This window comes from Brassica napus, chromosome A6, assembly GCF_020379485.1.
Source record: "Brassica napus cultivar Da-Ae chromosome A6, Da-Ae, whole genome shotgun sequence".
NCBI classification, from domain to species: domain Eukaryota; kingdom Viridiplantae; phylum Streptophyta; class Magnoliopsida; order Brassicales; family Brassicaceae; genus Brassica; species Brassica napus.
This window is the reverse complement of record NC_063439.1, coordinates 22,428,712-22,499,037: the sequence shown is the minus strand read 5'-3', so window position 1 is coordinate 22,499,037 and position 70,326 is coordinate 22,428,712. Positions and strand designations below refer to the sequence as shown.

The 70,326-nt window shown below is 34.3% G+C and overlaps 9 protein-coding genes, 1 long non-coding RNA gene and 1 pseudogene across 13 annotated transcripts; 6 read left to right on the top strand and 5 right to left on the bottom strand.

Moving 5' to 3' along the window:
• Nucleotides 1-7,232: 7,232 nt before the first annotated feature.
• On the bottom strand, nt 7,233-10,202 carry LOC111213964 (sugar transport protein 8-like). The gene is made up of 4 exons (XM_048735150.1): nt 9,649-10,202; nt 8,946-9,265; nt 7,966-8,592; nt 7,233-7,864 (listed from the first exon to the last, which is right to left on the bottom strand). The coding sequence occupies exons 1-4, from the start codon at nt 9,779-9,781 to the stop codon at nt 7,445-7,447; spliced, it is 1,500 nt and encodes a 499-aa protein (XP_048591107.1). The 5' UTR covers nt 9,782-10,202; the 3' UTR covers nt 7,233-7,444.
• A 777-nt stretch (nt 10,203-10,979) lies between these two features.
• On the bottom strand, nt 10,980-16,455 carry LOC106348594 (chloride channel protein CLC-d). Of its 2 annotated transcripts, none has more exons than XM_013788358.3 (23): nt 16,164-16,455; nt 16,014-16,086; nt 15,714-15,935; nt 15,583-15,629; nt 15,381-15,479; nt 15,192-15,266; nt 14,991-15,079; nt 14,637-14,777; nt 14,480-14,550; nt 14,315-14,394; nt 14,059-14,208; nt 13,665-13,724; nt 13,481-13,555; nt 13,100-13,251; nt 12,864-12,999; nt 12,657-12,788; nt 12,461-12,538; nt 12,322-12,377; nt 12,158-12,238; nt 11,912-12,068; nt 11,729-11,830; nt 11,588-11,637; nt 10,980-11,406 (listed from the first exon to the last, which is right to left on the bottom strand). In XM_013788358.3, the coding sequence occupies exons 1-23, from the start codon at nt 16,344-16,346 to the stop codon at nt 11,337-11,339; spliced, it is 2,379 nt and encodes a 792-aa protein (XP_013643812.2). In that variant the 5' UTR covers nt 16,347-16,455; the 3' UTR covers nt 10,980-11,336. The 2 variants fall into 2 exon arrangements, with proteins under 2 accessions (XP_013643812.2, XP_013643813.2); XM_013788359.3 differs by having other exon boundaries at nt 11,593-11,637.
• Nucleotides 16,456-21,186: 4,731 nt separating this feature from the next.
• Nucleotides 21,187-26,200, top strand: LOC106348733 (probable membrane-associated kinase regulator 1). Of its 2 annotated transcripts, none has more exons than XM_048735148.1 (2): nt 21,187-21,396; nt 25,079-26,200. In XM_048735148.1, the coding sequence occupies exon 2, from the start codon at nt 25,089-25,091 to the stop codon at nt 26,061-26,063; it is 975 nt and encodes a 324-aa protein (XP_048591105.1). In that variant the 5' UTR covers nt 21,187-21,396; nt 25,079-25,088; the 3' UTR covers nt 26,064-26,200. The 2 variants fall into 2 exon arrangements, with proteins under 2 accessions (XP_048591105.1, XP_048591106.1); XM_048735149.1 differs by having other exon boundaries at nt 21,203-21,403; nt 25,086-26,200.
• LOC125610015 lies at nt 24,248-24,706 on the top strand. The gene has a single exon (XM_048781660.1). The coding sequence runs from the start codon at nt 24,248-24,250 to the stop codon at nt 24,704-24,706; it is 459 nt and encodes a 152-aa protein (XP_048637617.1).
• A 7,023-nt stretch (nt 26,201-33,223) lies between the features above and the next one.
• LOC106346012 lies at nt 33,224-34,640 on the bottom strand. Of its 2 annotated transcripts, none has more exons than XR_001270416.3 (2): nt 33,640-34,640; nt 33,224-33,559 (listed from the first exon to the last, which is right to left on the bottom strand). It is a non-coding gene; the product is annotated as an uncharacterized LOC106346012 (long non-coding RNA). The 2 variants fall into 2 exon arrangements; XR_007314456.1 differs by having other exon boundaries at nt 33,224-33,552.
• A 3,243-nt stretch (nt 34,641-37,883) lies between these two features.
• LOC106350649 lies at nt 37,884-44,269 on the top strand (annotated as a pseudogene).
• A 5,361-nt stretch (nt 44,270-49,630) lies between these two features.
• Nucleotides 49,631-52,427, top strand: LOC106352121 (probable receptor-like protein kinase At5g39030). The gene has a single exon (XM_048735147.1). It carries the CDS (start codon nt 49,846-49,848, stop codon nt 52,294-52,296), a length of 2,451 nt encoding a protein of 816 aa, XP_048591104.1. The 5' UTR covers nt 49,631-49,845; the 3' UTR covers nt 52,297-52,427.
• Nucleotides 52,428-55,128: 2,701 nt separating this feature from the next.
• On the top strand, nt 55,129-57,410 carry LOC106348570 (PHD finger protein ALFIN-LIKE 4). Its single transcript, XM_013788332.3, has 5 exons — nt 55,129-55,384; nt 55,482-55,514; nt 56,445-56,673; nt 56,763-56,895; nt 56,970-57,410. Exons 1-5 carry the CDS (start codon nt 55,273-55,275, stop codon nt 57,243-57,245), a joined length of 783 nt encoding a protein of 260 aa, XP_013643786.2. The 5' UTR covers nt 55,129-55,272; the 3' UTR covers nt 57,246-57,410.
• Nucleotides 57,411-57,464: 54 nt separating this feature from the next.
• On the bottom strand, nt 57,465-58,729 carry LOC106348569 (solute carrier family 25 member 44-like). Its single transcript, XM_013788331.3, has one exon. It carries the CDS (start codon nt 58,515-58,517, stop codon nt 57,495-57,497), a length of 1,023 nt encoding a protein of 340 aa, XP_013643785.2. The 5' UTR covers nt 58,518-58,729; the 3' UTR covers nt 57,465-57,494.
• Nucleotides 58,730-60,590: 1,861 nt separating this feature from the next.
• LOC106348566 (probable WRKY transcription factor 50) lies at nt 60,591-62,493 on the top strand. Its single transcript, XM_013788329.3, has 3 exons — nt 60,591-61,665; nt 61,897-62,035; nt 62,154-62,493. Exons 1-3 carry the CDS (start codon nt 61,398-61,400, stop codon nt 62,275-62,277), a joined length of 531 nt encoding a protein of 176 aa, XP_013643783.2. The 5' UTR covers nt 60,591-61,397; the 3' UTR covers nt 62,278-62,493.
• Nucleotides 62,494-62,882: 389 nt separating this feature from the next.
• Nucleotides 62,883-66,397, bottom strand: LOC106348565 (protein PLASTID MOVEMENT IMPAIRED 1-RELATED 2-like). Its single transcript, XM_048735146.1, has 3 exons — nt 66,138-66,397; nt 63,955-65,859; nt 62,883-63,861 (listed from the first exon to the last, which is right to left on the bottom strand). The coding sequence occupies exons 2-3, from the start codon at nt 65,823-65,825 to the stop codon at nt 63,072-63,074; spliced, it is 2,661 nt and encodes an 886-aa protein (XP_048591103.1). The 5' UTR covers nt 65,826-65,859; nt 66,138-66,397; the 3' UTR covers nt 62,883-63,071.
• Nucleotides 66,398-70,326: the final 3,929 nt, after the last annotated feature.

The following is a 70,326-nucleotide window of genomic DNA, read 5'->3' as shown; positions in this document are numbered from 1 at the left end:
TATTCAATAGTCAATACTTCAATCATAAATTTTTGAAATGAAATAATGTGGAATAAACCATTTATCTTGAATGGAATGTAATGGATTCATTCCATCAATTCCACCAAAATACAAACAAAAACATTTTTAATCATCCTTCTTGTATTTTAAGGGAAAGCGGCTAATTCATATCTAACACTAGGATCAGCCCGCCTTACGGGCGGGATATACTTTACTTATGATCTAAATTATTATTTTTATATAATTTTGTGGTTTCTGTTTCAAAATTTCATTTGCAAGAAATGTGTATGATAATGATTTTTGTTTTTTAGAATGTTTTAGGCCAGGAGAGATTATATGTAATAAGATATATTTTTTTTGTTTACAATGCTTGTTTATGTTTAACAACACACATCAATGTTTCTTGCATTGTGACGTTACAGCGGAGAACATTCAAATTGGCGATCAAAACGGAGGATGTTGCCATCAGTGGTTAGTAATCTCTAAGGATTATAATGCTTGAGATGGAGAAAGTGGTACATCTCTACGAAGCTGGCTCCATTATTTATAGTTTTAGAATAGCTAGCATGAATGAAGGAAGGGTTGTATTGAACGCAGTGCCGTGCCAACCCTCTCAGGACCCGCGACAAATACGATGACTTAGTATTAGATTTTCACTATAAAAATTATTTATAATCAAAATATTAATTATATTGTAGTATAATATAAAATACTAAAGAAAAATAAAATAAAATAACATTAAAATGATTATAGTATTTAAATGATTTCACTTTCGTTTTTTATAAAGCATTTTCTTTTTCTTTTTCAATATCTTAAAAATGATAAGAAAAAAAAAAACAAAAGGCATTCTAATTTATATATGTTAAAATAGGATAAAGTATGCTAACCATCAACATTCACACCACTAAATTAAAAAATAAATTATTCTAAATAGAGATACAATTTTTTGGTAGAAACAAATACGAGAAAACAAAATTAACTAAAAAACTTGAACTTGAACAAATAAAAGGTTATTTTCTTTCATATAATTTTAGCAAAAAAAAACTATTTTTTGTAATTTTTTTGTTTTAAGTTCAAATAGAAAACATAAGTTTAAATAATTTTCAAGGATTTTTTTAGAGATTCAGGACCCTAATTTTTGTAAATTATGTGGGGGCCTAAGGTTAATGTTTTTTTGCTAATACTATAGGCACGCCTCTGATTGAACGTGACGCATGGGAAGGGTTATCTGTAGCGTTAATGAGAAGGGTAATTAGGTTGTATTGAATGCAGTCCTAAATCGTAACGCCAGACTAACCAGAGGTGGTGGGGTAAATTTCTAGTCGTAACTGCAACGACGCCGTCAAGTCTAGTAAGTTATGGACGGTGGATTCATTATATGTATAATAAGGCCCCATATGATTGGATATTGGCAACTTTATTAAAGAAAACAAAAAAACCCAAAAACAATCAATTTTGCATAATAGCTTTAGCTGCGAGTTTTGATAATGGATAACGTGTCAAGCCCATCCGATAGCCCATCAGACTCCAGAATTAATGAAACTATGAGTTTTGATCGTCTAGGACATGTGTTAAAGTGAATAGCTTAAGAGTGAGACCAATATTTTTTTATATATATAGATTCTTGATATGTTCAGTTCATATTTGGCTTATATAACCGTGCAAAAACATACATATACTTTTGAAAAATTCAAATTACATACATTTTATTTATTTTTTTGGCAAAGAATATACCAATCGCCACATCAACTGCCACATCACCTAATTTTACTGACGTGGATGTTACGTCAGCCATTTTAGCTGATGAGAATGACACATGTACAATAATTTTAAAAATAAAAATAAATCAAAATAGTTGTTTTATAAAAATATATTTTTAGAAAATGTAATCATTCATAAATTTTTATTACTTAGTAGAATTAAAAATTTAATTAAATAATGAAAATTTAATCTTTATATAAGAGATACATTCGTAAATGTTTTGATCCTATCACAATGCCGTTCTGTGTTGTAATGATTCAAATGTAATGCTAGTATTGCAGTTGTGTTACACTCGATTAATCTTGGTTATGTTGTTTACATTTAAATATTTTAGATTAACATATTATAAATTCTAAATCTCTTAAAAAAAAATTATTCACATGATTACATGATCGTTCTAAAAAAATTCTAAACAAACACATAACCAAGTTTACATAAGAATAACTGATAGAATCAAAACATTATAACGAATATATCTCTTATAAGATTAAAATTTTATTATTAATTAAGTTTTGTTAATTTTACTGAATAGTAAAATTTACAAAACTAGTAGGTTCTATTCTATATATTTCTATTAGGTTGTATATTAGTATTCGATATATATTTACTTAAAGATACTTAGTATGATATATATAATAGAAATAATAAAAATACAAGATATTCTAAGATATTTTTAGAATTCAGACCCCGCCCCCTTTTCTAAAATATATTTTTATAAACTACTATTTTGATTTATTTTATTTTCTTAAAAAAATGTTGTATATGTGGCATCTTCATCAACAAAAGTAAGTGATACAACATCCACTAAGCAAAATTAGATGATGTGGCAGTTGATGTGGTGACTGGTGTATGATTTTGCACTGTCATATAAGACGGGTATGAATCGAACATATCGCGATACGTTGGGTATAAAATAACTTTTTCTCACAATTTTAACAAAAAACTAGATTTTGACCCGCGCTTGGAAAGCGCGAGTTTGTTTTCGAAATTAAATATAAATTTTTGATGAATTTCTATATAAGAGTATAAGTTTAAGTACATTTATTCGAAATCTCAAATCGAATTGTATCAAACTGAAAAAAAGAACCGAACAGATCATATATCTTTAGAACCCAAAATTAAAATCAAACCAAAAATTAAATGGGTACCGGAATATTTAAAGTACAAATTATATATTCACAAATATTAATGATGATGACTAATAGTGCATCAATACCATTTAAATGGTGAGAAGAAATTTCTTTTTTAAAATTATTGAACTCTTTTTAGTGAAATACATATGTGATCTATAAACGAATTAAGATATAAGAAATGTTTTTATATCCGATCCAGATCTGTGATCGAACTGGTAAATATAGTGGTCGTATATAATCCGGACTGGTTTATGTTTTTCATGTAGCATTCTGTCAGATTTTTTTACAAACTCATATGTTTCCACAAAATTTGTATTCAATGAAAACTTATTAATTAAAATCCAATAAAACCAAAAAATTCGCCATTAATCCGTGGATCGACACCGATTAACCCGGTAAAACCATAATTTTAATACCTTTTAAACATTTCATATAATTTACAATACTACAAAAAACTGAATAAACTATTTTATTTGTCATATAAATAAATTTATTGTATTTATGTTATGCATTTTAATTTATAATTTTTGTATTGATCGATACTATTACAATTTAAATGTATATTGTTTATTTATTTTGTTTAGAAGCATACAATGGGTTTACACCTATTAATAAAATTAAAATTAAGATTGATACAATGAGAAATTTTTAATAGATCATGAATGCAAAGAATTAAATTAATTAATGGGTATGTATAGTCTTTATCCCAAAACCCAAAATACCAAATTTTCATCAATGAGAATTAATTTTTTTTGTAACTTTAAGAACATTTTGAAAAATAGTCATTTTCATTAAAAGAAGAAAAATAATATTATAGGTATTGTTTGTTAGTTTTTCAAAAGGTATTATTTGTTAACTTATATTTTTGTAGTTGTTAGTATATTTAAGAGTCATTAGATTTGGTAATCATAGTTGGATTAAATATGATTGATCTTGTTTAATGTAGTATTTTCGTATAGTTTAAGAAGTCGCTACATATTCTTTTGATTTCTTTATCACAATAATCGTGATCCCACTATATTAGGGTTTTAATTTTTTTATGGTAACAGAAAAAAATAAATATGCATAGTTAGTTATTAATCGCATATAGTTAGAATAATTAATTGTATAACTAAAAATATAATAACTTGTTATAGAGAGGTCCAACAACTTTATATATAGGAGAAGACCAAAATATAATAAAAGGAAAAGGTCCAAACAACTTTCATAAGTAGATTTCTCAAGACTGCTTTCCTTTTAATATAATAGACTAGATTTTGACCCGCGCTTCGAAAGCGCGGGTTTTTTGGCTAATAAAAATGTTTGATATGAATTAGTGGAAGTACGGATTTTTCGTTTAATTACAATTGATATGAATTAGTGTTTTGATTTGATGTATATTATTATGCACACTCTTATGTTACAACAACATCTTTATATTTTATGTAAATTTTATAAGAGTTACATCTGTTGAGCTGGTGAGACATAAGATTTGCTTTGCAGATTTTGCGCCAATTTAGTAGTATGATTTTTTTTAGGTTTTTAATAATTTTAGCAATGTTTTTGTACCTGATCCAAATCGACGGTCGAATTGATAATTTTGGTGACGTATATAATCTGATCATACTAAGTTAAAACATAATATATAAAAACATGATAAAACTTGGAAAAAAAATTCATCATTAACCCGCCATCTGATACTGTTGACCCGATAAAATATCATATAAATTTGATGATATTTTTTAAAATGTTGATTCAAACTTTTTCAATACTTTTTAGTAGTACTTAAAAGTGAATAAACTTTTTGATTTGTGATTCTTTAATAGTATGAATTTGTAGGTGTTTAATAGTTTTAGCAATGTTTTTGTACCCGGTCCAAACCCGCGGTCGAATTAATAAATCCGGTAATCCATATATAATCCGATCTGGATAAAGTTAAAACTCAATATGTAAAAACTTGATAAAACTTGGTAAAAACTCATCATTAACCCGCCATATGATACTGATTGATCCAATAAAATATTATATAAATCTGATGACATTTTTAAAAATATTGATTTAAACTTTTTGTGTACTTTTTAATAGTACTTAAAATTGAATATATCGAATGACACTAAAATTTTTTAAAAATTACATGATAAAAAATTCTCAAAAAAATACATGATAAGATGGAAAGGGACCCGTTTCCAAATTCATAGTGTATCCCTCTATTATAAATGTGGTTCTTATATTCAGTTTCAATAATATTGAGTAAAAAATGAGTTTATTTAAAGTATTTTATAGTTACAGAAAATAAAAGTAAGGCCAAAAAATAATAATATAATTAATGAGTAGGTGCAATATTTTTGTAAGTAACTTTTTAGGATAATCATATTTTAATAATATAGATAATAAAAATAAATTTGTGTGATCTAATATTGTTCAAGAAAATATATCATAAAAATATGTTGAAGCGTTTAAGAAAATACTTAATGAATCATGCATATATTGAAATACATATTTATTCATATGATAGGGTGCCATCATAAGTGAACAACGTCGAGTTCATTAAAATACGGTCAATAATTATTCTATGCTTTTTGTTCATATGGTTGTTCTATGGTTTTTCCAATAATTATGAGTAATAAGGTTAACATATTTTTTTGTTTATATGTGGGTGATGAATTATGATAGGTTAATAATTTGAAACTTAATTATGATATAGTTATAACATAAAAGAGAGTTGCTGTCTATCTAGGTTAGATAAGGGACCCACCATATATGTGACTAAAATCTGTCAATTGAAAAAAAGATTCTAATGTAACAGATTATATATTTTTGATTTAGTTAAAACAATATAAAAGACATATTAAGTTTCTAATGAAAAGGTCCAAACAACCTTTATAAGTAGATTTATCAAAATTGATTCCCTTTTAATAGAATAGACTAGATTCTAACCCGCGCTGAAGCGCGGAAATTGATTCATCTTATTTTAATTTTAATTTTTTGTATATGATATGTGTATATAATTTTTATAAATATTTTTGTGTAATATTGATATATATATATATATATATTTGACATCTATATCTAATTTTTAGTGGTGTTATAATTTGTGTTGTACATGTTGTTAGTTTGTATTGAATCTTGTTTCATTTTCAGTATAATAGTTTGATTTGGATCACTTTAAACTTACATTTGTTAAATTTAAAATATTCGATTTTTTTTTTTAAAAAAAATATTATATAATTTTAACAACTTTATTAGTTATGCTTATAACTAATCATAATTAGTTTGTTAAAAATATTAAACACATTTAGCCCATAAAATTTTAATGGATGTTTTTAAGATCAAAAGTTTGGGCTATTTAATAGTTTATGGATTAGGCCTTGTGACAAATTTAATTTAACAATGGATATTATCTAAACCCAAATGAGTAACAAACTTTTGTCGTCAAGTCAATCGAGAAACAGAAAAGATAAGTTTCATAATTTTCTTTGAGTGTTTGTTTATTCATAATATCTAATCTAATAAATCGAGCTTGTTACAAACATTGGCAGATTGAAATATATTGGATACGAAAAGCTAAGCTCAGCTGCGTTAAGATAACACATACACTGCACGTATCTGAAGGCTTTGTTCCATACTCTATTGGCAAATCTTAATGTGGATAGAATATTCTGGATATCGATTGTATGTAGATAATCATTAGATATTAAACGAATTGAAATTACAAAATATATAATCTATATACATTTATATAAAGGAACATATATTGTATACGGGTATTAATTGTATCTTCGGCTATAATAAACAAATAAACAAAACATATGTAACGTAAACAAAAGTCATGATCTAATCTATATATGATTGAAGCTTATATACAGATATTTTGTGTTCATAATCAGATTTTTTATTTGTTAGAATGGTTAGTATGATGAAAGATGGACAAAATAGAAAATAATTTGAGTTTTTTTATGTGTCAGGTAGTGATCTGAAGAGAAGGAAAGACGAACATCTATACTAAACATGATAACCTGTTGGTTTAGTTTTATTGGATTGCTTTATTAAGAGCAATAACCTGTCGTTGTGGTTTTTGTTTAATTTTGGATGGTTTTAATATATTAGATATTGGTTTAGATTAAGTAATCCGGTTGTATGTATATTGGTTAAGTTTAAGTAGGTATGTTCCATTTATAAAGTAGTGTGATATATTCTAATAACATTTATGAAAGAGACCAAAACTTAAATGATAACTTTAAGTAGTAGATAAAAACCAATCCCTAAATTAATAGATTAGATGTATGGAATGACATCTAAGTTGTTGATAATAAAACAGCTCATCTGCTATATGACCACTATACTTTTCTCGCATCATGTGGCTAACAAGTTAACACGCATAAAATTAGAGTCATGGAGTTTTCATTAAAGATACCAAACATGAAAAGCATATCAATCAAGTATAAAACAAGAATCAACAAATTTGTTTCTTAGTACAGTGTACATATTGTTCTCCATTTGAAAAGCAAAAACAAGTAAAAGAGATATAAAGTTTGATTGATCAAAAAGCTTAAGCTGTTCTTTTCTTCACATCATGCTCCTCTAAGCATAAACCTCTTCCAGTACCAATGCCGTTTCCAAACACTATCCTTAATGTCATCAATCGAGACACCTTTAGTCTCTGGCACGAAGAACAAAGCAAAGAGTCCCATCACAACGATCCAAGCACTGAAGAAGAAGAAAATCCCTGACTTCATCGCACAAAGCATTGATAGGAAGGCCTGAGCGATCACGAACGTGAAGAACATGTTGCACGACACTGCCAATGCGTACCCTTCGGTTCGTGTCTCCAAGGGAAAGGTCTCGCTAGGGATCAGCCATCCTAATGGTCCCCATGACCAAGCGAAACCCATCACGTAAACGCACACCAAGATGACCACTATCATGGCTTCTGTCTTACCTAAAGTACCCTTCACGCCTAGGTCCTTGGCTAGAATGATTCCAATGACCAACTGTTTGGAAAAAAATGTAAGTTTAGGATGATTGCCTGCGTCGCAAGAAACTCTAACTCTAAAGTCTTAACTAAATGGTTAGGAATAAGAAATCTAAAAACCTGGCAACTGAGCATTTGGACTGCAGCCTGGAGCAAGAGAAATCTCCGACCGGTTCTGTCGACTAACAAAATCCCTACCAAAGTGCTGACAACATTGACAGATCCTGTAATAACGGCCGAAAGCAAAGCTGCATTATTTCCAAACCCTACGGTCTGAAACAAAACCGGGGCATAAAACATGATGGCATTGATTCCAGTGAACTGTTGGAACAGCTGGAGCAACAATCCGATGACAAGAGGCGGTCGGCTCTCGGGCTTCATCAGCCTCCTGTAAGGGTCCTTGACTTGCCTCGCGAACTCACAAGCTTGGACGAGTGATTGATACTCCTCATCAACATCTTCGACGCCTCTGATCTTCTTGAGCGTTGCCTTGCCTTCCTCGGTCTTGTTCCGCTCGATGAGACTCGTCGGTGTTTCGCAGATGAGAAGTGATCCGAAGAGGAGGATGAGGGCAGGAATCCCCGCCCCACCGAGGGCCAGTCGCCATCCGTAAGGGTGAATAGAAGAGGTGAAGTAGTTGACTACGCTGGCGATAAGGATTCCTATTGTAATCATTAGTTGGAACACAATGTTGAGACCTCCACGAAGCCTAGCTGGAGCTATCTCTGATAAGAAAAGCGGTACGGCCTACAATATATTCCGACAAAAAAAGATATCTTAAAACACAATCTCATACAAACCCTATGTCCAAAACGGAGTAAAACAAAGTATAGTTTATAATCCCACAAGGTTTTAAAAAAAAAAAACTTTATACTCCGACACCGAGCCGGTTCTAAGCAAAGGTTAGTGAAAAGGTTATGTATGGTCCACAAAACTGATAAAAACATTTTATTAAATATTTTTATAAATTGTATATAGCCTCCAAAATCTCCGGACCAGCTATGAATATATATATATATATATATATATATATATATTATCAACATTATATTAGTACCGATCTTGATTTATTTGGTGTTTTATATTTTGGTTTATAATACCTGATTACCAAAGCCAACGCCAAAGCCGAGCAAGATTCTGCCCATGATCAACATATACATGTTAGCAGCTCCGGAGGCAAGGCCAACGCCGATCAAGAAGAAGATAGAAGCTAACTGCATTGTAGGTTTCCTGCCGAGCTTAGAGCATGTGGCAGAGGCGAAGAAGCTGGCCACGAGTGCCGCGAGGTAAAGAGAGGAGGTGAAGAGCTGCAAGAACTGGTTGTCGTACTTGCAGTAGTTATCCTCGTGCGCTTGCTTCTTCCTCTCGTACACAGCTGGAAAAAACTTCATCAAGAAATCGTCCATCGCCGTTACTCCACCTGTTGTTTTAACATTAGTACCATATCAAGAACGATAAAGAAAGAGGGCAAGCAGACTAAGAAAATGATTAATGCCATCAGTTTTGAGGTTTTAAAGTTCCAATTTAATATTTGATTATGATCACCATTTACATCGGACCTGCCATGAGTACCATTAGTCGTCACGTGAGCTACTATGGTCTGATTTACTAATATTGACAGCATGGTTTCAATCTAAGATTTTTTTTTTTTGAAACATATATATATATATATATATATATAGATCTTTAGACGCATCCTAAAATAACATGATACGTATATGATCTAAAATGAACAGATCTTGATTATAAGTAACGTGAAAAAAAAAGAAGAAAAAACGATATTGACAGAGAGGAGAATGGTACCAGAGATTCCAATATCATAACCAAAGATCAAACCACCAACAGCGGCGATAACGACACAGATGAAGACGTAAACAGTCATCTTCGCCTGAAAGGCCGGGGAATCACCACTAAACGCTACAAACCCACCAGCCATTGTTTAAACCTCTAGATCTCTCAAAAGGAGGGAGAGACAAGGAGAGAGAGAGATCTTTGCTTATTGATGAGACAAAGAGCAGTTCATATATTTATACAGAAAAAGAAGATACGGATGGTGTCTGAAAATGGCATTGTGCAAGAATTGAATATTTGGTCAATATATTTGGATAAATATTCCCGTTTTGACTCTTTGGGAGGGATTCTTACAGTCAGCACATCGCTGTCATAAAGTCAGTTCTCCACTTTCGGAGTGTCTGTTTAAGGTAAGACTTTATATTGTTACCATATAAGGGTACCCCATAATCCATATATATATATATAACAACTGGTTTATTACAACTGGTTTATTACGTCTGGATTTGGTTTTATCCAAAGGCACAATCAGCGTGGATTTGTTGCTTCAGTTTGCTAGGTTACTATCATAGTACAGTAGAAACTCTATAAATTAATAATGTTAGAACTTTAAAATTTTATTAATTTATAGAGTAATTAATTTACAAAAGTTTCATTTTTTAGATTTTTTTCTATTTTTAAATATTTTTATTAACAAAAAAAAAAAAAATTTGATTTTACCGTATATAAATTATTTAAATTTTAGAAAATTGACTTTCATATTATTTTATTATCTTATTTGGTGTATATTTTTATGTTTTCATAGAATTTTTATGTCGTTTTCGATATAATTTTACTAAATATTATTAAAATATATTAAAATATTAAAAAATAAAAGTATTTTCATTGTGAATATAAAAACAACAATATAATGTTTAGTTTGTAGTTATATAAAATATATATAGAGATATATTATTAATTTATGATTTTAACGAAACTATATATTTACATGGAAATTTTAAAAATATTATTATCTTATTATTTTATCGATTTGTGTCATATTTTACGCCGGTTCAAATTGGAACCGACGAAATTTATTAAGTTATAGAAATTATTAATTTACCGACTATTAATTTATAGAGGTTTTACTGCATGTTTGTATTATAGAGGTTTTACTGCATGTTTGTATCAGTTATAACTTACAACTCGTTCCTTGTCTTCTTTTCTTGTTTGATAATAGTATTACAAATAAAATTTTGATAATTGATCAGTTAGTATTTTTCGAATATTATATATTCTAGCTAGCCTTAGCTACTGTCACACTGAATAGTCGAATTTCTACGGTGTGTAGAAAAGATCACAACTGAGCTCAACACATTATTTCTTGTTTTTTCCGATTGGTTTTTAACTTAATCAGGTATACCGTATATGTCAACGGCTCGATTATTTTACAATGACCAAGAAATAATCAAAGTGTGCAAAATTACAACATATCAAACTCACCACACATCTTTCTACTCTCTGTGAACAGCGAATGAGACTGTTAACACAATTCCCAGCTCACGAGATATGATCATACATCCTTCAGACTGGTTTTGGGGCAAAGCTCCTCAAACTCAACACGGGGAAAAGCATGTCGTTTCGTAGTGTGGACTAATCACTAGTTCAAGTAAAGATCTTACTTAACCAGCTTCAAATTTTTGTATACGTTTACTATTTTTCTAGCCTAAGAGATCGTCTAGAAGCGGACGTCCAGCGTCCGTCCGCGTTGCTGTCTCACTGTACCGACCTCTGCAAGGCAAAAACAATGAGGGATAATAAGCGTTTAGGTTAAAGGGCAAAGACACTAAGTTACACTTAAAAACTTGAATGAGTTTTATATGAGAGTTTAGACAAAAGGATCATAACACCAGACTCCAGAGACTCCCAATGCTTTTGTGATTAAACACAAGAATATCAGCAAGCAAGAGACCTTACACTAGTTGACTGTTGGAGTTCAACAGCTGATGATTCCCCGTTTTCCTGCATAACAAGACCAGTAACATCATTGATGTTATTCCTAATGGGATATTGTGTTTAACTAACCTCTCTACTGATGTAAAAGAATGGATACCTCAATTAGCAAATCCTTTCTTGTGATCAAGCCTATCACACGAGAAGGACGAGGAACAACAAATAGATGTCTCAATCCAAGTTGCCGAAAAAGGTTGTATACCTAATTCAAACGGATCAAACTCTCAACCAATGGTGATGGATATTTATGTGTCAGTAAAATATAACTAGTTCTTATACTCACCTTTGTCAACGACATGTCTTCAGGAACAACGTATGGAGACGGATTCAGAAATGGAGCAAGATCTATATACATCTCTAAATCATCTGAAGTTAGATGTATATCCTCTATGCATAACCCTTTAGATGAAACAGGTTTAGCAAACTCGCTAAATCTGTGCCTGGAGATTGCATAAGGAATTGATTTATTAGACAAAATATGATTACTTCGAAAGAGAGTGGAAAAGAAGAGGGTGAGACTTTAGTTTACATGATCGGTCTGGCGCTTGGATCACAAGGCAGAGGACTATGTTGAAAATCCACTTTAGATTGAAGGAGTACAAGCAAGTGACTGCATGGTAAACAAAACTCAGAATTATACAAATCTTTAAAAATAACTCCTTTTGCAGTTGGTGGACAAATGAAATCACGTACCTCCGAAGAACTAACCCAATGACAAGTGTTTCACCACTTCTCGTGTGGTCGATCACCTGGTACAGTGTCAAAGCAAAACCATCAGTACAGAGGACTAGCAATAACGAGTCAAACTTGTGTGGGAAAAAGCAATGCTTACCGGAAATCCATTGTGTTTGTTGCTGCGCAAAATTGAAGCGACATCTGCAACTCTGATAACTCGAGGTAAAGAAATTACCTTCAAAGAAGAAAAAAATTAGATTCATATAAGACCCACGTGTCACAAGCTCCATCTAGTATTTGGCTGATTATAGAACATAGCTCTACGGTTGATAATGGAGATAAATAATAACAACCTTCTGACTTTGACATGCTTCCTTCGCTATCATTTGCCGCATGTGATATTTGGGTCTCGATTCCAGTAACGGAATGCCCTTAAGGCGTGCTTGTACTTCATACAATCCCTCATTGAAAGCATCACCCACGGCCTAGGAACAGAACAAATTAAAACTAGCGTATTTCCATAGAAACTAAGGCAAATGATAATTGTTGGCAATTCATACCTTTGAAACGAGAAGAACCAACATTATAAGAGGCAGAAGTTTCAGGTTGTTTGTGATTTCAACCATGATAACACATAAAGATACAGTCATCCGCATCGAGCCTCCAAGAAATGAAGCAGCTCCCAGCAAAGCATAACTAAGGTTCAAAGACTTTGTATCAAAGGCCTAAAGTTTAACCAAAAAAATTGAAAAAATGAAGTGGTAAGATCAGCAAAGGGCTACACAGAGAGACTCACGTTCCCTCTTCAATGTTGAGCTTCTTGTAAAACCTGACTACAAACATGCCTACAAGGCGCCCATAAGTTGATCCTATCATTATTCCAGGGACAAACTGGCCAGCGGGAACAGCTGTGCCAAATGTCACCACTGCTAACGTATAAAACATAGCCTGTACATCATTAAACAGAAAGAAACCAATAAATCAGAAGAATAAACAAAGAGAATGATGTACCAATAGATAAAAAGATGGAACGATATTAAAAATCAAATCAGCATGTTCCTTATCATGGTGATAACATGCACATGATTCAATAAATCTCAAACTCTATATACCAAATTAAGGGTATATGACCAGGTTGAAGAACTTTTCAAACCAACCAAGCAGAAGCATTTCATACCAAAAAAGTCAGTAGACTCTGAGCACTGAATTCTCGCATTGTTTTTGCGCTGAACAAATTCCTTATAGCATCATCCTGTCACCAAAAAGAAAAGCAAGAGGTTTAAATTGTAACAGTCGGGCTTAAAAGAAAGCAAAGTCAAAATCAGAAAGAATATATCTGAAAATATTTTAGAATAAAAGACCTGAGTATTGAAGAAAATTGTGGCGAGATCATTGTATTCGTTATCCGTCTTGCAGTAGAACTGATGATGGAAGCGAAAAAGAAAAAAATAATAAGCAACAAGAATGCGGCAATGTTAAAAGGCTGAAATGTCAGGAAAGTCAGAAAGCTCAGCAGAAGAAATGAATGTCATTTCCAAAGTTCTGGGGCCTGATTATTTAGTTTTCCTAGTAGACACCATAACAAGAATTCGACATACGCATCTAACAAAAGTGTTCAAATTTCACTAGGTGTAATTAGCAAAACTTGTGAGGTTTTTGGCCTGACATTTTTGCCATCGGAGAAACAGTTAAATGATGGGTAATATCATCATAGCAGATCTCAAAGATACACATCTATCTATAACAATGTCTTACATTTACGTAATTCCCATACATTCCAGGAGGCCGTGGACATTCAATACCAGAGTCAGTAACTGTTTCAGGGCATGGACTGCATTTCCTTAGGAGTGGCAGCCCAAATGAGATTGTCGAAGTTAAGCAAGAGATGATGCATGCTTCATATATCTGCATATTCAAATACGTAGCAGCTACTTAAGTTCAGAAACGAGACAATCAATCTTCAAAAGATAAACATAACCAAGTAAATGTAGCATTTCATGTGAATCTTTACCTTCACTCGATTTCCTTTCTTGTGCAAATAATTTCGACGCCAAGATGTCATATAGTATGTAAGTTGGTTAAATAATGCCCCTGGAGGAAAATGCCATGAGAAATGAAACAGTTAGAGAAATATAAATGGAACCAAGAATGCAACAGGAAAAGAATAAAAACTCACCAAGTAGGCCTCCGATAACTCCAATTACAGCCATTGGTAGTAGCTCCTTGAAGTAGTAGTCATCTTGACCACTAAACGAAGGAAAGAAAAGTTGCAAGTCAATTTTAGCACTCTTAGCTTTGCAGAATGTAAGCGAGCATTGAAGCTAGAACCTTACTCTGATACATCCCATATAATGAAACCACCTCCACCAAAATGTCCACATATTCCACTCTTGCACCATCCCATGGCAGTACGCACCACAACAGCCACGATAGCAGATGTGAAAAAGACACGCCACATAAGTTGACTTCTCCACCTTCAATAGCACATGCAAATTAAATTAGATGGGCAGGCATCATAGCATCCCAGATGCCTACTAACTAAGGCATCCTAATGATAAATGCGCTGCTGTCAAGTGGCACCAGTTGATAAGGAAACAAGGGAATAGACAACAGAAATTCCTCAAATGGTTGTTTCTCAGAACAGAATAATTTCAGCTGATGGACATAGGATGAGGGAAGGAACCTACCATGATGTGACCTCCTCTAACGCAAATAACACTCCACCAACTGGAGCTCTAAAAGCTGCAGCAACTCCAGCTGCACATCCACAAGTGACCTTTCAAGGCATCGCAAAAGTGAAGAAATAAGATCTCTCAAGAGATTCGGACCTAATCTAAAACAAAACGAAGTAAGATAGCATTCTTCACAAGAAGCATCTAGGAACTTACAAGATCACGACGATCTCTGTCACTCTTAAAAAGCTGCGGCCATCTAGAGTTAAAATGATATTTGGTAGATCCACCCTGAAACAATAGAAGCAAAAGGAAATGCATAATATAAGTTTCCTGATGAATTCTGGAGGACAGGGGCACTAAGAAAAGCAACATTCCCGAATTACAGAAAACTCAGAAGCTCACCTGACCAAGCAAAGATGCAATGCAAGCACCTGTATGTACAAGGGGACCTTCTTTCCCCAAGGCTAAGCCACCTCCAACAGAACCAATGCTTCCAAATATCTATGAGAGAGCAAACTATGAAAAAACTTGTCTTCAAAATAGAAAAAAAAAAAAGAAACGAACTTTCAAGATTAACACAACATTCCACACAAAAAGAACGCACCTTTCCGATAAGAGTTCTAAAGAGCAAGGTACCAGGAATATCAATTCCTGCACAATCCAATGCATAAACAGTAAACTACAAACTCTCAGCCAAAAAAAAAACAAAAGGAGAAGTAAGAAGAGTTGATCTACCATTGAGATAACCCTTGATCTCAGGAATGCCAGAGCCAGCGGCAGCAGGAGCGAACTGCGTAATAATATACGCGGAAGAAAACACCAAGACTAGATTGATGACAAGGTAAACAATAAACCCCGCAAAGTAAGACTTCTGAATGATGGCGAAAGTCAGAGCAAACTTCCATCCAGCGAAATTCTCAACCGAGAGATTAATGAAAACAGCAGCCAATCCAGTTCCTAACACCCAACCCAACCCATAATTAAAAAAAAAAAAAAAAAAATCAATGGATCTGAAAAAAGAAGGTTTAGTAGTACCGATCCCGATGAGTAACGAGAAGAACCACTTGACTGCAACGTAGTAACCAACGTAAAGCTTCCCTCTATGCGCCTAACGAGCCGAATCAAAGATCATCATCATCAGAGAGAGAGATGAATCAAAGGGAGAGAAAGAGTATAGTAAGTAACCTGTTCTTCTCTGTAAGCGTAATTCTCGATAACCTCGTAATCAAGACTATCAACGCCACCGCCGCCGTCACGGGGGGAGCTGAGTAAGCCAACGCCGTCGGTGGAAGCATCGTCGGAGTCAGGGACGCGAGACCAGAGGAGGTTATCGGATTCGATCCCGTTCTGTAGATGATTCGAGAGCATGATGATGATGATCGAATCGAATCGAGAAGCTTGCTTGATTTAGGGATTCGATCACTGGAGATGTGTTTTTTTTGTTTCTAGATTGTGATTTAAATCTGTTTATGGGGAGATGTCTGTAACTTATGTTATACACATTTTAGCTTTCCCTATCACATTTATTTGGGCAAATCTCCAAAATAGCACTTATATCACAAAAATAGCCCTCAAAAACTAAAATGACCAAAATAGCATTATATCTTTTGAAAATTTTAATTTTTTTTTATTTTTTAAATTTTGAAATCTTATCCCCAAAACCTCACTTCTCAACTCTAAACCCTAAAACCTAAACTCTAAACCCTAAACCCTAAATTTTAAACTCTAAACCCCACCCCTTGAGTGCTATTTTTGTGATTTTTGGCCTTGAGTGTTAGTTTGGAAACAAAAACTTGATTTAGTGCTATTTTGGTCTTTTTCTCATTTTAAATTGCTCTAAAAAAATTAGTCTGATAGTTGTATTTGTACTATGATAAAAATATATTATAAACTTTTTTCTTTATCAACCTATATAATTGAGAAAATACTTTTTGGTATCTAAATTTAAGATTTTCTGGTTTAATGTATTAACAAACCTTTAATAGAACCAAAAAATTTCCACAGACTTTAAAAATACTTTTGAACATTCTTCTTTGGGCAAATCTCCAAAATAGCACATTTTTAAGTTTATATCACAAAAATAGCACTCAGAAACTAAAATGACCAAAATAACATTTTATCTTTTGAAAAAGGGCAATTGTCAATAATAGCACCTTTTGAAGTTTATGTCTCAAAAATAGCACTAGAAGGAGAAAGTCACAAAAATGACATTCATTAAAAGGTAAAAAAACCCTAATACCCTTGGTTTAAAATTAAATAAACAAACAAAATAAATAAAAATAAAAAAATAAAAAAAATAAAAAAAAAGAATTTTTTTTATAGTTTCAGATTATGTGTTTTCAGATTCGAAATTTTTATAATTTTTTTTTTGAAATTTTTTTTTTGAAATTTTTTTTTTTGAAATTTTTTTTTGAAATTTTTTTTTCGAATTTTTTTTTATTTTTTTTCAAATTTTCTTTTTATAATTTAAAAATACTTTTTGAAACTGTTTTTAAAATTTTTATTTTTTATTTTAGTATTTATTTTTTATAAAATTTTAAACCCTAATTCCAAAACCCCACCCCTTAACTCTAAACCCTAAGGTTTGGATTAATTAACCCAAGGGGTATAAGTGTATATTTACCTCTTTAATGAAACCTATTTTTGTGACTTTGAGCCTTGAGTGCTACTTTGGGAACAAAAACTTGGTTTGGTGCTATCCTAGTCTTTTTCTCTTTGAAAAATTTAAATTTTTTTATTTTTCAAAATTTGAAATCTTATCCCCAAAACCTCACTTCTCAACTCTAAACCCTAAAACCTAAACTCTAAACCCTAAACCCTAAATTCTAAACCCTAAACCCCACCCCTTGAGTGCTATTTTTGTGACTTTTAGCCTTGAGTGCTAGTTTGGGAACAAAAACTTGATTTCGTGCTATTTTGGTCTTTTTCTCTTCTTCTTTCAATAATGATACCATAAAAGATCAGAAGACAAAATCTATATGTATATCATTGGTACAAACACAAATTCTAATGCCAACATGTTTGTTCACCACATAATTAAATTAGATTTAATATCGGAGCCGATTATCCAAACCAAGAAAGAAGAGAAGTAGAGAACCAACAACATCCATAGTTTTTTTAGCACTATGAGCCAAACAATTAGTCAAAAAAGTTTGACATCATATGGAATGAAGAAGAAAGAAAAGAATACAATTTGGAATGAACATTGTGACCTTAGACTTAAAGTGCCCCCTTCGCCTTCATGCTTTTACTAATCCCACAAGTGCAATTCCACTTAACTTTATTGGGAGTGGAATCAAACGCATCGAACTCCTTTGTGCATGTATGTCACTGCTTCTTCAAAGTATCCTTTTGCTTGTTATCTTTTTGTTTGCAGTATTCATCCACACCTTTTTTAGCTAATGTCCCTTTCCTTAGTGGGCCTTGAGCTTAAATTATATATAGTAAGACCATACTAATCCTATGACTTCACCTCAAAAGCGACTTTTTAAGATGTTGATGTCAACATTTTTTAACCATACTATAGTACCCGTCAACATAACCTTTACAAGTTATGTTGATTTGCACGCAAAGTCTTTACATGTCTAACTCATTAGCTGATCCTCTAGCATAAATTAAATGGCTTTTAAGAATTTCACTAAGACTAGCAAAAGCCAGCAACATTGGCGAATGGCGATCGAAGTTGCATGAAGTAGTACAAACGCATTTGCCATCCATTCAAAAGAGACTGGGACACAATATACATAAACATTACTTTAGTACATAACTACATATCGAAATCTGGACATAAATAAAATGTAACCTACACAAACACAATCTCAGGTAGTGCCAGTTGTACAACATATAGCAGCAGCAACATCATTGGGTTTTGGTGGGTAAAAATGGCTTAGGGCAGTGGTATCATCTAGTAAGAAACCAAAACTGGCATTTGTATTTTTCTCGACTGCGAATCCATGGTGGGAGCAGATGTATTTCTATGCGATATGACCATTCAGAAAAGAATGAACAAAAACTGTTAGGTGGGTTCTCTAATTGAGATTATTGATTGATTGCCAAAGAAGACAAGGAGCACAAGTAATGAATGGACTTTGAAACTAAAAGAGCCTAATCATAATATGGAAGTCCCAAGCCCCATTTTGCCTCTCGACATGTGGAAAATAAACATGGCTCTAACACCACCATGACTCTGATATATAATAAAGTTGTTGTTTTGCAAATAAGAGAATGATTTGATTGGCCAACAATATAAAACGGCTTAATCATGTATTAGAATATAATGATAGAGAATCTATTAGCAATAAACTTATATCAAAAATTTGACCCAAAGAAAGAACTAATATCAAATAATCCGAGAGGGGACGAGCAAGCGCCAGTCATGGCGTTAGCATCACGTGATATAATCACTATTTCTAAACTTCCCCGCTGTATTTTCCCGACAAGACGCGACGATGACGTTTATTTTCCATATTTCTTATAAAATATATATAGTTGCATCACCATATAGTTACATTACGGGTCCAAATTACAATGAAGTTAACATCAATTCAAAAGGTATTATTAGTTACTCATGTTCCAAATGTTTGTTCTCTTTCACAACAAAATGCACCTTGTGCAAAACAATATTATTCTATTGATAATGTAATATTTCATTATATCATCTCCAATATGTTTTGCTATTTTCTCTATTTAATAAATGCAGAATCTACTCAAATATATCTTCTGAAATAGCATTTTCTAACTATAAATAAAAAATAAAAAAATACTATTTATTTCGTTAAATATGAAGAAAAAAGTTATTTAATTATAGAAACACATATAAAAATAAAGTGAAGATGTTCTTTAGTACTAATCGTTCCATTGTAAGAGATGAGTTAAATACAAATAAATCGTCAGGTCGGCTATGTCCAAAACATTTGAGTATCGCCATATATGAAAAAATTTGTATTGAATGCGTCTCTCTCCCCTTTTCTCTCAAAATAGATAGTAAAAATTAGTAAATATCAGTTCAAAAAAAAAATTAGCAAATCTCTTCGACGTAATTTCATCATATTTTACATATTGTCATTGATGTATTATGGTCTAAACTAAATTCCCTATCTATTAATCCTATAGCATTAGTTAAATGACAACCTTAAAGATCATGTTTATAGTCAAGCTGCGAGCGCTCCTCGTATTTTTTTTTTAATTTGACTAACTTTAATAAGATTATTAAATATTAAAATATGACATTAAATGGACTATTCAATACTTTAATATATATCATCAAATTCAAATATGATCATTTAATGTATTAAAAAGGAAAAACGTGATTATTTTTATGGAAATGAAGATTTAAAAATGAATATGAAGCCAGAGGTTTGAGCAAAATTTGGTTGCATAACCTTATTTCTCTTTTTTTATTCGCTTTGCCGGTAGAGAATGATTTCGATTCTCTCAATCTGAAAGAAAGTATTATGTTTTTAGTTCATCCCATTTGAATTCGTTTTGAGTTTAACAAAGTTTTTCAGAATCTATAAAATAGATTGAATAAAATTGAATGTAAATTATATTACGTTTTTATATACGTAAAATCAATTACGATGAGATAAATGAAAAAACAAACTCAATTTTTAAACAATTACCACAATCAAATTACTAAAATAAAAACAACTAGAAAAATGATTTAATATTTTGTTTCCTGTATATGTTTTATTAAATTTGATGCATGTTCTTACACGTATAGAAGAAAAAAAAGACAAATTGCAAATACATAATTGATTTAAATTGTAAACATGTCATTATTTTGGATATTTCACTTTTTGCAAAGCGCATGTTATCACCTAATAACGGCTAAAATATAGAGAGTTCTTTAAAATCACAACATAGGACGAACTCACTTATATTATTTTCCCAAAACACTATCCAACCACTTGTGTAACTTGTAAACTGTTACATTCATCACTAAATCTACTTCTTTTTAGAACAAATATAGAGAGCCAATTAAGACATTTTTTACAAAAATAAACTAGTTATAAACAAGAGATAACCAACAAAGTCAATAAAATCCAAACTTCAACCATAATTTCCGGGATGAAGAGAGATCGGACCATAGGTCACAAGTCACAACTAGCTTTGCTCACTCCTCACTCCTACAAATTGATTAATAATTTATGATTTTATTGTAATTAATTAGGGCGTCATTAAACGTCTCACTAATCCTGTGGTCCATTTAACACTATTTAATTACATTGCATGTGACTACAGCTTCAACCTAGCGATCATCGTGGCATTTTCTCATGATATCAACTGCACTGCACTGCAGCAGCCTCTTAAATATAAAACCAAAAAAGAAAAAAATTATTTAAAAACATTGCACTCTATTATTTACATAGAAGAAGCTAAAGACAAAGCAGAGAGAGAAGCATACAAAAGAGAGAGATAAGAGCAAGTCCATTGAAGGTTCATAGGCGGGTCATGGGCTGAGGGTCATAGGATTTTTAATCCAAAAGAAAATGAAAAATGGATCTATTTCGCTGAACCGGGCCGTTGGAGAGAGCCCGTATGAAGCGAGTTCAAGCCACGTGGAGAAGAGCTATTGGCTGGTGAGACGCGCGTTGTCGACGGGGAATGGAGAAGAAACGCGTGAATCTCCTCATTTCCTCCTCTATCAAAAAAATCTAGGGTTTGCGACTGGAGAGGCGATTCTTGTAGCGACACCGACGATTCTTCTAGCGACGCCGATCCAGAGCACAATTGTCCATCAAATCGACGACGTAGTGAGATTTCATCGAGCTGAGGTCCGTTTTCGAGTTGGTGGCTTCGTCTGATTGTATCGATTTAGGGTTTTCTTTCTTAGGGTTCAATAGAGTCTGCGATCTGAAATAGATTAGGGGGTTTATTTGTTAGGGTTTTCTTTGTTAGGGTTAAATACAGTCTGCGATCTTAAATCGATTTGGGGGTTTCTTTGTTAGGGTTTTCTTGCTTAGGGTTCAATACAGTCTCCGATCTGAAATCGTTTAGGGGGTTTCTTTGTTAGGGTAGTAAAGCGTGATTCTGGTTTGATATAGGGGTCATTTGTATGTCAATTGAAATAGAGATTTGTGTTTATCTTAGTTAACTGTTTCTCTTACTTAATTGTTTCTCTTCCTCTTGCAGATGGATCCCGCAGAAGAAAGACGACATTCAAAGAAGCAAAAGGATCACTGCGACATGTTAGGGTTTGTCGCGGATTCACAGTACGGGATTCCAAGAAAGTGTGCTTGCGGCGGGAGAATCATTGACGAGCTACGGGGGAAGGAAGACTACGACAGTCTTCCTGGAAAGCGTTTCTTCACATGCGTAAACTATGAGGTCAGTGTCAATCTGCATTCATTTTCTTATAATTTATGTAACTTGTAGTCTCTCTAATATTTGTTTTGTGTTGTGAACAAGGATGATGGGTTGCATTACCGTCATCCTTGGGTGGTTGCTGTCCAGGAGGAGATCAAAACGCTGAGCACGCGTCTGGATGAGGCAGAGGAGGTTATGAAGGGGGTGTGGAAACTCAATAAACGGATTGAGGACCTAGAGGTAAGTGTATCTCCTTGCTGTAGTTATTTGTTACATTGTACTTGTTGAGTAAGTAAGTTAAAACACAGCATCATTGTTGTTTCTATGTCCAGGAACAGGTTTCAACCCTGTCTGAGCAGGTTGATTATCTCACTGTCGAGGTGGGAACCCTGGAGAAGGTCTGATGTTGCTTGGCTGTTGTTGCTTTTTCTCTACGGATGCAGTGTACTATTTTGTTAGTTTGTACACTGCTACTATGTTCTGAACTCACGGGTTGTACTTTGTTTCTACACTACTTTCATGTCACGGGTTATGTAACAAACAAGCATATATTAATATGCTCTCTTCATGTATGTTTCTAAATGAGAACTCAACTTCTTCTCATTGTTTTTCTGAATCATCATATATATTTCCTCTTGTATTTCATTCGCACTTGATCTACTACAAACGAAGAACAGAAGAGCACTTGAACATTTCCTCTTGTATTTCATTTCCAAAGAGTAATCGGGTATATTTAAATTTTCTGTTGCACTTGTATTTCTGTTGCACTTGTATTTCATTACAATATGGTAGCAAAGCTGTTAAAATGTCACGTTTGAATTCAAAAGATATTTTTCTTTTTGTAGTCAAACATTGCCAATAAGCTATGTTAAAGAATTCTAATTTCTTTAAAAATCAACACGTACAAATATAGTATTTAATAATCCATGTTTCTTATAATATAAGCTATGTTAAAGAATTCTAAGCTATGTAACTAGAGTTTGGTATTTTTTAAAACTTACTTAATTATGTTTATTTTAACATTTTAAAAATTGTTAAATTTTACACACAGTTTATTTAAAAATTTTAAAAATTTTAGTTTGGATTAATTAATTTTTTAATTTTATACTAGGCATATAATAAAATTGATAATTGTATTAATTTTTTTTTTAAATAAGGGAACAATGTCAAGCTCCTCAAATGATGAAATATATGAAGTATTTGAAGAAATGGTCGACGAACAAATTGATGATTTCATGGACTCCGTTATTGCCAACGACCCGAAGAGACGAGGGTATATCGAAAGAGATCGGGAACAAGGACACAATCAACTATGGCACGACTATTTTAGCGAAAATCCAACCTACCCACCGGAAATGTTTAGGCGGCGTTTTCGAATGAACAAACCTTTGTTCCTTCGCATTGTCGAACGCCTAAATAATGAAGTTCCATACTTTCAGCAACGAAGAAATGGTCACGGAAGGTGCGGCCTATCTGCACTTCAAAAATGCACTTCAGCGATACGAATGTTGGCATATGGTAAAGCCGGAGATGCGAATGACGAATATCTCCGACTTGCGGCAAGTACTGCACTTTTATGTTTGGAAAATTTCACGGATGCGATAATATTATTGTTTGGAGGTGAGTATCTAAGAAGACCTACACCAGAAGATCTTCAAAGACTACTTGACGCTGGAGAGGCACGCGGGTTTCCGGGTATGATAGGCAGCATCGATTGTATGCATTGGGAGTGGAAAAACTGCCCAACGGCTTGGAAAGGTCAGTACACACGTGGTTCAGGAAAGCCGACAATCGTCTTAGAAGCTGTGGCATCACAAGATCTTTGGATATGGCACTCATTTTTCGGATTACCAGGTACCCTCAACGATATCAATGTTCTTGATCGGTCACCAGTTTTTGATGACATTTTACAAGGTCGAGCCCCTAAAGTTAAGTTCAAGGTCAACAACCACACTTATCGTATGGCCTACTATCTTACCGACGGAATTTATCCTAATTGGGCAACATTTATCCAATCCATCAAACTCCCTCAAGGTCCAAAAGCAGAGTTATTTGCTGAACGTCAAGAATCCACCAGAAAAGATGTCGAACGGGCTTTTGGAGTATTGCAATCGAGGTTTGCAATTGTTAAGAACCCAGCTCTACTATGGGACAAGGAGAAGATAGGAAAGATAATGAGAACTTGTGTCATATTGCACAATATGATAGTGGAGGACGAGCGACACGGATACATTCAAATTGATACATCTGAGTTCGAGTCTGGAGAGTCTAGTCGAAGTTCGAAGGTGAAAAGTAGAGAAAGTGTCAATGTCCCTATGCTTACCATTCGCAATCAAATTCGAGATCCACATTTACATGAGCGTTTGAAAGCTGATTTAGTTGAAAATGTTTGGGAAAAATATGGTAATCATGATGAATAATCTTTGTATGTTCATGAATTCTCAATGTATTGAATAAAAACTTTTAAGAAATATTATAAAAATTTGATGAATTGAATAAAACCAAACTTTATTCCATTATATTGAATATTCACTTTTCTAAATTTAAAAACCAAATTTATTTCCATTTGATTGAATACAATTCTCATTATATTAAATATTCACTTTTCAAAAAACAAAAAAATTAACTTTTTTTCTCAAATAAATAATATTATTTTATTCTTATAAACTCACTTTCAGGTTCATTGATGGAGAAGCAGTATTGATCCGGGTTCATCACTATTCAGGCCCCACCATTAAATTAATAAACAATACTTATGAACCCCAAGAGGGGGTTCATTGATGGACTTGCTCTAAGAGCGCGATGAGACGTCAACCACGTCCACGTCCCTCTCCACCGCGTTCTCACTCGTCTCCGTCGTCATCTTCATCGGAGTTTGAGTTCAACGTCTCAATCTCTCCACGAAAAGCTTCTTCTTCGCTTTGCCCCGCCGATGAGCTCTTCTACAAAGGCCAGCTTCTCCCTCTTCAGCTCTCCCCTCGTCTCTCTCTCGTCCGTACACTCTGTTCTTCTACTTCCTCCTCTGACTACACTTCCTCTTCCTCCGCGGCACGTGACTCCACCGAATCTTCCTCCTCCACTGATTCCACGGCCTCTTTCCCTCTCCTCCGCCCTCCGCCGCTCGATGGCTGCGACTCTTCCCGTCCTAGCTCTGTAACGGATGAGGAAGATTCGTTCTTTAAGCCGACGAAGAAGAACACTAGCGGTGGTTTCTCACTCTCTAGATTCTCCGCTGTTTTCAAGAAAGAACACAAAACCGTCTCCGCCGCAGCTCCGTCGTCGGTGAAGAGAATGAGCTCCACGGCGAAAGAGGTTATCCGCAAATACATGAAAAAGGTCAAACCTTTATACGACAAGCTATCTCAGAAACAGAGCACCACCACCGTCGCATCTTCGAAAACAGAGCAATCATCTCTCAAACATTCCGGCAACATCCGAGGCACCTCCGCCGTCGCCTCCTCCACCGCCATTCCGGCGGCTGGCTCCAGCAGCGGAGGGCTATCTATCTCTTTCTCAGGAAACCTGATGAAATACACGAAGCGAGGACGATGCGCGGCGAGCTGTCCGTCGTCGATGAGGTCATCTCCGAGTCACTCCGGCGTGCTGACACGTGGCGGGTTTCCGGGTCAAGGAGGAGGAGGAGGTAGCTGCAGCAGCAGCATCAACAACAGTATGTCTTCTTCGATGGAAGAGCTGCAGAGTGCTATTCAAGGAGCTATTGCTCATTGCAAGAACTCGATGATGCAGAAGAATATGGTTAGTAGTCTCGAGATCTAGTTTGATGCATCCATATATGTTTTGTTGTTCTTGTCTTTCTAGACATTTAAAAAAAAAATTTAATCTACTGTTTTGTCTTAGAATTGCCAGTGTGATCCAAACATCCGATATAATTAACGATGCTATTGGTTACTTTATCTGTTTGATTAACTTAACTCAGAATAAGACATTGTAGTTGGTGGTTCATTTCAAGATCCATCTTCATTTTAATTCCTTTTCATATTATATATGTTATCCATCTTGATTGTAATGGACCAAACCTCATACATTTCATTCACATAACAAAACCAATCTTGTTTTATCCAATTAATATAAGTTCATTAGGGTTTTGTATATACTCCATTTTGTTTTCTTTGCTTCCATACCTTGTGGTTTGTTGGATATGAAGAATAGATTAAAAAAAAATTTAGAGAGCATAGAGACGTTGTGAAATAATTGAGGGAAACAAGAAAACGACGGTGGGGTTTATATTTTAAAAATAATTGTAGAATTGGATTATTGAGTACTCATCAGTACTCTTCTGCGATGGTTCAGTTCTTCGTACCTTATCACCTTCCTCTCTATGTGGTTATTGTCGGTGTTCTCCGTTAAATGATAATTTAATGTGCCTTCTCCATATCAATATCTTAATCAGTGATCTCGCTTGAGATATCCAACTTTTTTTTTTGTTTTTGCATCATATCTATCTCCAACTATTATTGTGTGGACAATGGAACTCTAAACATTTGTGTGTGTGTGTTTTGAAGACATCTGTATGCCAAAAATATATTTTAGTCATTGTTCTAAGAATGATTTAGACATGATGCAACCTACGAAATGTTAAAAAGTGACTGAAAGTAATGTTACTTATTGGATTCATATAATGTACCTTTCCATAATTTTAATGAAATAACACACCTCGAAATGATTGATTGAACAAGATGAGATATCTATAAAGCGATCGTAATAGGTACGAATTTTCCATCTTTATTTATCTTCTAATTTACAAATGAGCACCTACGATTATTATTTATTTATTTTTGGTTAAATGTTAATATGCACCTACGATTATTGTTTTGTTGTTAGAATTTTTCAAATTTCACGAACGAGTAAAAGAGCCAAGCATAGAACCACCGCTTCAATGGTGAGAGCAAAACAAGTTATATTGTAATGGTCGAGTGATCAATGAAAAGGTAATGTAAGTAAAATATGTACAAAAATAAAAAGAAAACGGGCAAAACAGGTGAATACAGCAGGTAAAAACCAATAATAAACTTTTTGTTTGTTTGTTGAAAATGGTGGTTTTAAATGCTACTAAATTTAAAACCCTAATAAATTATACTTTGATATCCTATGTGGATCTAGACCACAATTCGAATAGCACCATATACGATCTTTGTTGTTCCCTGTTTCAGCTACTCTAAATGATTAAATTGCTTGAATATTCAATTGTTTGCATGTCACATAGATCAGTCTGAAGTTTCATTAAAAACACTACAATCCTAATTTTAAAATTATAAAATCATAATTTTACAAAAATTGGTGATTATCTTGTAGTTGTACCATTAAGCGGTTAATTTGAAGTTTTGAAAATGCACATGTTTTTAATAGATTTTGCTAGGGTATCTTGAAAATATATTATGATGGTAGTACAATCAATCGTATACGTGGAGTAGAAGCTCAAAAACATTAATCACATATGCATATGTTTGGCTGGTTGGATGCATCATACATGTGCATCTTTGCATTGAGAAGCGTTGGGTTCGTAATAAAGATTCTGATGTGGTCAAAGTCAAACTCCTCTTCACTTGGTTTATAGTCATACACTGTAAACTAAAATATTTACTTCTATATATCTTTTTAATCGTAGCCAACAACAGCATCCTCATTTTTTTTTGTCAATACAGTATTCTCATTTAGTGATGGGGCTCTTCATTTTTTCTTTTTCTTGACCATCTTGGTGCTTATAAAATACAAGCATATTGAATTTTCAATTATTATTATTTTCTTATGATCTTGGTATCTGGAACCTCAAGATGATCTAATTAGCGCCAATGACCATCCACCAGAACTTAGCCAGGAATCCCGCCAAGGCATCCATGAAGGCTGGTGATCACCCCATGTAAATTCTACCAGTAGCCACACGTTAGCAGACTTCTCTGTATTGGATCCAAAAATCCCTCAAGATAATCACTTCTCACCGGCACTCGAATCTATGACTTCCGAGGTTGAACTTAATTGGACCACTAACACATATTTCAATTATTAGTATTTATTGAGACATCTTCGTCATTATCACCATTTTCTTCAAAATCTTTCTTATACATATATATCTACATATTGTGAAAATAGGAATACTGAATACATTTGACCAAAACAAAACAGGAATACTGAATGCATGTTTAGTATAAGTATCTATTCACTCTGTGGTTTATTATATAAGGTATATTGACTGTTTGTGTCAAACAAAATTGATCTAATGTGGAATTGATGTAATGTGGAGTTAGTATATACTATAGTACATAGCTAGTGTGATTGATGATTAATCGAAAGAAGCAGTAAATATAAGAAGATATAGGTTGGAAATTTGTCTTTGCGTTGCATGGAAATGGAGAGTTAATGACAAACAGGGACATGTGTTTAGTAAGATCTTTGGTAGCATCGCTATCCTATGTCTCACTCCTATCAACGACAATAATAAATACTTGCACCGTCGCATAAATTTAAGAGGACCATACGGTGACTGGTGTGAGCTAACTAGGCGAATGATTATATCTGCAAATAATACAAAATGGAAGTTATTCTTCTAAATGACATTGTTCTTATAAAAATAATATTCACGGTTTAATTCAGCTTGTTTTTCTTTAGTTTTAGGTAGTTCCGTAAAAATATTTAGATCTTACTATGTATGAACCCTATTTTTAGAAAAAAGAGTGAACCCAAATTTTATAAATTTTCGATTAAACTAATTCAGTTAGGCGTTGATTTAATTTAGTTCATAGCAAAACTGCATGAAAACTCTTTAAGCAATAAACCACGTGGTTGTAGGCCAGACGCACTTGAGGGAAATCTGATACAGTAAACCCGAAGTTCAATCTCTACTGGTCATGCAGATATGGACTATTGTTTTCGGTCTATTTGAATGTCCAAGAGAAAATTCGTCCGTAGACTGACTTCCACCATGAGTTAAACATGTGTCTTTAACAGGGGCGGATCTACAGTGTCAGGTACGGGGGCACGTGCCTCCGACTACTTATAAATGTTTCTTAGTTATATAAATTTACTCATAGTTTTGGTAGAGCAGTTGGTAATGATGCCCTGGTCAACACCAGCGTACTTGAGTTCGAAGTCCCCACTTGGTGTCTTTTTTCCCTTTTTGCATTATAATTAATCTGTTGTTTCACATTTACGCTGTGCTGCTGTATCTTTCTTTAGTTATTATTATAGTAGTACTAGATCCTTTCTCCGCGCTACGCGCGGATAATATATTTTAATTTGTTACATTTACCATTTTTATTTGTATGTGAATTTTTGTATATTAAATTATATATAACTAATTTTTAAATTTGATTTTTTTATATATTTTTAGTTTGAAGTAAGTATTTCTATTATATGTAACACAATTATTTAGTTTAAAATTATTTATTTAAATATATCCAAATATAATGTCTCATTTTTATGTGTGTTTGCGTTGAGCATATTTAATTTGTAGTTTGTATATTTAATAACACCTTGTTGCGTGCCGTTCTATAGTTTTAATAAATGTGTTGTCATTTCATTTTTATTACTACTAACATGATTTTTTAGTGATCGGTGATAATATATTTTTAACGTTATAATTTATATTTTATTGTATATTTTCTAAATTTTCATGCTGACACTTCTTTTTAGAATCATTTTAATTAGATAATAGATATAAAGATGTATATAAAACTGTGTATGTTGTAAATTTAGACTTTTTAGTATAACTGAGCACTATCAATTATGGAAATTATATTATGATTTTATTTTACTAAATTTTTCTTTCTGTTTTTATTTTTTGTATTTTTTGTATTTTTACAATTTTATTGCCTTATTCTTTAATTGCAGAGAATTTGTATTTCTAATTTTTGTTTCATATATCTTAAAAGTCTTCGGTTGATTTTTGTTGGTTTTCGTTCTCCAATTACAATGTCCAGTTCGACCATTTTGAGAGTAACATAATATTAGATGTTGATTATCTCACTCTAATTAATAATGCACATAATAAGAGAAATTCAAGGTGATGCCACTTTACAATTTTGTCCTCATATCTATATAGAGTTAGTTTATAGATTAAGCTATTTATTTCAAAATGTAATCAGTTTTAGTTAAAATCTGTAATATTTAAAAGATATTACTTTAGAAAACTGTCATTTAATTTATAAATTTAATCAATTACACAGTAATTTACATAATTTAATTGGCCACACAATATCCAATAAATATAAAGTTACATTAAAATATAAAAACAATTTATATAGTTAAACAAAAAATACTTTTAAACCATTATATTTCAAAACAAACGAAATATTCAAATTATATTGAAACATTAGAATAGTAAAAATCAGAAAAGCTGAAATCTCAACGTTGATCATTTACGTCGGCCATGCCTTAGACAATCTCCAATGTATTCCTCTATTTTTTTCTCTGAAATAGAGTTATTTCATAATAGAGATGAATGTGTCTCCGATGTATTTTTCTATTTTCTCTCCTAAAAAAAATATTTTTGATATATTCTTTTCTAAGTTTACAAATAATATTTTTTATTTGTGAAAGTTGAAAACCAGCCCAATTTATTTTAGTATTTTATAAACTTATGATATTATTTACACTAAATATTTCTTTACAAACTATTATGTAAAAAAAAATATAATTATATTCATATAAATAACATATTTCACTAAAAAATGTTTTCGGTTATGATTTTTTAAGTAAAAAGTAAAAGGATCATTTTATAAAAACAAATAGAGGAGGTGACATGGCAAAAATATAGTTTCTCATTGGCCGATTATTTTCGTCTACGTGGACACTTTATCTGAGGCTTATATCTTCTAGTTTCAATTAAAATCTGTAATATTTAAAAGTTATTACTTTAGAAAACTGTCATTTAATATATAAATTTAATCAATTACACAATAATTTACATAATTTAATTGGCCACACAATATCCAATAAGTATAAAGTTACATTGAAATATAAAAACAATTTATATAGTGAAACAAAAAAATACTTTTAAACCATTATATTATAAAGCAAAGGGAAAATTAAAATTATATTGAAACATTAGAATAGTAAGAATCAGAAAAGCTGAAATCTCAACGTCGGCCGTGGCTTAGACCATCTCCAATGTATTCCTCTATTTTTTTTCTCTAAAATAGAGGAATATTTTCATAACAGAGATGGATTTGTCTCTGATGTATTTTTCTATTTTCTCTCCTGAAAAAAATATTCTTGATTTATTCTTTTCTAAGTTTACAAATAATACTTTTTATTTGTGAAAGTTAAAAACCAACCCAATTTATTTTAGTATTTTATAAAATTATGATATTATTTACACTAAATATTTCTTTACAAACTATTATGTGAATAAAAAATATAATAATATTTATATAAATAATATATTTCACTAAAAAATATTTTTGGTTATAATTATTTAAGTAAAAAGTTAAAGGATCATTTTGTAATAATAAATTGAGGAAGCGACATGGAAAAAATATAGTTTCTTCACTAAAAAAATATTTTCGGTTATCTTATATATTAAAACAGAAGTCACAATCTTAATTCATGTGTGATTTTTAAAAAAATGGACCTATTGGACCTATTCCTAGAAAATCATGTTACATTTAATCTCTAGTCTTATCATTTAAATATTGGGCCTACCGGAATTTTTTTATTGGGATATCAATAATTAGATTTAAACAATAGATGATCTATTAGATTTATAGATAGTGTAAATTAAATATTTATAATTTAATGTTGTATGTTAATTATTTAAATATTTGTCGATGTTAACTTTTAAAATTATAAATTTTGTTTTTTAAATAACAAAAATCATATTATCTAACAACGATTAACATTTACTACCTTAAACCAATGAAAACAAATTTAAAACTAAATAGTTCATTTTAAATATTAAACAAAACTAAATTTTTAATTATTTACTCGATGATATAAATCTATGTAAATAACGATTTTTATAAAGAAATAATAATCCAAAAGTATATATAGAAGAAGATGCAAATACATGTGAAAGTTTGAAACAATCTATTCAGTGAAAAAAATATACCGTAAACTTATTATGTTCTAAAAATTGATAAACACATATATATTATAATATATACCAATTTAGAATTGACAACAAAATATTTATATAAAAATAAATGATAACAAAAACCCGCGCGGTTACGCGGATCGAGATCTAGTAATTGTTTAAGTAAAAAGTTAAATGATCATTTTGTAAAAATAAATAGAGGAGGTGACATAGCAAAAATATAGTTTCTCATTGACCGATTATTTTCGCATACATGGACACTCTATCTAAGGCTTCTATCCTCCTTTTATTACTTACTATGATTCTGGGCTACGACCGGGTTTTTTTGTTTAAATTTAGTTTTGATTATATCTACTCAATGTTTATTTAGTATATAAATATCATGTATAAACTATAAGTAGCTAGACAGTTATAAAATTATATTTTGAATGTCCTAGATCATTTTGGTGTTGGGATGTGTTATATTTCTCACATAACCATGAGCGCCTTAGGACATTCTATAAGACTTGTTCTTGGTCATACGTGTCATTGTTGAGCATCAAGCTATGACTCCTTGTTCTTGGAAATAATGCCAACACTAACCGGATGCTCAACGACAGATATACAATCTGTGATTCCATTTATATACCTGCACCTTTTCATCTTAAATCTGAGTTTTATTATGTCAACTATTGTTGTGTTTTTTGTAGGTCAAGGAACTAAACTCAAATATTGCTCTTTTAAAGAAGTACGTCATGCCATTTGCTTTTTTTTATTGCTATCGAAGATATGTACACAATTGTTGGAAGTGTTGCTTGTTATTATGTTTGTGGTTGTCGATGATAATAAGGATGATTTTTTTACAGACCTTCCTCTTCTTATAACATTCTTTTTTTTACATGGAAGAAAATGTCTTAAAAACTTCTAGTAAGGCTTTTTATTCTCGTCTTTGAAACAAACCAACAATGACACGCTGTTTATTCTCCAATTATATGAATACACCTACTTACCTAGAGTACTTACCGGGTCCTTGTCACTTTCAAACATAACCAACATCAAAAACTTATTTATAGAGAAAACTCCATGGTGGATAACTTTCATTAAACACTTGAGAGGGGAAGAATATCACTACTATACATGGAGCTATGCCAGCTGAAAACTTCTGTCAACAGTATATTGACATTGCCACCTACTTATGGATAAGAGATTGGAGAACCCGAGCACCTGTACCATCACCACCTGCTACCTATCATCATCATTATTGCTACAAACTCAACAAATTCAATTCTCATTGGTAAATGTTAAAGATGTATAAATATTACACACCATGATCTGCATCTTTTCTCTGGCATTCTCTTGCACAATCATCCCCTTTCGCTGCAAAGGTCTCAAAAACGCCAAACCTTAACGTACAAAATCATGGTGTTTCACATCTGTAAGATAAAAGCAAGCAACAACAATGCAAGTTATAAACAACAATGCAAGTTATAAAGTTTATGTCTTTTCATGGTAAGAAAAGTTGTAATCTTGTCAAGTACCATGAAAATTTGACACACAAATCTGAATTTTTAGAGCCAAAACAATGTTTTCCACCTAGAATCAGAGAAAGATAGAACACTAAGAATCTCATGGCTCTCAAACCCAGATAGATTCTACTTGTACCATATCCTTTAGAACAGAGTGATTCCATTCACTATATAAACCCAAATCTAGTGAAGCAGACTAAAGACCCTGTTCGTATAAGGAAAAAAGTAGCGACCCAGAACTATAATTAAATTCATTTGAACCAACATCAAATCTAACAGTCATAATTAGCTTCGTCGGACACTCAGGCCGGCTCCCACCCACCCCCTCCTTCGGCGTCTGAGCTTACTGACGAAGTAGTTGGCATCCGGTGACGTTTCAGTGGTGCTTCTCTTCTCTTTTTTCCGATACCGTTTTTCAATCCATGGTGCGGCGGATCCCTAGGAGTGCCTCATGGGTCCTGGCGGCTCGTTGGTCGAAGGTGTTGCTCTGCTAGAGGACGGTGGAGCCCCGGCGAATAACAAAAATCATTCATTGGAATTTCTAGGGTTTGTATCGATCTGTTGGGAGGGACTCGTTTGACGGCGGATCTACCACGGAGAAGGCGGTTCTCCAGGTTCGTTTACTTTCCGACAGTTACTTCTCGAACGGTGAGTGTAGGAGGAGGATCATGTGATTGTTCGGACCTATGAGTGGTGGAGCCTCTTCGCAGTCAATGTGGAGAGATAGGGAGTCGGTGTTCTTTGCGAATCCGACGTTATGTGGCCGCAGGACCCCCTCCGAGACGGTGGTGCTTTGAAGGCCCACCAAAAGAAGAGAGAGTTTGATGACGTGTCAAAACGGAATCTTCTAATTGGTCGATTTTATTGTCCTATGTGGACACTTTCCCTGTTGATTATATAACCCTTTTATTATAGTAAGTATATATATATAGATTTTCCTTTGTGACAAAAAAAAGTAGGAAAATACTACTTTTTTATTTATTGTAATATTATTCTCTCTTTTTTTCCTGGCTAGCAATTTCTTTAGTTATTATTGTAATATTTGACTTTTTATAGTTCTTTTCTTTATTTCCTTTTCATAGTTTCGAAGCATATTTTTTCCTTGTTTTAATAGTAAACATTCACGATTGTATTCATACTAATTAATATTAAAATAATAAATAATACATTTTCAATTTAACAACATAGAATTTAGTTTTAAATGATATGATGACCAAAAAGTTATGTATGACACTGACATATTGTTACACATAATTTGAAGACCCTTTTATATATATTATAAAATTAATGTGTAATTAATAACATTTATAAAAAATATAATAATATAAATTTATTAGGAATTGAATAAAATTAGTGTTATTGTTGTTTTAAAAGTTTATAGTTGTTTATATGTTGTTATTAACAGTTTATAATATTTTTTTAATATTTTTTAATTAAATTAATTTAGTATTATTATTAATATTGTACCCCCGTCAAATAATTTGTCTGGCTCCGCCACTGGTCTTTAATAGACATGAATTTAATCATTTTCAGTCAAAAAAGTTCTTTAAGCAATATATTTTATTTTAAATTTTTATTTAACATATGTTACAAAAAAATTGTTATTTAACACTTAAAAACACTGTGTATGATTTTTGCGTGATTATACACCAGTTTCGCCCAAAATTAAAGAATCTCTATAATATTATTTGAGAAGTCAGTTTCCTATGTTTCTTTCACGTTAACTCTCACGATGATTGATTATACTGATATTCTTAGGGTGTGACTGGTAACCATCATAAGAATAATAAGAACGGATAGAAAATGAATGAGTAGAAACAAAATTTTAGGAATGATAAGTAATGATGGTTCCTTATCAAAATTAATGAAGAATTGATTTGTTCTATAATTCTCTACAAATAAAGGAATGAAGAAGAATAAAAAGAAAAATCTATTCCTCATGAATGGTAAAAAGTTTAAGGAATATTAAAAAACATAGTGTTCCTCCTCATTCCCTTGATCACCAGTCACACCCTTAATGAATTACAAATATTATATTTAAAATACTATTATTTAAATTTTTATTTAGTTTCCTTTTTAAAATTTTCCAAAAGCATATACATATAATAAAAAAAAGATAACCGATGTAAAACTCAACTTGTATATAAAAGATGCACCACAACCGAAGAAAGATCAGTAACAACTCTCTCTCTAAACCTTCTTCTCTCTCGAACCTTAGCCTTTAAAAAAACCAGATCTCCTTTTGCCTCCGGGGCGGCTGGACCATGCGGCGTCGCCGGAGGGCTTCTTCCCCTGTCTCTCTCTTTTATCCTTTGCTATGCTTTCCTCCCCTGGCTGCCTCCGATATGCGTTTGTCCCTGGTGGCTCGAGCTTCGTCGGTGGAGGAACCTAGGCTGAAGCCGACAGATGTCTTGAGTCTCTGGTGATGATGCGAGGTAGGTGTAGCGGTGGTGGGTGGTTAGGGTCGGCTTTTTTGGGTCGGGATTTGTTGGTGGTCGTTTTTTCATTCCTAGATCTACGACAAAGTCTGCTGATTTGCAGCGCGTGCTCTAGGAGGGTGGCTTCGCCGCTCAGGATTTGTTCGTTTACCTGTCTTCCATGTCTTAACGTTATCCCGACGGCGATGTGCGGCGGCGCGTGAGTCGACCTTACGTGTGGTGTCTCATCGTAGGTCGGTTCATGTTGTCTATTGCTCAGTAGGTGCGGTGAGGTTCATCTTCAACGGCGCGTCTGTAAGATTGTCTCCGTGACGTCGTGTGTCGTCTCCGGCTATCTTCATTATGGCGTGTGTCACCACGTTTAGGCCTCCGACGAGAAGTCGTCTATGGCTGGGGTTTGGAACCTTTCGTGGGCTGCTTACTTGTCCCCTTTCGGGTCATGGCGTTCCACGTTTGCGCTCGTGACGGTTTCCTTGGCGAAGAAACTCTTCGACTCTCCTCCGGTGTCTTCCTACGGCTGTTCTTCATTATCCAATCTGGTTCCGTCTGTGCCGGTCAGCTTCTCTGGTTCTCAGAGACTGTCCATGTCGAGACTTCCTTATCCGTTGGGTCATTCGGTTAAGACGTGTCTCGTGTTTCCATGTGTTTGAGCACGTCATCCCAGCACTAGAGCCAAGCGCGTGGTCGCTTTGCGTTCTTGTGGATATGCTCTTCCGGCTCGTGAGGTGACCCGGAGGGCAAGGCGTGGAGATGTGGCTGCTTATCACCTCATTTTTGTGCAGGTTTTAGGCGTATGGTTCTTCGGAGCTTCTTGCGTCTCAATAATTGCTTGGTCTTGGTGATGCGGGAGTTCTAGGCCTCTTGAGAGGCTGCTGTTCGTGTTGGTCAACGCTTAGGAAGTCTACCGCGAGCTGTTCTTGGTCGAGTCAATCATAAAGAGCGGATCATCGGGGAGGCCAAAATTACCGGGTTTTGACTTTCGGATTAACTGTGATTCTTCCTTTTGCGGCAAGCGGTTGTGCGGATTAGTTGAGACCTCCGGTAGCAGTTTTTTCTTGTTGTTCTGTCTCTTGTTTTGTCAAGTTTGAGTTGGTGTTTAGGTTTTTATTTTTTTTTCTTCTGTTTCTTGGTTATCTTTGTAATTTTGTCAAAAACTGAAAATTGGTAATAATATCTTTACATTTATACCAAAAAAAAAAAAAAAGATGCACCACAACCAGTCAACCACCATCAGAATGCCTCCGCCGTTGTAGCTTAACGCTTTGTTTAGTAAAAGATTTGGTTCCCCTAACAAATCACTTCTCCATGATTATCTCTGGCAACCCAGCTAACATTGCAGCGGTCTCTTTTAATTTGGCCAATGAGTGTCCAACATATCTCAGAATCATATTAGTAGTAACAGATTATGGAGGAATCCTAAACATCCATAGACATTATGTCAAATAGTAACGGGGTTTCTCTGTTATCCAATGAACAAGCCAAATAGCCAAATAGCCAAATAGGTTACATATTTGTGCAAATATTTAGACATAGCTTACACCACCAAGTAAAAGGCTAAACTACCTTTAAATACAAAGTACAAACATATGGTAAATAATACACTAGATCAACAGAAGAAAAAAATAAAGAAGAGAAGGTTCCAACTTCCAGGAGTTGTGCAGTCGTTGTTGCCTTTCTCCAATCTTCTGCTTTCTCAAAAAGAACGTGGGCTTGGGGCTCGCCTGGTCTAGGCTATGCTAGACCAAAGACATTTGTGTCTGTATATGCTAAGAATAACAAAAGTGTCTACATTCAATGTAACTAAAAAGAGTTAGGTTTGGCTTAGATATACGTAACAAAACGAATAAACCAAAAAAGCCGTCTATATTCAATCATAATCCCAAGGTTCCCGGGATTCTCTTTCGAAACTCCAAAACTCTTGTCTCTCTATATTAATATCTTGATTCTCGCATACGGAAAAACATCACTTATCTTTTTTCTAACTCCCTGTTTTCTTCTATTTCTTCTTCCTAAAAGAGACTTTAACGTTCAAGATGGTATTGTGGGTGTTCGGATATGGATCTATAATATGGAACCCAGGTTTCGATTTTGAAGAAAAACTCATTGGCTATATTAAAGACTACAAACGCGTCTTTGATCTCGGTATGCTTACAACACACTTGTTCTTGAATTATCAACAAAGAAATAGATCAATGTTGCTAATAAAATTCTGATCTTTTTTCTATAGAATCACAACTTCAAGGATCACAAGACCAAACTTCAAATAAGAATACTCTCTTATTAATGCTCAAGAAACTTCACAAAAACTTAAGCTTTCAAATCACTCACAACACACACTCAATGTCTTTCATCGACATTGATATATATATAAATCATAAAGTCCTAAACACACTTAACATAGGATAGTTAGATACTCCTAACTATAAAGGACTTTCCTATTTCCAAAACATGTAGCTTGATCCTTAAGCTACTCCAAGCTTATCAACATTCTCCCCCTTAAGCTTGATCTCATCATCACACACATTTCGAACTCCAATAAGATCTCTCATCTCTTTGAACTTGATCCTTCCAAGTGACTTAGTAAGTATGTCCGCCTTCTGTTCATTACCTGGAACATGTATAACTTCAACTTGCTCTTTTTCTACACATTCGCTTATGAAGTGAAACCTTCGATGAATGTGTTTACTTCGTCCATGAAACACAAGATTTCTTGAAAGCGCTATTGCAGATTTGTTGTCTACTTTAATGATCACACGTTTACTCTCCTCTCCAATAGCTTCTCCTAAGAGTTCTTGAAGCCAAATAGCTTGCTTTGCAGCCTCGGTAGCTGCCATAAACTCAGCTTCGCAGGATGATAATGTGACAATCTCTTGCTTTGTTGAACTCCAAGTGATAGGCGCCTGTCCAAGATAGAATATATGTCCCGAAGTACTTTTGCCATCATCTAAGTCCACATTGTGAGAACTATCACTGTATCCGATCAACTTCACAGTATTTCCCCGCGGGTAGAACAAGCCAAGAGAGCTCGTTCCTCGGAGGTATCTAAGAATCGCCTTTAGTGCTGCACTATGAGACTCTTTGGGAGCCTGCATATATCTGCTGAGAACTCCAACACTAAAGGATAAGTCAGGACGAGTGTGGAGTAAATATCGGAGACACCCAATACGTCGACGGTACTCTGTTTCATCAGTATTTCTTTCGTTTTCAGCCTTTGAGAATTGAGCGTTTAGCTCCATCGGCACATGAACCATGTTACATGACTCCATTCCAGCTTCTTTTAAGATTCTCCGAGCATATCTGTCTTGCTTGAGTATAATACCGCCGTCGAACTGCACAACTTCTATTCCCAAGTAGTAAGTTAGCTTACCAAGGTCACTCATTTCGAATTTTGTGGCCATCTCTTCTTTAAACTTAGAAATAGCGACAAGAGATGATCCTGTAACAAGTAGATCGTCCACGTATACTACTACAATGAGGAGATCCTGTTTTGATTCCTTGCGATAGAGGCTTCGCTCCTTTGAACATCTCTTAAAACCTAGTCCACGCAAGATGTGATTGAGCTTTATATTCCAGGCTCTAGGTGCTTGGCGTAAACCATAAAGAGCCTTTTTAAGTTTATACACCTTTTGTTCTTCTCCTGGAACAATAAACCCCTCTGGTTGCTTGACAAACACTTCTTCCTTTAGTTCTCCATGAAGGAATGCGGTTTTAACGTCGAGATGATGTACCTCCCAGCCATGAGATCCTGCCAATGCAATGATCAATCGAATGGTTTCTATACGAGCTACTGGAGCGAATACTTCATCGTAGTCTACTCCATGACGCTGGACGTACCCTTTTGCAACCAACCTCGCTTTATATTTACTAATAGTTCCATCAGCATTGCGTTTGATTTTAAAAACCCACTTTACACCTATAGGTTTCACGCCTGCAGGGAGTTCCACAAGATCCCATGTGCTGTTCTTTTCTATCGAAAGTATTTCATCCTTACAAGCTTCTATCCAGACCTCTAACTCCTTAGCTTCATTAAAATCCCAAGGTTTATCATTGATGACCATTAATAATCGCTCACCTTCCACTTCAGCGAGAAGAACATAATCATCGAGATAAGAGGGTTGAGTTCTTGCCCTCGTTGATCTTCTAGGTTGTGAATTGTCTTCTTCTTCCTCGACTTCATCGTTCAGCTCCTCATCTTCCTCAAGCACACTCTCATCCTCAGCAACTTCTATGTCTGGAGTCTCTTCCTCTAAATCATTCAAACGTTTTGTATTTATCTCAAGCTCTCCATGATCATTATCTTTCATGCGTTCTTCAGAGTTCCATATCCATTCTTTCTCCTCATCAAATATAACATCGCGGCTCACCATAATTTTTTTACCCTTTGGATCATAAAGGCGATATGCCTATTATCCTGGCTCCACGCCAAGGTGAACCAGGGCAAGTGATATGTCATCTAACTTCTTCCTTCCAACGGTTTTAGTTGCAGCGTAACAGACGCATCCGAACACTTTCAGGTGAGCAAGGTTTGGTTTTCTCTGTTTTAGTGCTTCATATGGTGTGCTTAGCTCCAATGATCTTGTCGCAACTCTGTTTATAAAATAGGTTGCGTGCCTTATTGCTTCACCCCAAAGTTTATTTGGCATACTCATGTGTTTTAAGATGCTTCTTGTCATCTCTAGCAACGTCCGATTACGTCTTTCTACCACTCCGTTCTGTTGTGGCGTGTACGGCGCGGTAAGATGACGATTGATGCCGTTGTTGTTACAATATGTCTGGAACTCATGAGAAACAAATTCACCTCCTCTATCGGTTCGAAGTGTTCCAATCTTGGCTTGCGTTTCTTGCTCGACAAGTTGTTTAAACCTTTTGAATTTTTCAAATGCTTCATCTTTTGTTTCCAACAATATGGTCCACATATATCGGGAGTGATCATCGATAAGTACAAATGCATATCTCTTGTGTGCTGGTGTCGCTGGAGTTATAGGACCGCAGAGATCAGCATGAATAAGCTCGAGTGGTTTGGATGCTCTGTACATCGTCGCCTGAGGAAAGGACTTCCTGGTCTGTTTTCCTCGCAAGCATGAGTCACATGTCTCAATGATGTGACCAATATCCGGAACTCCGACAACAATGTCTTTGTTAACCATCAGCCTTATCGTATCTTTATTAATATGGCCCAACCGTGCGTGCCACATAGCAGAGTTCGTCGAGGCCTTTAGTTGTAAGCACTTCACCGTCTCAACATTGAGAGAGACCTTGTATAAGCGGTTATTTGATCTTGTCGTCTTAACCATCAGCTGCCCTGTCCGATCTAGCATCGTTAATGTGTTTCCTTTCATGTTTACTTCACACCCTACTTCTGTGGCTTGACCCAAACTCACAATATTGCTCTTCAATGCTGGTATGTAATAGACATTGTTGAGAATCTTTCTGTTTCCTCCTTTAAACACAAATCGAACTGAGCCTTTTCCCACTATATCAACTCGTGAATCATCTCCAAACCTCACTTTCCCGGTGATGGTTTCATCAAGCTCATAGAAGAAGAGACGGTTACCACTCATGTGGTTGCTGGCACCATTGTCTAGATACCACACATCCTTCGTATCACCTGCGGTTTCAAAGGTGCTAGGGTTTACTTTTCTTTCGTTGAGAAAGACTACTTCGTTCATCATTAATGTATCTGCTTCTAGAGTGTCTTCATCCTTCTTTTCAATAGTCTCTTGAAACTTTAGTTTCAGGTCTGGGCAGTCTTGAACGTAATGTCCAAGCTTGTCACACCTAAAACATGTTATGTGCGAAGCATCTCCCCCTCTTCCTTGCCTATAAGCATCCCTTTGTTGCTGAAAAGACCCGTAGCGCCCGCGGCCTCTGCCTCTCCAGTTTTGCCGTCCACGTCCCCGAACTCGATTACTATAGTTGTTTCCGTAGTTTTCTTGGTTCGAGGAGTCAGTATACATCAATTTGCCAGAGTCATCATGCGTATCTTCTTCTTCTTTAGTGATTCTTTCTTCATACGCTTTAAGTCGTCCAACGATATCCTCAAAACTTGTTACATTGAGGTCCAGAACTTGTTCAAGCGAAGCAACTATATACTTCTCCCAAGGAAGCAGATTTTCCCACTATATCAACTCGTGAATCATCTCCAAACCTCACTTTCCCGGTGATGGTTTCATCAAGCTCTTTAAGAACTTCTTGACAAGTTTTGGCTCTTCAATTATCTCTCCCAAGGAAGCAGATTTTGAAGATATTTCGGATAGTTTGCCGACGAACGCATCAATGCTATCTTCATCTTTCATCTTAATTCTGTCGAACTCCGCCATCAAGGTTTGTAGTCTAGCCTCACGCACTCTCTCGGCTCCAACATGACGTGTCTGTATGGCATCCCAAACTGATTTTGCTGTGTCCAAGTCTCCAACTTGTAAAGTTAACGCCTCGGGTATAGATTGAAACAAGAGAGCAATAGCCATATTGTTTTTGTCTTCTGCCTTGCTCCCGGGGTCGATTGCTTCCCAAACTTTGTTGACTTTAAGGGCTACCTTCATCCTCATTGCCCAAACTGTATAATTTGTAGAGTTCAGCATCGGGAACTTGATGGTGGTGGAACCACCATCTTTTTTATTCAACTCGATTTCGTCTTTCACTTCCGCCATTGATTTTATTTTCCTTTTGCTCTGATACCAAATATAGAATCACAACTTCAAGGATCACAAGACCAAACTTCAAATAAGAATACTCTCTTATTAATGCTCAAGAAACTTCACAAAAACTTAAGCTTTCAAATCACTCACAACACACACTCAATGTCTTTCATCGACATTGATATATATATATAAATCATAAAGTCCTAAACACACTTAACATAGGATAGTTAGATACTCCTAACTATAAAGGACTTTCCTATTTCTAAAACATGTAGCTTGATCCTTAAGCTACTCCAAGCTTATCAACATTTTCTGCAGCGTGTATTGATCATAGAGGCACGCACCCCTGAACATCCTGCAAGAACTTGCACGTTGGAGCAATCCACTGGAGCTATATGGGTAAGAAAAAAAAAACATATGTTATGTTTTATAGTTATTATTTAAAGATTAATATTCTTTAAAACACATGTTTATTATTATTAAAACATTACTGAAATCCTTGATATTTTGGACAGTGGGGTGCTGCATATTGTGTTCATGGAGGACCTGAGAAGGAGAAGCTAGCCATGGAGTACTTGGAACGAAGAGAGTGTGAATACGACTCTAAAACCCTTGTCGAGTTTTATACGGTAAAGAAACTTGTTGCTGCTGTTGTTGTCTTTTCCAAAATTTAGAAAGTTTTTTTTTCAACATAGTTTCTATTCACTAGATGCAGAAAACTGACACCTCCGAACCAATCTTAACCGGAGTTATCGTGTACGTTCTCCTTTTGTCTCTTGATGTTTCTAATTTAAAAAATTCAAAGTTAAAACTCAGTGTTGTGTGTCTCTCTCTCTCTGTTGTGTAGCTTTACGTCAATACCAGACAAAGTGTCGAACAAATACTACTTTTGGAGGAGATGGCCATGCAGATCGCCACAGCTTCTGGACCTTTTCAACCGGGAGAAAGCAATCTGTGCACGACATTGGTGAGCTGCATAATGATTTTGCATTGAATAGAAAATTCAATATAAGATTTTTGGCGTTGATTTGTTTGATGAATGTTGTCAAAACAGAGCATGAGGAAGAGTTCGTGATAGAATTGGCGAACGAGGTGAGGAACACAGCTAAACTTGCCAAAGGAAGTGAAGGCATTGTTGAAACCTGTGGTTTCTCGTGTACCCACCCATCAAAACTCAGTCTCAAGCTTAACTTTCACATCAGTTACCCCATAAACAACTAATTTCGAATTAATTACACAAATTATATTAATTGCAATTAAAAATTCAAAACATGTTTAGAATCACGTTTGATTTTATTACGATCTGACACATACTGACGGGCAGATCCAAATGAATCATTTGTTTATTTATATAGATTCTGGAGTCATTCTATTTCAAATAGTATTAAGATTAGGAATTTACAATGTAAGAAAATTGCATAAAGTTATAAGGAGATTTCTTTAGAAATATGAAATGTTATACTTACCAAAAACGCATAATCGATAAAATTAATTAAAAAATAATAATTTCAAGACAGAGAGAGAAAATTTCTTTCTAGGGTCACCTTAACCTAGCCGCCGCGTCTTCTGCTCAACCTTCTCGGTGGCCGGATGCTTCTGCTCCGGTCGCCACCCCTGACAGTGCTCCCATGTCCAAGCCTTCTCCCTGTTACTCTCCTCATCATGTCTCTCCTCCTTGCTTGGCGGCTCTGGATTTCTCTTTAGATCTATCGGGAACCATGGGCGTTCATGGTTTCTCTGGAGTTCCGGCGAGGCGAGGTAGAATCGAGGGTACCTCAGAGGCTTTGAATCAGCCTTGGATGAGTCAATTGTGCTCAGATCTGGGTCAGATCTGAGGCCCGTGAACCACCAGTTTTATGTGACGCACCGTCGCTGCTCCTGGCTCTATGTTTTGCTCCAATCGATGTATTCCACCGCTGGCCCAAGGTATGTGTAGAGCTTCTCCTCTCAGTCTCTGAGTGAAAAGTGGTGTGTAGGCTCGCCACAGAGGACCTCTGTTCTTAGTTCGAGATTCAGCTGCCATGGCGTTCTTCTGTGAGCTCTTGTGCTCTCCCTTCTCGTTTGTTGATGCTGATAATTAGGGTTTTCAGGACAACTCTGTGAAGGTGTCTTTGCTTGAAGGTGAAGCTCTGTTCACAATTGATGCTGCCTGTTGTTGAGGAGTCTTTCGTCAGCCTCCTTCTGCGTTCTCACGTCCTTTCTTTTGCCTCCGGCGAAAGCTTTGTGTTTCCTCTCGATGTCTCCACCACATCTTCTAGGTCCGTGGCCGGTTGAGAGGGTGATATTACCGCCTGCGTTGACCTGATTTCTGCTCTTACTCTTCACTGGTTGGAATGTCGGGATTACACTTTGTCTCTTTGCTGTGTTAGCTTCGGGTCTGTTTGTTCGGCGTCCTCCTCCTGTGGTGTTCCGGGACCGTTTCCAGACGCCTCCGTTGAAGCCGTTTGGAGCCACCTTCGGGTGTGTGTTCGTCCGAACTGCTTGTAGCTATCCTCTTGGTTGTATTAGGTGATCAGGAAGCATTTTGTAAGGGATCAATTCTGCTGTCTCTTGTTCTAGTTTTAAATTAGCTTCATTGCTCACCATTAGTGGTTTGCTATGGACCTAAATCATAGTTTCTTAGGGGTTTTTTACTTTTTGGCAGCTCCTAAGAACTGAATGGCTTTAATTAGCAGATTCTGGTTCACAAAATTGTAACCACACCATCATTCTAGTAATGACATTTACATCATTAGCAAGCAAAAAAAACGCATAATCTCTATTAACTAACTACCGTAATTTTCCTAACTAACACAAGAATCTTACTCCAAAATATCAAACATCTTGTAAATAAGGAAACATTGCTTTAAATCTTTCTAACTAACACAATTTCTTTTTTTTTAATAAATAAAAGGAGATATTTGGTTGAAATAATTTTTATTAGTATTATATACAATCTTTCTAACTAACACAATTAATATAATTTTTATTAGTATTATATATGTATATATCAATTTAAACTTTATAAATATTTTCTTTTTATTATATAGGTTTTTAGCCACATCTTTTTATTATATATGTTTTTGAAAAGATTATAGAATAAGGAAAATAAGCCTAACTAACAAAATATATTGAATAAAAATAGTAATCAAATAAAAACTTTAACAATGATAATTAGACATTGTATTTTAGATCATTAATGACATCTTTGTAATTAACCATCTTAAGATTTGACGTGAGTGCGACACGTAAAAAATGATTTTTCAAATAATAATATAGATATGTTATATAACAATGGTAACTATGCCATATATTTTGGCTATATAACTAATATTAGAGAAATTCTTTGAAATATTATAAGTTGGAAACCAATTTTCAAAAACACATTCAATCAAAAATATCTTAACACTTGAATTTAGGATTTAATGATTATTGTTTAGGGTTTCGTATTTTTGTATCTTAATTTTCAGATAATTTAAATTTGAAAGAGTTTCTCAAAAAAAAAAGTTAGAAAGAAAAAAATTGCTTGTATAGTGGAAATAAAATTTTACTCATGCGACCATGCACAATGGTTTTATTATGCAATAACTATCTTTTTATCTTTTTACAATCTACATTACCATATTACATTTTCTTTTATTCCAAATAATCATTAACATTTGTTTTACTTTTGTGTTATAAAATGTTTTGTTTTAAAAATTCAACATTCTACCATTTTACTGACAAAAATAAATATTTTTAATTTAATATTTTTTATTTATTTACATAAATAAGGATTTATGAGTAAATAATATTGATATTATAATAAAAATATATATCCAAATTTAATGAACCAATTCCCCATTTATACACTATACAATAATAAATCTATCTATACTATTATTTGATAAGTGAATTAGCTTATTTGTCATGTTCTTCATGATTTTAGGTTGAATCATAGTTTTAACAAATGATTTTAATTATATTAATTAAAGTTTTGATATATTTAACGAATAATTATATAATACATTATTTAAATAATTACAAATTATTATTATTTATTTCAAAAAATAAATTGAAAATGTGTTTGAAAATAGAAAAGATAATTCCATGTATATATTTTGTGTTTATTCACATCTTTCTTTCTTATTTGTTATAATTAGTAGTATATATACACATATAATAATTAGATTTATCATTATACTCAAACATTAAAAATAGTTTTATAAAAGAAAACTTTTTTTTTTGTAAACATAATATATCATGAAATATTTTTTAAACGATTAAAGTTAATTTTAGTATTAAAATACTTAAGCGACGTAATAGGGGTGTCAAAATGGGTCATGACCCATGGATTGACCCAACCCAATTTGATCCATTAACCCAAATGAACTGTTTATTTTTGATCCAATAGATTAATGGGTTAAAAGGTTAATTGGTTAACATGTTAATGGGTTAACAAGTTAATGAGTTAATGAGTTTATTGGATTGGGTCAACTCTGACCCATTTTGTTTTCAATTAAAAAAAACCATGAGTAAACTCAATTTAAAGGTTTGATAAAATTGGAAAATCATGAATTTCTATAAAGTCCAATCATTTATTCGGTGGTAAAATGCGTTTTCCGCCAAAACGTGTTTTCCCGCCAAAACTACAAAACAAGTTTTCCCGTCAAAACTGCAAAACTTGTTTTCCCGCAAAAACGCAATTTCCCGCCAAAACTGAAAAAAACCAATTTTCCCGCAAAAACGCATTTTTCCGCCAAAACCGCAAAAACGCATTTTCCCGCCAAAACCGCAAAAACGCATTTTTCCTCCAAAACCGCAAAAACCCATTTTCCCGTCAAAACCTCAAAAACGCATTTTCCCGCCAAAACCGCAAAAACGCATTTTCCCGCCAAAAACGCATTTTCCCGCCAAAATCGCATTTTCCCGCCAAAACCGCAAAAACTCATTTTCCCGCCAAAACCGCAAAAACTCATTTTCCCGCCAAAACCGCAAAAACTCATTTTCCCGCCAAAACCGCAAAAAAAAGCATTTTCCCACCAAAAACGCATTTTCCCGCCAAAACCGAAAAACGTATTTTTCCGCCAAAACCACAAAAACGCATTTTCCCGCCAAAACCGCAAAAACTCATTTTCCCGCCAAAACCGCAAAAACGCATTTTCCCGCCAAAACCGCAAAAATGCATTTTCCCGCCAAAACCGCAAAAACGCATTTTCCCGCCAAAACCGCAAAAAAAAACATGTTTTCCCGCCAAAACCGCATTTTCCCGCCAAAACTGAGAAAACTCACTTTCCCGCTAAAATGCTATTTTCCGCCTAAACCACAAAAAACATTTTATCATTTTGATCAACTTTGTCTTAACTTAAAAATAATTTATTATAAAGATATTGGGTCCATGGGTCAACTATTAACCCATCTAACTTATTTAATTTAGTGGGTCATGGGTCAACCCAACCTATTTATTAAATAGGTTGGGTTGACCCATGACCCATTAACAGTAAACTCATTTGGGTTTTGGGTTGGGTTGATCCATTTGACCCATTTTGACACCCCTAGACGTATATAAGCCATAACAATAAATTTAATTTATATTTTTTGCTAACGTAATTTGTTGAGTGGTATCTTGTATTCTTATTATTCAGAAAACATGTATTTGTTATTTAAGTTGAAAAAAATAATATTTATTTGTTTTTATTTTTCTAAATATTTTTATTGGGTATATAATTATCTTTTTAAAAATATTTTAAAAATATCTTCCTTCAGAAGAGAATATTTTCAAAATATTAATTTTTATCTACAACAAGTAGCTTATATTTATAAAAATTTAAAATTTACTATATTTTACTTTAATTTTTTTCAAGAGTTTCACAGAATTATAACTTTTTTTATATTAGAATTTCTTTAAAAGACTATTATGTAAAGAAAAATGTGATTCTATTTTTTTTTACGAAAACTGTATTTTCTAAAATGATTTATTTTAGCTATAATTATCAAAGTTTGAAAGTGAAAAAATCATTTGAAAAAGAAAATTATGATTTTCTAATAAAAAAATACTATTTTATAGGAAAATATTATCTCTATTTTAATAAAAATATACAGATTGAAAATAGCTTATTTTTCTTTATTATAGCATTTAGAAATAAAATGATATTAGATAAGATCTTATCTTATACATTACATATTAATTTTTGTTTGTCAACATGGTTGGTCTATTTAAGTGTTGCTTCAGTTATTTTGGGAGATATTTTAAAATATAATTATACATATATCAATAGTTTTATTTACTTTGAATCTTTGATTAATCTAATACGTAAAGTTGGGTTCGGTCTAACATATTATTTATGCTTAAATTTTGTAGCTTTTGGTAATTCCAAAAATTTGGTTTAATAACATATTTTTTTATTAAAAATTATATATTACAATTAGATAATTGTTTATAAATTAATATAATAAAAACTGGTTATAGATAACAACATATTTTAAAATTTAAAATATTAGTGTTGTTGTCCAGAATAATGTTTAAAATCAATAAGATTGAAAAATTAAGAAATTGAAAGATTTATAAAATAGTATAAATTTAATATTTTATTTCAACTTATTTTATCTTTAAACTAATAGTATATGAATGGCCGTTCGATGTCAAAAAAAAAAAAAACTAATAGTATATTTTAAGTCTTTCATGTAAACCCCACTCCTAGATATTTCAACTAATTGAATAGATTCCTTTTTTTTGTCGGCAACTAATTGACTGGAGGGGATTCAAGATTCAACTTAGTGTTCACGTTCCCTTTTTTTTTTTTTTTCTTCTATCAAGACCATCTGTGCAAACTTTCGACATTTGAATATTCAAGTATCATTGTACATGGTCTGAGAGTCTCTCCTCACATATATGGTTTGAAATTATTGGCTCACCTCTCAGCATTTTTTTCTTTCCTCTTAAACTTTTTTATCAAAAAAAAAAATTCTATGATCTTCTACGTTTTGTTTGTTTTCTCTATTTTTGTGTCTGCCGCCTGCCGAGGAGAAGGTGCAACGGCGGCGTACAAACCCACCGATGTCTTACTCATCAACTGTGGTGCTACCTCCTATACAAAGGACACCGGCAACCGAACTTGGTCGGATGAGTACTACGGGGACCATTTTCCGTCGAATTCAGAAAACCTGTCGTTTGTTGCAAATGCTCCATACCAAGACGTTGCGGATTATCATGTTCCGTTCATGGAAGCTCGCATTTTCAGATCTAAGTTCACCTTACAATTTCAAGTCTCTCCCGGCTGGAAATTTCTCCGGTTATACTTTTACCCGACCCGGTACGGATCTAATTTCGACGCCAACGGTTCCTTCTTCTCCGTCAGAGTCAACGGTTTCACTCTCTTGAAGAACTTTAGCGCCTATCTAACGGTTAGGACTTCCAAACCGGAATCAAAATATCTGATCAAAGAGTTTATCGTTCCTGTTTTTGAAACTCTCACCCTCAGCTTCACGCCCTCTCCCAATTCTTTAGCTTTTGTTAACGGTGTGGAGATTGTCTCCATGCCAGATGGGTTTTACACAAAGGGAGGATTTGATGGCCAAATAACAAACGTTAGTTCGACCGTAAATACTCTAGATGAAGGGACAGCATTAGAGACGCTTTACCGCTTGAACGTGGGAGGAGATATGGTTTCTGACGTTAACGACACAGGAATGTTCAGGCGATGGCTTCCCGATGATGATTTTTTCATCAGCGAGAATTCAGCAACCAAACAGATATTACCGGATGTGAAGATGCACTACACAGACTCTATTCCGGCGTACGTTGCGCCAGAAGATGTGCACAAGACCTATCGAACAATGGGGAACAGTCAGAACCCTCAACTCAACCTGCGTTTCAACTTGACATGGCTCTTCAAAGTTGATGCCGGGTTTACCTACCTCGTCAGGCTTCATTTCTGCGAGACTCTACGAGAAGTGAACGAACCTGACCAACGTATATTCACCATCTTCATTGGGAATCAGATCGCAAAGCTTGAAATGAATGTAATTTCCTTCAGCCGTGCTTCTCCGACTCCGATTTATTTAGACTTCAGCGTATATGTGGGTTTTGAAAATGGGCTGAGACCTGATCTACAACTTGACTTGCATCCATTCAAGGAAGTTCCTCCAAAATTTCATGATGCTATTCTGAATGGTTTAGAGATTCTCAAGTTGAACAATCTTGACAGTATCGCTGGACCTCATTCAAACATTGTCGGCGAGTCAAATGTTGCAAGTACAACTCGACGGAAGCGGATTGTTATAACTACACTCATAGTTGTTGGTTCTGTAGTTTTAGTGGCGTCTGTCATTGTTTTCTTCATCTTTCTGGTGCGTCAGATAAAGAGGAGGAAGAAGAAGAGTAGACAGAACAATAGTGTCGCTATGTTCAAAGTACTACTTAAACACTACACTTATGCAGAAGTGAGGAAGATTACAAAATCGTTTTCAAACACCATTGGAAAAGGAGGATTTGGAACTGTTTATGGTGGCAACCTTTGTAATGGTCCGAAGGTTGCAGTTAAGGTCTTAAAGGATTTAATGGGAAATGGAGAAGATTTCATCAACGAAGTTGCAAGCATGAGCCAAACATCTCACGTAAACATTGTTTCTTTGCTTGGTTTTTGCTACGAAGGGTCCAAAAGGGCGATTGTATATGAGTTTCTAGAGAATGGGTCTTTGGATCAGTTTATCTCTAGAGAGAAGCCATTGACTCTGGATGTGAAAACGCTCTATGGAATCTCCCTAGGTGTTGCTCGGGGATTGGAGTACTTGCACTATGGCTGCAAAACAAGAATAGTCCATTTCGACATCAAACCTCAAAATATTCTGTTAGATGGCAATCTTTGTCCTAAAGTCTCAGACTTTGGTCTTGCTAAACTATGTGAAACAAGAGAAAGCATTGTGTCATTGATGGACACAAGAGGAACTATAGGTTACATTGCACCTGAGGTATTTTCAAGAATGTACGGTGGAGTATCCCATAAGTCTGATGTGTATAGCTATGGAATGCTAGTCCTTGAAATGTTCGGGGCAAGAAGCAAAAAAATAGTTGAAACAACCACAGATTCCAATGCAAGTTCAGCATACTTTCCGGATTGGATCTATGAGGATCTTGAAAATGGGCAGCAGACGTGGATACTTGGAGATGAAATAACTACAGAGGAAAATGAGATTGCAAGGAAGATGATTTTGGTGAGTCTATGGTGTATTCAACCATGCCCAATGGATCGTCCACCCATGAACAGAGTTGTTGAGATGATAGAAGGAAGTTTGGATGCTCTTGAAATCCCCCCTAAACCTTCTATGCATATTTCCAGAGGGTTTGTTCCTGATCAATCTTCTTCACTTCCTTCATTTTCTCATGGCTATGAAGCTGAAGAAAAAAACTCGAACCTTTGATTCTACCAATATTTAGTGCAGAGATATGTTTTTGATGATTCAGTATAAATGTACATTTAAGTTGGCACGACAGACTACTTACGTGCTATTTTAAATTTCCACTAAAGAAAGAAGCAGTTTCATTATCAAAACTCAAGAGTAATATGTATTCGTGGAGGAAAAGAAACAACAACACCAATTGAAATTTCCGTTGCTAGACAAATAACATCCTTTTCAACAGAACACTAGATTCCTAAAAGTTTGCTATCGAAACCTTAACATTCTTGCAGAAAATAAGAAAACCAGGAAAGAGGTCGTTTAATCCTTAAGATGGACAGCATGAGTCTGTTGTCAAGAAGAGGTTATGGTAGCGGAAGCTACAGAATCATGATTTTATCAAGTTCCATAAACCTCTTTTGTTGACTGGTAATCTATTTTACCAGAATTTGTTTTCTCAATTTCTGGATTTCTCTACTTTATGAACTTTTAAATAATTATTTATTATTTTAAGAAACCTTTATCGTTTATACATTCAATGTGCAGTTTATCTTTAAAAACTAAATAAATTATGATTGAAATTTTTTATGGTTGTAAATTGAAACTAAAGACACTTGTTACAGCCATTAATCGTTCCCAATGTATGGCTAAATTTTCCCAGATTGTGATGTGGTGAGGACAGGCTCGGACCTTAGTGTATAAAATATAAACTATAGACATTTTAACATTCAAAATATATAGATTATCTGAATGATTGTTAGAAGATAAGAGCAAAAATTCAAGAGCACAAGCTAACCTAGACCTACCAAATATAGCAGACCTCGATAATTTTTAGGAATTCTTCTGAATTTCAAACAATATAAAAGAGAACATAAAAAATAATCAATGTTGAGTTCGTAAATTTTAGAAACATTATTGTATATTTTTTGGCATACCATATCATCAGTATTAAGAATATGTTAGTTCGATTTAGTATTTTATGAAATTTTGAATTAATTTATTAATATCAAAATTTGATATTATGTAAAACTGATTTTTTTAGTAATAAGTGATTAAGATAAAATGAAATAACAACACAAATATGGTATCATATGTTACCAAAACATTTGGCGCGAAAGTTAAATTTTTGATAGATCAATATCTTAATAATAAAAACAAAAAACATTAAACCTATATTTTTAGTATCATGTTAATAAGGAAAATTTGGCGCAAAAAATGAGTTTAAAATTTCATGTTAACTATTTTAGTAGACGAAAAGAAAAAATATATCAAAAGGAACTAAGAAAAAAAATACCATAACTATTATATCATATTTTACCAAAAGAATCTTAGTGCTAAAAACATGAAATTTCGATAATTTAATAAAATATTCTAAACACATAAAAACCTTTAATATTACTGTTTTGATGTTATATTTGGAAAGTAATTTTGGCGCGACCAAAAAAAAATTATAATCTCATATAAACCATCTAGACTAAGAAGAAAAATATCAGAAATTAAGAAGCTAAAAAAAAGCAGTCCAATGTATTCCTTTAATCCATCTACTACTGAAAAGAATTTGATACTAAAGAAACTGATGGTTTCTACAATCCAATAAAACAAATTCAAACACAAAAGTTGAAAACCATAAAACACACTACTATTACTACTACCCAAAACATAACCAAAGGAGGTTCCTAGAATAATTGCAATATGAAAAGATTATTCAATTACAATATTATTCATATAGCCAAAATATGTCATAGTTACCTTAGTTATATAACATAATAAAAACTATGGAAGTTAGTATATTAATTTTTTTTTTTTAGTTTGGCAGACTGCATCACCAGTATTAAGAATATGTTAGTTCGATTTAGTTTTTTATAAAATTTTAAATTAAACTATCGATACAAAAACTTAAGACGATAAAAAATATTTAAAATAAAAAACTAAAAAAAGTCTAAAATAAAACTGTACAAATATGGTATCATATGTTACCAAAACAATTTGGGGCGAAAAACTGAAAATTTAGTAGATATCAGTAGATATCTCAAACATAAAACAAAATCGTTAAATGTATTGTTTTAGTATCATGTTAACAAATAAATTTTAGCGTGAAAGACAAACAAACTTTATATCTCATGTTAACAGCTTTATTAGATGAGAATAATAATAATAAAAAACTTAAGAATAACATCACAGTTATCGTATCATATATTACCAAAAAGAACTTGGCGTTAAAAACAAAAAAAATTCGATAATGTAATAAAATATCTTAAACAAGTAAAAATCATTAATTTACTATATTAATATCATATTCACAAATAAATTTTAGCTCGAACAAAAAAATAAATTCAGAACTTAAAGACCAAAATTTTGATAATCTATTAAAAACCTTCAACCCATAAAACCATTAGTCTTGTTGTTTGACAGCATATTCACAAAATAAATTTTGACGCAAACAAAACAGATAAATTCAGAATCTCATATAAGATACGAAAAAGTATATATCGAAAATGAAGAAACTAAAAAGACGGTCTAATATATTCATTTATCTATACCATTACGAAGTAAATTTTTGCAATAGAACTCTCACGTTAAAAATTAGAGCGGTTAATATCTATATTACCCTTAATAAATTTTAAATATTATTAATTATATAATCAAAAGCGAATTTTTATTAATAATATTAACTTAAGATAATTCTTATAGATTGTGTTGCTATTTTAAAACATATTTTTCAATTATAAAATTTAACCCAAAACATAACTAAAGGAGGTTCCCGTGTCATCGCCGGCGCTCAGGCGACAACGAAACAACACACGTGTTAAGATCTTATAGGTTGGTAAAGTAACGCTCTCTCGTGCTCCTTTCCCCATCGGATTCCTCTCTCTCTCTCTCTCATCTGCGGACTCATCCTCCTCTTATTAAATCTGCTTAATTCTTTTAGTGTCCGCTCTCTCTCTCTCACGCACACAATTCTTCAGGGCAAGTCAAAATACTTACTTCTGTGTAAAGATTATGGACGGAGGTGGCGACGGTGGTGGTGCCGCGTACAACCCACGCACGGTGGAGGAGGTTTTTAGGGATTTTAAGGGTCGTAGGAATGGCATGATTAAGGCTTTAACCACTGGTAATATTTGGTTTCTATCAACACTTACTCTTCGTTTTGTTTCTTCTTCTTCCATTGTCGTTAAAAATCTCAACTTTATGATTTGGCTTTTTCGCAGATGTTCAGGAGTTTTACCGACTTTGTGATCCTGGTGAGTGTTTACCTTCAGAGATTTGTTTGTGGGATTGACGAAAGTCACTGTTTTTATTCTGTTTGAATTGTCTTCGTTGTGGTGCTCTGTTTTGAGCTGAGTGTTGAATGATGCATTAGGGTTTTTGATAGTTTCTGTAAATTATGAGCTATAGAAGAGTAAAGTTTTGGTTTTTATTTGTGGAATTGGTTTCGGCTGACGAAAGTCTTTGTCTTTGTTGTGCTTTGTTTGGAGCTGAGTGTTGAATGATGCATTAGGGGTTTGATAGTTTCTCTTTCTCTGTTTTTGATTCTGTTAGATTTCTCTGAGTTCTGCTTGATAGCGGAGTAAAGTTTTGATTTTTGAATACTGGTTTTCAAAACTAATGTTCTTTTTGTGAACTCTCGTTTGGTTTTAGAATCCGAATTTTTGATGGCATGAGAATGCGATTTGTTTGAATAGTATAACTTCAGGGGAGAGAGATAACAGATTTGGGGCTTTGTAGACTTCTATTTGTTTGTGTGAGTTCTTTGTGTTGGTCATTGTTTAAAGTCAACAAGTAACCAGTTCTTGGTTCTGTTCCTCACTGTTTAGAGTCTCTGAACATAACAGCTTGACGCTGTAACTAAAGTCACGGTTTGTGTTGCTCTCCTTGCCTAGCTGTATTGATGAAATTGAATGAGTCAAGAGAATCGTTGTCTCTTTGCTTTTAATGTCACTCGTCTTGGTGTTTTTAGTGCTCTTTCCATTATGAGATTTTTTAACTTGTGTTTTGAAAATTGGCAACTTGATTATCTGCTTACTTACAGCCTGGTCTTTTCTGATTAAGTCGTATCTTACTAGGGACTGTTGGACTATCCCCCTATAATTGGTTGTTTGTTTATTAATAACTTATGAACAAGCAAAGAATCAGTTCCTAATATTCCTTATTTTTTCCTCTTGTGATTGTAGAAAAGGAGAACCTGTGCCTTTATGGGCACCCGAATGAGCACTGGGAAGTGAATCTACCAGCTGAAGAGGTTCCCCCGGAGCTCCCGGAGCCTGTCTTGGGTATCAACTTTGCCAGAGACGGGATGATGGAAAAGGATTGGCTGTCCCTTGTTGCTGTCCACAGTGATGCATGGCTTCTTGCTGTTGCTTTCTTTTTCGGAGCCAGGTTTGGATTTGACAAAGCTGATAGGTAATGTATCTTCTTGCGTCTGTGTTCTACTCCTTCACAGTTGCAGCTCTCTGTGATTGATGTTCTTCCACTTTTTTTTGTTGCTGCAGGAAACGGCTGTTCAATATGATGAATGACCTCCCATCAATATTTGAGGTTGTGGCTGGCACTGCAAAGAAAGCATCAAAGGAGAAATCATCTGTTTCCAACAACAGCAGCAACAGATCCAAGTCAAACTCCAAGGTAACAACAAGCTTTGTTTCTTAAGTGCACTGTTCTTTTGTCCAACTTACTAAAAATCCCTTTTAAAATTACAGAGAGGATCAGAACCTAAGCCCAAATACTCAAAGCCAGAGCCCAATGAAGAGGAAGAGGAAGGTGTGGAAGAGGAGGATGAAGATGATGATGATGAGCAAGGGGAAACACAGTGTGGGGCATGTGGTGAGAGCTATGCCGCCGATGAGTTCTGGATCTGCTGTGACCTCTGTGAGAACTGGTTCCATGGGAAGTGTGTGAAGATAACACCAGCCAGAGCTGAGCACATCAAGCAGTACAAGTGCCCATCTTGCAGCAACAAGAGAGCTCGTTCCTAAAAATTTACATTGTTTATTGCCGCCGCCCTTTGTCTATTTGCTTTTGCATATGATGAACAAGCCCCCCTAACTGTTTGGTTAGATCAGATTTGTTGGTTGAGTTAAGACTTCATGTGATTTGGTTTTTATCATAGGCGCTAGTTAGCCTCTTGTTTCATGTTTGTTTATTAGAGAGGAAAACATTTTAAAAAGTGTCTTGTTAGATTTGCCATTAAGAGAGAGACTATGAATGTGGTTTATTATCATATATCATGTCTGCTTCTTTGTAGACAGACGCTTCAAGAACTCATAAGTTGTGATCATAGTTGTTGCAGACATTGACATTGAGACCCACCTTGGTCCTAACCCTCTGTAACAAGCCCCAAACCCTCCTCCTTCCCTCATCAAGCTCTTCAAAGTCTGCATCACCGTCATTGCTCGTCTCCTCCCATTCTCCTCCGCATCTAAAACCTGCAGCCTCGTCTTGATTGTGTCTACAGGCATAGTTATCAAAGCTGAGCAACCGCTCGCTGTGGCTGCACTCAGCGCTTGAACCGCAACTGAGCCACGAGCATCTTCCTTGTGGCCATATGGACCTTTGAACCGAGACCAAATCTTCTTCTGAGACAGAGAATAAGACGCCCACCAGACAGCGTTTGAAGGCGCGTAAGTCAAGATAGAGAGACCAAACCCTCTGTAGAACCCTCTCGGTCCATCACTGTAAAGAATCTTTCTAAAAGCATCGAACCCATTAGCGTACCTACAAGAACTGATCACTCCAGGGACATGCTTATTCAACGACAAATCTCCTTGAACCATAAGCCGTTGACTCACAACATCAATCGGCGTCCAAACAACCTGAGCAGCAACTGCCGAGGCCAAACCGGCCGCACCATTGGAAACAGCCATAGACGTTGTCTCAGACAAACCTAACCTAACGGTTGCTTGACCTACACTACTCTTGGTGATCTCCAGAGCCGTCATGTAGAGAGCACGAGCCGGGATGGTTCCAAGCAAAGACGTTCCAAAGCCCTTGTAGAACCCTTTCAGACCCTCGAGCCTAGCAATGGCCAAGGAGATGTTGGCGCAGGAGACATGCGTCGGTGAGACTTGTTGCCTTGTCTTGAGGACTACGATAGGGTAAAGAGCTGTGGATACACCGGAGAAGAGAGCAGCTCCGAGGAAGAAGAACCTCGACTTATCAAGCATTTTCCAGTCTACTTCTTTGGACATGTATACCTGAGAAGAAGTTGGTCTTGCTCTCTTCTCACTCATCAAAGCACCTAAACTCATTTTCAACTAATCTTTTTTTTTTTGTTACTTCAGTTATAAAGTGACTTCACTAAGAAAGAGAGATGTATTCTTGTGAGTGACCTTAAAACATGGAAACTCTATTGATTCACTAAGTGTTATGAAATATCTTGTGGAGAAGAGAGAGGAGTAGATATAAACCAGTAGAATGGGGAAGATCTCTGTGGATTTATTAGCTTATAAAACTGTGAACTCGATAGAGAATATATATATTTTATATAAAAAATAGAAGGGAGCCAAAACGATGGGTCGTATTGGATAACACGAGGTAGTGGCCTTTAACAGACTCAAAAGGGTGGGCGAGAAAGAGAGACATGGGAAGGAGGATGATTGGACAAGTGGCGAATTGTTATTGGTTAACGTTGGTGAGACTAGCCGCTTTTGAGGTTAACATTGGCTTCTTCTGTTGGATCGTCCACTTGTTTCATCATTCTATGGGTGTCCACATTTTTTAATTCAGTCTTATTCAGTCACATTTATTTTCTTTGTTGCCGCTTTCTGTGGGTTTCTCATTTAACTTTTTGAGAAATAAATTGTATTCTAATCGACAATTTGCTGTATAGTTTTATAAAAAGAGAGATTAGTTACATTAGAATCTCTTGTGTGTTGGTCAACAAAACGATGAAGAATCCTTTCGTTGTCCTCGACCGGATTCACCATGTGAGTAAATGTTCAGCTGCAATGCAAAGGCAATATGATCAACTTGCTAGAATACCTTAAGTCAACTCTCTTGTTGACATATAATAGAAACAAAAACCTTACTAATGGTTTCATCGAGATCCACAATTAAAAAGTGTATGGCAATAGGAAAAATATAGAATACATCCATCATCCATGAGACACTAATGTCTATGGCTGGAGGACATTATGGATCATGGATAAATATTTGCTCTAACCAACATGAGATAAGTATGGAAACTCACAAGAGAGTGCATTGCCAAAAGAGCTTTCTTCTGGATATCCTCAAGCTTGTGCAGTCTCATAGAGTCCTAGTTCTTGTTATCTACATGGAAAACTGTCTTAAAATTTAGTCACTAATATACACTAAGAGGAATCAATTAAAACCTGATGAATGAGATGGTCCAAACGATCCAGAACCAGAGCAATAAGGATCCAACAATACAACATCCCGATCCTGCGATAATCAGCCACAGGCAAAGCATGCAGAACACTGGCTTAAAATGACTACATCTGCTCATGCTACAGGGCTTAAGACAATATTCTCAGATGTTTACTATTGTTCATTTCAGAGAATGTCTCTCTTGACGGTACACTATCAAAACAAAAGAAAATAAAGAAATTGGACTCTGACAATATGTATATATCTTAACTGCTGCTACCTAAAGATGATCTAAAATCAAGAAATGAACCTAAAAAGATAGCCATACCACATATTGAGTAATGATTACCTTTGCAAAAGAAGGATATTTCAGATTTAGGACAAAAAAATCAAGGACATACACGACTTCTGAAGCAATTTATCCAATGAGATTTGTTCTTCAATTCCATGTACATTCAAGTTAACTGGAACATAACAAGCAAACAAAGGCTAAAAGGGTATACGTGAAAAAGGCAAGGGAAGGATACTGGTAGCACCAAAACAACATAACAGCCAGTTCCAAACGCTTTACTCGTTCTTTACGTAGCTCGCATGGTATGACTTATCTTGTCCTTTCATAAGAGCGGCTGTATTAACAGTTTTGTTTCCTGGAGCTGATCATGCATCAACAACCTTCACAAATGAGGCAAAATTTAGCATGGTAACTAAGCAGATAAGGTACAATAAGAGTATTCAATCACCATGACAACCCCAAAGTTGAAAATGTGTAAAAATGTGGGTGAGAACAGTGGCCTATCTCCCAACCTGCTTCTGGCTGCAGTGCTGCTGCTAACCATTGAACTTGCCTTTCCCTATCATTCCCAGGAATGAAAAATCAGCAAGATAAACTATATATATCAAACATAATTTACAAAGATCATTCACCGTTTACATACAGAAATAAACGTCCAATCATAGCCAAATGATGAGCATGCAAATCTGTGTCAGGGGGCATCATCAACAAGTAAGTAACTATCTCATCCTTCTGCACTTATATTCATATAAACAAAAATGAAATCTGGAAACAATGAATAGACTGTGAACATCAAAGAACGGACCCTTCACACATGTTGTTACACCTATCCAAGATTAAAACTTGACTAACTAAACTAAAAAAATCTAGATATTTACACATATGGACAAATCTCACTTCTTACTCACTTCTTGTAACTAAAAAAGAAATACATATGACCCCGCCTTAGACTGCAGAAGTTACTACTACTTAATAGGGTCTAAGATGTAGGAAGTAGGGAAAGATGGAGAATCTCTACCCAACAAAGTCTGCTTGACTTGAAAATTCAACAGACTAATTCACAAGAGTAAGTCTTTTATATCTTTTCCTTCATTTCATTTCATTTCATTTCAGCCAAATATGTCTCTATCGTTTCAATATAAATTGGTATTTTGATTCTCAATGATGGTACTTTATGTACCGTAACTTAAGCCTAAGTCCTTGCACGAGAAGACTTATGAAAAGACTTGAAAGAAGACAAGGACAAAATAAATTAATGAAAAAAAGAGTAGTCGTGGACCAAGACACAAGTCAACCACAGGTCTTTGTAAGACTTAAAGCTAGTTTGAAAGCATCCATCTTCTTATGTATCTGTACCTTCAACAAGTACACGTTTCTACATATTATATATTTATACATTTACCTTGAAGCTTCCTTTCTAAGGTTAAGTCTTCAAAACCCGGAAAAAGAAAGATTTATTTTGAAAACATATAGGCATTACTCACACATTCTTTTGTATGCATAAATAGCTATGAATGATGCAGAGACAAACTTGGGGAGGAGGTTCAGCGATGATACTCACTCAGGTTTCGACCTTCCGGATTTGTACTTGTCAGATGAATGGATGGACGATGATCTTGTGTCTGCGGTTTCAGGGATGAATCATTCTTATGGTTATCAGACCAGTGATAGTGCTCATGCTGCTGCCTTCTTCTCTGGTTCCTCTAGCGGTTTCGGTCATCCCGAATCTCCATGTGCCAACGCTTCTGTTGCCGCTGCTACAGCCACCGCTTCTGCCGGTAAGTTTATCAGTCAACATATATAAACTCCTTTATAACATGCTTCCTTGAGGGTTTCATAAACCTTATGCGTCAGAAACTAGACCATAAGATGGCTGGTTCAAAGATAGTTTTTGAAAAGCATAGACATATCAGGACTTAAACTAAAGAACTTTTAGGTGAATCAAAACGGTGTTTACAGGTCATCCTCTGCTAAATCTATTTTTCTTCTTTCCTATTGACTTATGAAAGAAAAACAGATTAAGAAGGAAAAGAAGAAAGTAAAAGAGAGAATTGCATTCAAGACACAGTCTGAAGTAGAAGTGCTTGACGACGGGTTCAAGTGGAGAAAGTATGGGAAAAAGATGGTGAAGAACAGCCCAAATCCAAGGTAGGGAACAACATTTTCATACTCCAATATTAAAGAAGCATAACAAATATGAGAAACCAAAATAAAAAAACTGGAATGTACCTCTTGCTCATTGTAATAATTTTCATGTAATTTGCAGAAACTACTACAAGTGTTCAGCTGATGGCTGTCCCGTGAAGAAAAGGGTTGAACGAGATGGAGATGATCCGAGCTTTGTGATAACAACTTATGAGGGCTTCCACAATCACTCAAGCAAGAACTAAGATTCTTAAGAATTTTCTCAGCTTATGGTTACGACGGCAAGAATACATAGTCTGAGTAAAGATGATGAAACCAATACTATTCACGTTTATATTTCTTATGAATCTGTTCTAGAGACTGATTTTCAATGGTTATTCTACTTATACTGCTTCTCTTATACTCAATGTAAACTGATTGACAAATTTTGAAAAAAAATAGGATATTCTGAGTCTGGAATACTTCTATAGCATCTTATTCTGTTACGAGTGAGAATCTCATATAATTTCATAAATTAGTTATCTTGGAATATCAATGCAAGAGTAGAAAATTACCAGACCAACTCCCAAACCACTGATGAACATGATTGCTTCTTACCAGCCTTGAACCTGCATAGTGCATAATGAAGAATTCATGCACAGGGAACAGAGAGAGCATCACATTTGATGATTTGAATCAAATTCCTGTAAACGAGCCATTGCAAATAATTACAGCGCGGCCACTTACTATGTAGCATACCTTGAATTTAGCCTTGATTTTCCTGGAGTCAGATGGAGACCAAGCTACATGTTTCTCCTATAACGTAGAGTCTGTGCACAGGAAAAATATCTCTTCTACAAGAGAAGAAGCATCATTGCAAATGGAAGTATATTTACCCAATTTTTTTTTCTCATACACATTCATATAGCTGATAACATATGAATCTACTACTTCTTTCAAGTAGAAAAAAGGGACTGCCTGCTTTTACATCAAAATGACTTGCTCTTAAGCAAAGAGTGGAAACAATGTATAAGATAATATGCCGATGGAAATGCTACTATCACAATCCTTTTGTTATTTCATCAGAAAATATCACATCTGAATTTCTTGTTAGTGGAACAAAGGAAGCAGAGCTGCTCAAATCACCTTCTTGATTGTGCCTACTATCGATTGTTATACTCCACAATGTATCCAAGTTCTTTCTGGTTGCTTGTGGGTTTGATACAATGATCGCCTTTGACTTGGAAGCTTGACAGTTAATGGTTTTACCAGTACCACTAGCAAGTAACCAGCGGGATCCAGACTCTTGTTGGGTCTTCGTACACCACGGATGGTCTACACCAGGCTCAGTTTTCAAACCCGCAAGACCAATGTCAGTGATTCTCCACAGATGTGTACCGTTTCCAAAGGATTCTTCTTGAGCTAAACTACACAGAGGTGGGTTTGAGGAAACCAAAGACCTTTCAACTTGGATCAGAGCAAGCATAGATGCGCCAACAGGTTCGTTATATCGAGATGGATCTCTAAGCAACACTCGAAGAGCAAGTGTCAACTTGTTCCTAGAGGTATCTCCAGTGTCTGACGGTCTGTGGTCAAGCCTTAACCACTCATCCAACGTTAACGAAAAACTAATCAACTCTAAAGCCTCAGACTGATCCATGGGTTTTGGTGCAGTGGCTGATGGTGGATCTTGGTCTGACATGCTGCATTGAATCTTTAATCCTTCTACCGAGAGACTTTCTATGCCATCAATAGCCAAGGAAGCAAGAGCGTCAAGAGGTACATAACCTGAACACATATTCGATCCAAAGCCCCCAAGATTTTCTTTTGAAGAACAATCATGTGCGTTTCTGCAATTCATGAAAACTATATTTTTTTAGAATAAACTTGGAAAATAGAAATAATATGCATAACGAATCAAACATGGTAGAAAGCATCTGAACCTCTCAAATGATGTGTCCTCGATAACTTCATTTATTGTCTTCCCCATGATATCTTCCAAAGGCATCAATGCATTAATTTCAGAGCAAAGCCCTTCGATTCCAGAAGCTGCCAAACTTTGGAGTATTTCAAGAACACCAGAGCCTAACTCTGGTACCAGCACCACAGGAACTGAAACTTGCATGATCAGACGTGATGCATCCTTACAGTTTCTGAACAGTAACGGACTCATGGACCGAACACACCCTCCTCCTTTTGTCCAAAACAAAGGACCAATATTATATCCAAGTGGCCGCTCGTCAACTGGAAGCTCTATTGGACTTCCAAACCCATCAGAGCAAATACAGAGAGAGTCGTCAAAACCGTTGTCATCTAAATCCCACTCTCGCAATAAAGTTTCAGTTTCCAAGTCTTCAAGTAGCTTCACATTCCTTCTGCTCATTAACAGCTGAGACTTTCCCTCACCCACAGAACTTGAGGAGAACGAGAAATCATTCGGTTCCTCATCAATATCAGACACATATTCTAAGAGACAGTTCCCAGAAGCGAGAGCCTCCTTCTCAAACTCACGGAGCAGATACTCACGAGGAGATGTAGGCTCACCATCTGAGGTATAAACATAAGAAGATTCCTCAAGTTCAAGCATGTTTAGAAAATCATTAGCTACAGATTCAGTAATGTCATCCAAGCTTCGTGACTTCGTTAATACGTTTGCAGATTTAACTTCCAAGAAGTTTTCCTCCTCAGTACAATCATCGATGGCTGATGAAGATTTAATCTCAAATGAGTCAGAACTTTTTAGCTCCGCCACTGATAACTGATCAACAAAACAGGTTTCCTCTGCACCTTCATCTTCATCTTTAAGTAACTCATAGACATCAATAATTTCAATCTCCTTTGAATCAGTTCTTTCTTCTACTTCTTTTCCAGTGTTCTTATAGTCATCTTCTTGCTTATCAGTCTCCACACCTTGCTCAACCTTAGTTCCTGTTGATGTTTCTTGGTTTTGTTCGTCAAGTTTTTCATAGAGAAGATCAACAGACCTTGAAAGATCCAGACTCAGATTCGGCGAGAGCTGATGAGAGACCTTCCCATCATCAACCGGTGAAGATCTACGCTCCATACTCGGAACACTACCAACCCTCTTCAGCATCACATTCCCACCACTAGCTGAATCACAGACAGAGCTTGTGACAACGGAGAAATCAAAACTAAGATTCAACACAGCAGAATCCGCCACACCGGATAGCTTGAAGCTCGTGTTCCACTTCCTTGCACTTCTCGCACCTTCCATCTCCTCCAGAGACAAAGGCAAGATCCTGGCGAGATCAACCCAATGCTTCCCTAGAACAAGCCAGGGAGCATCAACAGGAGATGCACAGACCAAGAAAAGCTTCTGATCATATTTCGCAGAACGGTGCGGCCCATGTTTGCTACCGTATACTGAACATCTATGCATCAAAGTCTCTTCAAACGTAGCTGTTCCTTGCAAGACATTATAAGGTTGAGTAGACATCACTTCCTCTTTCCTCTTCCATTGCACAACTAGTTTAGTACCATCCAAATTCGAAGGCAGGCCTTCGATGGAATGAACATGGAGATGAAAACAAACATCAAACCTACGCTGCCCTAAATGAGCTATAGCTTTCAAAGGCTTCTTCCAATCCCATGATACTGATGATTTCTTCTTCTTGCTTAGCAATAAAACCCCACTCTCTGTGGTTCCTTTGGAGACAGATCTAGATCGGACAGGAGGAGGCAACGAAAGGAGTGGTCTTTGAGGTGCGTTGTGCAAGTAAAGAGCTTTGCTTACTTCCTTAATGTCTCTCAACAGCTGCCCATTGTATGAATCCTCTCTATCATTAGAGGACATTGCTTAACCACACTCTTTGATCAACTCATATACTCTGAAAACGTCAATAAAAAAAAAACAAAGTTAGTAACTTTGAATGTAACAATCATTTCTCTAGAGACTACAAGTCTACAAATCATTGAAAGATGAAAACTTGAGGAACGTTTCATTGAAAGATGAAAACTTGGAATCTGAATAAGAAGCAGAACCATTCCAGATTGAAAATAGCATATAATCTAATGAGATTTCAACTGGTTACTTGCTTGGTGTTACTATTAGAAGCAAAGAATCTAAACATATAGAGAAGCAGACAAAAGCTCTCGTTGTTCTTACCGGTTTTTCCGAGGAATTTTGAAACGAAACAATCAGAGAGATCTTGTCGGGATTTAAAAAAAAAATAGAAAATAGTATTCACGGGGAAAGCGTGAGTGAATTTAATGCTTGATTTCGCTGGTAGGGCTTGTTCGTCTGATTTGGTGGGTCCAAATAGAGTGTGTGTGTGTTGTTGTTGTTGTTGTTGGTGAAGCAGTGACGTAACGATGGAGGAAGATAGAAGATGAATCAAGGCATGGAGCTTAAGCTAAGGCGAGACAACTGGTGTGTTGTTTCTCTCTTCTGCGTTCTCTCAGAAAACGGCATGCATTTTATATTCTAGAGTTTAGTGACAGCACGCATTTTGCCATCAAGGAACCCTTTGATTTCGAAATATAGGATATGATTAATCCATCTTGAACTAATTAACCTTTTTAATTCCTGATCACTTGCTAAAATATGGCCATGTTGCTAATACTAGAGATTTTTTCCGCGCTTCGCGCGGATTATGTCTTATAAATTTATTTTATTTATAATATTATTTGTTAATTTTTTTCTTTTATATCAATACTATTAAAACTGAAGGGCCTTTTTTGAGGTACCCTTGGAGTTTTGAAGTATTTACCATTCTTTGCCACTGAATTATTTTTAATCTATGATTTCAATTAAATTTTGTATTTTTGAATTTTATTTTAATTAAAAGCAGAAAATCCTTTTGTTTAAAAATCATTCATAAAACGTTCAAACAAACTTCAGTTGCTATAATTTAGTTATTGAAATAGATACATGATATGTGTAGAAATCACGATACCCAAATTGTATGTTTAATCAACAATATCTCTTAACTTCCATGTTAAAAGGAATGTTGTTATTTTGAAAAATTAATAGCTTAATGTAGTTGACCACAATATATGCAAACTTCACGATTTAAGATTTAATTGACCACCATAGCTGACCATCATATCTGACCACCACGGTTAATATGCTTCACCATTTAGTTTTTAGCAAAATTATTAACTTAACGTAGTTGACCACTATAATTGTATAGTTCTATAAAATATTAATGAAATATTAATTATTGGTAATATTTATACACACGTTAGAAAATAATAATATAAAACTATTTATTTATAACAAAACACTAGATTTTGACCCGCGCTTGGAAAACACGGGTTTTTTGGATTATATTATAATACAAAGTTTTATTATATCGAAAAATATAATTTTTAACAGTTATATAATCTATGAATTAGTTTATTTGATATTTTATATGTACACTTTTACGTAAGTTTTTTTAGGCATGAGAATTATATCCGGATCAAAAAAACAAACCAAACCGACCCGGAAATATAGGTTTAGTTCCAGAGAAGATAACCTATTGGGATTTTTTTGGACCCGCATGTCTTTGTTTGAGTCCGGGTCCTACCCTAGACCCGATCATAAATATGTTGTGTTTATTTGGTATATTTAGATATTTTGAATATGTTTCCGGCATTATGAATATTTTTTTTAGGTTTTTGGTTTACGATTATAGTTTTTAATTTCAGGTAAATTTTCAAATTAATTTTTTTTTTTGGGTATTTGGATAAAATTTTGGATATTTTCAGTTCAGTGTCAGATTTTGAATAAGATTTTGAATTTTTAGGTATTTGAATTTTTTGGGTATTTGTTTGGAGTTTCAAGTACTTTTCGTGTTTCGGATATTTTTCAGATTTTCTAGATATTTCGAATCTTTTTAGGATCCTAAATACCCGGAGATGTGGACTCATTACGTCCATATCGGGTCCAACAACCTTTTGATATAGATTTTTAACGTAATTGTACAAAAACATGATTGATGAAATATATTTTAGAAAACTCATTTTTAAATATGAAAATATCTATCAAACTATAGACGGTTGAAAGTTTAGTATATAATATGAGATTTTAGTGGGAAAATTTATATATGATATGATTACGTTATTATAAAGGAAAGAGGAAGTTAAAATGTACACTTATATGTTGTGTAGCTTCTCTTGCTTTAAATTATATATTATATGATAAAAGTGATAATATAAAACATTAATTTCAATGTTTTTATGATTAAAAGTCAAAATGGTAAACATAATAATAATAATGATTAAGATTTAAGAGTGGTATTTGAATAAATAAAGGAATTGAATAAATTATTGTTAGAGAAATATATGGTAACATATTGTTAGTCTAAGTTTGAGTTAAATAAAGTGTCCAAACAACTTTGTTAGGTAGATTTTTTAAAACTCCTTCCTTTTTAATAGTATTGATTTATCATGTTACTCTCTAAACATTTTGAAAACCAAACCAAGATCGACTCAGTATATATATTGGTTGATTGGTCTGACCAGTTTAACCTGCTTAACGAGTTTTAAATTTTTTTTATAATTATATATGTATATATACCATATGCTTTAAGAAAGAAAAAAGAATTCTATATGAACTTAAATTATTAACATACATAAGATTAACATTCAAATCACCATGTATATTTTTTCTTACCACAAAATTTCAAATGTTATATTAATGGAAAAATTTGAAAACATATAATATTTAGATAACAAGTGGGAATAAGACATAATTTTTCGTATGAAATAATATGTGAAAACTGAAAAGACAAAAACTAATTAATCACTAACAGTTTCATAACAAAATTCTTAGAACAATTAAAAGACTATAAACTATGTTTTAGTTTAGCAGAATCCATGGTTTTTTTATCCGGGCCGGAGTTTTTCAAATACAGTTTTTATTGTTCCAAATCATCGGTTCTACTGGATTTTTCCAGTTTTTCTCAAATCCAAGTTGACTGGCCTGATCAGTTTAACGGGTTTTTAAAATTTTACTGTATATTATATATGTATATATACCATGTTTGAAGGAAAAAATGAATTCTATGTGAACTTAAATTGTTGACATACATAAGACTAACATTCAAATCACCATACATATTTTTTCTTACAACAAAATTTCAAGTCATCGGTTTTACTGGATTTTCTATTTTTTTTTTCAAATCCCAAATTTTAAACTGAATCGAACTCAACTTATTAGACGAGTCATGGTCGGACTGTTTTCGAGTGGTTGGCCCGGTCTGATTTCCAAAACATTGCAATGTTTATAACATAAAATATCCCGCGCTTTCAAAGCGCGGGTCAAAATCTAGTTAACTTCTTGTTTTTCCAATGTTAGTTTTTCTTAATTTAAATTTATATGTTAATAATTTTTCATTTTTTTGTTGTAGATGGAGAATTATATTTTTTATTGATGGTTTTTTGTAAGTGATAGTGACATAAACTTTTTGAAATTTTAAAATAATATTATATATAGTACGATTAACACATTAAAGAAGAGAAACATATTCAGACACATTTTACACAGGTTTTATATGCATAATTTTAAACATTATATATGTATATATTATAAGTTTGAAACATGTAAATGCTTTCTAAAGCTAAATACTTGTTCTGAGTTTACATAACTTATCGAAAGTTTTATCTCTTTTTAAATTCAAATCACAGAAAAAATATAAAAAAAGTCAGTATAGATAGGTTTTTTGGGCTTTTAAATCAACACTGAAAAATTACATGAATCAGATAACAACAGTTTTGTAAACAACTGGATAAAATTTGACCGAGCCAAAGATTTTCACACAATATGTTCTTTCTTCTTCAAATTGCGAAGAGCCTATAGGCACAAGAAAAAAATCATAATTTTTGTTTTCACTTATATAACATTTTTTCTCCTTTACACACGAAGTTTATTACACTGCTATAAGCAATGTAGAACTCTATTCATATAAGATTCACATCTATGCATTTTGACAAAGAAGAATTTCAGCCATCTTTAGTTTCGGAATGTACCAACTTCAGTCATATACACTATATTTTCTCTATGATTCAAAACTTATAATTTTAATATATGTGCAGATTTCCATGTGAAAAGGCACGCACGCCATCTATCATTCAACCTATTACTTTTTCCAAAGTAAACACTATAATCCTCGTTTGGTTAGCTCCACAAACTAATCTCTTTGGATCAGTTTATAAAAAAATATGGATACTAATGTCAGAAAAGAATATAAACACTATCAACAATACATATTGGCACAAGAATATTTGGTTCAAGGAACATATTCCACGTAATGCGTTTATATCATGGCTGGCTTTGCGGAGAAGACTGCCAACCAAGGATCGCTTGAGGC

Excerpts from the sequence above, each read along its gene's own strand:
- LOC106348566 (XM_013788329.3), top strand. The coding sequence starts at position 61,398 with ATGAATGATGCAGAGACAAACTTGGGGAGGAGGTTCAGCGATGATACT. Across the intron at positions 61,666-61,896 it reads TACAGCCACCGCTTCTGCCG|AAAAACAGATTAAGAAGGAA; the intron begins GTAAGTTTATCA and ends GACTTATGAAAG. Across the intron at positions 62,036-62,153 it reads AAGAACAGCCCAAATCCAAG|AAACTACTACAAGTGTTCAG; the intron begins GTAGGGAACAAC and ends TGTAATTTGCAG.
- LOC106348570 (XM_013788332.3), top strand. The coding sequence starts at position 55,273 with ATGGACGGAGGTGGCGACGGTGGTGGTGCCGCGTACAACCCACGCACG. Across the intron at positions 55,515-56,444 it reads TTACCGACTTTGTGATCCTG|AAAAGGAGAACCTGTGCCTT; the intron begins GTGAGTGTTTAC and ends TTGTGATTGTAG. Across the intron at positions 56,896-56,969 it reads GATCCAAGTCAAACTCCAAG|AGAGGATCAGAACCTAAGCC; the intron begins GTAACAACAAGC and ends TTAAAATTACAG.
- LOC106348733 (XM_048735148.1), top strand. The coding sequence starts at position 25,089 with ATGAGACGTCAACCACGTCCACGTCCCTCTCCACCGCGTTCTCACTCG.
- LOC106348565 (XM_048735146.1), bottom strand. The coding sequence starts at position 65,825 with ATGTCCTCTAATGATAGAGAGGATTCATACAATGGGCAGCTGTTGAGA. Across the intron at positions 63,862-63,954 it reads GAGGACACATCATTTGAGAG|AAACGCACATGATTGTTCTT; the intron begins GTTCAGATGCTT and ends CATGAATTGCAG.
- LOC106348569 (XM_013788331.3), bottom strand. The coding sequence starts at position 58,517 with ATGAGTTTAGGTGCTTTGATGAGTGAGAAGAGAGCAAGACCAACTTCT.
- LOC111213964 (XM_048735150.1), bottom strand. The coding sequence starts at position 9,781 with ATGGCTGGTGGGTTTGTAGCGTTTAGTGGTGATTCCCCGGCCTTTCAG. Across the intron at positions 9,266-9,648 it reads TTATGATATTGGAATCTCTG|GTGGAGTAACGGCGATGGAC; the intron begins GTACCATTCTCC and ends TTAAAACAACAG. Across the intron at positions 8,593-8,945 it reads GCGTTGGCTTTGGTAATCAG|GCCGTACCGCTTTTCTTATC; the intron begins GTATTATAAACC and ends AATATATTGTAG.
- LOC106348594 (XM_013788358.3), bottom strand. The coding sequence starts at position 16,346 with ATGCTCTCGAATCATCTACAGAACGGGATCGAATCCGATAACCTCCTC. Across the intron at positions 15,080-15,191 it reads ACAGAGATCGTCGTGATCTT|GTCACTTGTGGATGTGCAGC; the intron begins GTAAGTTCCTAG and ends ATGCCTTGAAAG. Across the intron at positions 12,069-12,157 it reads CCAAGCGCCAGACCGATCAT|GCACAGATTTAGCGAGTTTG; the intron begins GTAAACTAAAGT and ends TGCAATCTCCAG.
- LOC125610015 (XM_048781660.1), top strand. The coding sequence starts at position 24,248 with ATGGCCTACTATCTTACCGACGGAATTTATCCTAATTGGGCAACATTT.
- LOC106352121 (XM_048735147.1), top strand. The coding sequence starts at position 49,846 with ATGATCTTCTACGTTTTGTTTGTTTTCTCTATTTTTGTGTCTGCCGCC.